The 71717-nt window shown below is 37.6% G+C and overlaps 5 protein-coding genes and 1 long non-coding RNA gene across 13 annotated transcripts in view; 5 read left to right on the plus strand and 1 right to left on the minus strand.

Moving 5' to 3' along the window:
* Window positions 1-15965: 15965 nt before the first annotated feature.
* LOC110935147 (NDR1/HIN1-like protein 1) lies at window positions 15966-16910 on the minus strand. The gene has a single exon (XM_022177690.2). It carries the CDS (start codon window positions 16704-16706, stop codon window positions 16077-16079), a length of 630 nt encoding a protein of 209 aa, XP_022033382.1. The 5' UTR covers window positions 16707-16910; the 3' UTR covers window positions 15966-16076.
* A 6514-nt stretch (window positions 16911-23424) lies between these two features.
* Window positions 23425-35684, plus strand: LOC110937494. Its single transcript, XR_002590824.2, has 3 exons — window positions 23425-23790; window positions 34124-34614; window positions 34689-35684. It is a non-coding gene; the product is annotated as an uncharacterized LOC110937494 (long non-coding RNA).
* On the plus strand, window positions 24758-32452 carry LOC110937493. Of its 6 annotated transcripts, none has more exons than XM_022179916.2 (15): window positions 24758-24833; window positions 24928-25025; window positions 25247-25783; window positions 27316-27552; window positions 28080-28167; window positions 29601-29958; window positions 30038-30253; window positions 30343-30435; window positions 30541-30663; window positions 30740-31105; window positions 31285-31371; window positions 31454-31591; window positions 31677-31799; window positions 31872-32117; window positions 32188-32452. In XM_022179916.2, exons 6-14 carry the CDS (start codon window positions 29605-29607, stop codon window positions 32112-32114), a joined length of 1743 nt encoding a protein of 580 aa, XP_022035608.1. In that variant the 5' UTR covers window positions 24758-24833; window positions 24928-25025; window positions 25247-25783; window positions 27316-27552; window positions 28080-28167; window positions 29601-29604; the 3' UTR covers window positions 32115-32117; window positions 32188-32452. The 6 variants fall into 6 exon arrangements, with proteins under 6 accessions (XP_022035608.1, XP_035844572.1, XP_022035607.1 ...); XM_035988679.1 differs by having other exon boundaries at window positions 25255-25783; XM_022179915.2 differs by having other exon boundaries at window positions 24791-25025.
* Window positions 35685-40186: 4502 nt separating the features above from the next.
* LOC110937495 (granule-bound starch synthase 1, chloroplastic/amyloplastic) lies at window positions 40187-43613 on the plus strand. 2 transcript variants are annotated; one of them, XM_022179920.2, is made up of 14 exons: window positions 40187-40354; window positions 40452-40786; window positions 40975-41055; window positions 41147-41245; window positions 41314-41403; window positions 41481-41544; window positions 41636-41736; window positions 41822-41931; window positions 42006-42249; window positions 42330-42506; window positions 42590-42781; window positions 42859-42945; window positions 43033-43161; window positions 43254-43613. In XM_022179920.2, exons 2-14 carry the CDS (start codon window positions 40463-40465, stop codon window positions 43368-43370), a joined length of 1815 nt encoding a protein of 604 aa, XP_022035612.1. In that variant the 5' UTR covers window positions 40187-40354; window positions 40452-40462; the 3' UTR covers window positions 43371-43613. The 2 variants fall into 2 exon arrangements, with proteins under 2 accessions (XP_022035612.1, XP_022035613.1); XM_022179921.2 differs by having other exon boundaries at window positions 40210-40354; window positions 40449-40786.
* A 790-nt stretch (window positions 43614-44403) lies between these two features.
* LOC118491604 lies at window positions 44404-45994 on the plus strand. The gene is made up of 3 exons (XM_035989501.1): window positions 44404-44869; window positions 44927-45211; window positions 45443-45994. The coding sequence occupies exons 1-3, from the start codon at window positions 44681-44683 to the stop codon at window positions 45992-45994; spliced, it is 1026 nt and encodes a 341-aa protein (XP_035845394.1). The 5' UTR covers window positions 44404-44680.
* A 21259-nt stretch (window positions 45995-67253) lies between these two features.
* The window catches only part of LOC110937511 (protein IQ-DOMAIN 1), a 4685-nt gene continuing 221 nt past the window's right edge, over window positions 67254-71717 (plus strand). Inside the window, exons 1-5 of one of the 2 annotated variants that reach the window (XM_022179942.2) lie at window positions 67254-67590; window positions 67678-67908; window positions 70374-70619; window positions 70716-70844; window positions 70927-71717. The exon at window positions 70927-71717 is cut by the window's right edge and continues 221 nt beyond it. In XM_022179942.2, the coding sequence (XP_022035634.1) occupies window positions 67459-67590; window positions 67678-67908; window positions 70374-70619; window positions 70716-70844; window positions 70927-71676 (1488 nt within the window). In that variant the 5' untranslated portion in view covers window positions 67254-67458 and the 3' untranslated portion in view covers window positions 71677-71717. The remainder of the gene's footprint in view (window positions 67591-67677; window positions 67909-70373; window positions 70620-70715; window positions 70845-70926) is intronic. The other variant, XM_022179943.2, reaches the window with a different exon arrangement.

The raw sequence follows: 71717 nt of genomic DNA on the forward strand, positions 1-71717 counted from the left end.
ATTTAAATGTCCACTGAGACGTATCCCAAATCTCCAACTGAGGAGAGGGATCTATATTTAAACGTCAACTGAGACGTATCCCAAATTTCCAGCTGAGGAGAGGGATCTATATTTAAACGTCAACTGAGACGTATTCCAAATCTCCAACTAAGGAGAGGGATCTATATTTAAACGTCAACTGAGACGTATCCCAAATCTCCAATTAAGGAGAGGGATCTATATTTAAACCTCAACTAAGATGTGTGCCAAATCTACAACTGAGGAGAGGGATCTATATTTAAATGTCAACTGAGACGTATCCCAAATCTCCAACTGAGGAGAGGGATCTATTTTTAAACGTCAACTGAAACGTATTCCAAATCTCCAATTGAGGAGAGAGATCTATATTTAAAAGTCAACTTAGATGTATTCCAAATCTCCAACTGAGGAGAGGGATCTATATTTAAACTTCAACTGAGACATATCCCAAATCACCAATTGAGGAGAAGGATCTATATTTAAACCTCAACTGAGACGTATTCCAAATCTCCAACTGAGGAGAGGGATCTGTATTTAAACATCAACTAAGACGTATTCCAATTCTCCAACTTGGGAGAGGGATCTATATTTAAACATCATCGGAGACGCATCTCCAACTGAGGAGAGGGATCTATATCAAAACGTCGACTAAGACGTGTTCCAAATTTCTAACTAATTCCCAACTAAAGGGAAAGGAGAAAACTTGCGTCCAACTATGTGACGATATTTGTTCCAAATCTCCAACTAATTCCAACTGTGAGGAAAGGAGAAAATAATACATTGACTGAAACGTTTCATTAATTCTCCAACTAATTCCCAGCTGTGTGGAATAGAGAAAATTCTCATCTAACTATGTGATGATATTGTTCCAAATCTCGAAGTAATCACTATATGGAAGGAGAGGAACCATATAAATACGTTAACTAGAACGTATCTTAAATCTCTAACTAATTCCCAACTGAGAGGAAAGGAGAAAACTCCCGTCCAACTATGTGACGATATTTGTTCCTAATCTCCAACTAATCCCAACTGTGTGGAAGGAGAAGAACCATATTTAATACACTAACTGAAACGTATCATTGAATCTCCAACTAATTCCCAACTGTGTGGAAAGGAGAAAATTCTCGTCCAACTATGTGACGATATTGTTCCACATCTCCAACTAATCCCAACTATGTGGAAGGAGAGGAACCATATAAATATGTTAACTAGAACGTATCTTAAATCTCCAACTAATTCCCGACTGTGTGGAAAGGAGAAGTCTTCGTCAAACTATGTAACGATACTTATTCGGAATCTCAAATACGTTGACTATATTAATACGTATCTTAAATCTCCAGCTAATTCCCAACTATGTGGATAGGAGAAAATCTTAGTCCAACTATGTGACATCACTTAGTTTAAATACGTTGAATACGTATCTATATGGATTACGTTGACTAAAACATGTCCTTAATCTCCAAATAATCCCAATTGTGCGGAAGGAGAGAGACTATAAATCCTTTGAGCTATATAGCTAAATGTATAATAAAGCCCATTACTAGCTGCGGTAAGTGAGGCTAGTGAATCTGATATATAGATCTGCAAGATCTAATGGAAATAAATTGATTTGCTATAAATTTCTAAATCTTACTGATGGCTATATAGTTTTCAGTAAAACTAATGGCAAGCCTAAATATTGGCGAAGCAAGTAAGAAAAACGGTGGTGACGACTTGGAGCACTAAAACCATAAGGACAAAGAGAATAATCATTGATCCATGATTGCTGATGAGGTCGGTAAAGCCCTGGCTGGATTTATGGCCACACTTAAAAAGCCAGAGCCATCAGTACAAAAAGAGGACTTTGTTTCTAAACCCCGTTCTAATACTCAAAAGACTAAAAAGACTCATTTCTCCTCAACTAAGAGTGAGCAGAGTATTAAGAGTATCAAGAGAACTTAGCCGCGTGACTCTAAGAAGGGGTGTACTTATAAGTACTTTGTTTCTTGTAAACCCCGTGACTTTACGGGTAAGAATGGGGCCATTGATGCTCTAAAGTGGCTAGATGAAATGGAAACCGTTATTGATATAAGCGGTTGTGCCACCAAGGACACTGTTAAATATGTATCCCAATCCTTCAAGGAAGATGCTCTAACTTGGTGGAAGACACTGATCCAATCCACTGGCTAGGTTGCATTGTACAACCTAAGTTGGTCAAAGTTCGTGGAACTGATCCGCGAGACCTACTACCCACCTCATGAGGTGGAGAAAGTTGAATCTGAATTTCTGAAGCTGATTATGAAAGGCCTCGAGTGTCGAGCCTATGTATCTGAATACAACTCCTTATCAAGACTCGTTCCTTATCTAATTACCCCCGGGTCTAAGCGCATTGCGCGGTTTATTGGAGGACTCGCTCCAGAAATTAAGGGGATGGTTAAATCCTCCAAACCTACAACTTTTAGATCCGCTGTGGATTTGGCCTTATCCCTCACTGAAGATGGGATAAAGGAAAAAGCGGCTAAGGCCAAGGAGGATCACAAGCGAAAGCATGATGATACCTCTAGTAAGGATTATAAAAGGGTAAGACTGGCTTGAGTTATCACTAGTCCAAGCCGAATGAGTCAAAACCCAAATCTAAAACCTACGGGAAGAAACACTTTGGAAGATGTTTCCATGAGCAGACCAAGGCTTGTGGCATCTTTAAGCAGATGGACCACAAGTCTCATGAATGCAAGAACTTGAAAGACGCCATCTGCTATGGATGTGGCGAGAAAGGGCATATAAAAACCCACTGCCCGAAGAGGGCGACTGACAGTAAGAACAAGGCCACTGATGGCAAGAAAGGTAATGCTTGAGCCTTCTAATTAACTTCAGTAGAAGCAGTTCAAGACATAAAATTTACGGATCTGTTTCCCGTAAGCGATTTATTTACTAGAAACTCGTTTTAAACTCTGGAGCTAGTTAAAGCTTCATCGATTGTAAATTTAATGAAATTCTAATTCTGCGCTTTTGAGGCTTAAATATTATTTATAAAATCAAGTGGCCAATGTAGATGGTTTCACAATTCTTAATAGATATGATATATCTATCATGAATCAATCTGCCTTTGATAATCTTTTGTCTATAAATCTTGCGGGATTCAATATGGTTTTAGACATGGATTGGTTAGTTTAAAACCAAATCCACATTGTCTACAATAAGAAACTTATCGAAATTAAAATCCCCATCTGGTGATATACTCACCATTCATGGAAGATCAACACTATGGATTGCCCGAGAAAGCTTTTTATGCTTAAGGCATCCAAGTGATTGAAAGGAGAATGTGTCATCTACATGACACAAGTAACTTTTGACGGACTAGAGCGGAAGGTGGAAGACCTTTTGTGGATGGACATGAAGGTCCATAGCCACCTATGAAGCAAAATGCCTAAAATGTGCGCAAGTGAGTCGAACAGCATAAGACCATCTGGTCTGCATCAATGAACCGGAAAATCCCACATAGATTTGGGAAATGATAATGTCGCAACCCCCCTCCCCCTGGTACAAACCCGGGAACGGGCGGCCGCGGCCAGTTCTGGTGGTATATTGTTATTGTCTAATTTGGCAGCGGAATTTTCATCAGGACCGTAGTTAGGAAATATTTTATCAGAGTAAAATACCACACTTTCATAATAATAAACACATGGGATAAAACCCAAGTTTTCAGTACACACATTTTCATAGGGATACACCCTATTTTATTTAATAAAACAACTATTTATTTTTAGGTAACTTTATTGCCACTTTTCCAAGCCTTCAGTGTTGTCCAGCTGGCTTCTATTTGGATTTCACATTTTGTTACTTGAAACGCGTTTTAAAAACATTTTGTCAGTGGGAAATACTGGTGAGTGAATCCCAGTTTAATCAAGTTTTACTAAAAACCATTGTACAGTATTGAGGGCGGTCTCGCAATTACATTTGTTTCCAAGTTATACCAATTATCACCCGTGGTACTGTCAGACCCGACTTGTGGAAATGTTACTCCTTGACCAGGTGGTAACAAATTTTGTATACAAAACCCCAACATACCCACGATAATTGTATTCTTACAAATACTCAACAACTGCTTAATATATAATTATTCATGTGAGGTATTGTAAAAACAGTTAACAAAAGGTTTACAAAAAAAAACGGATAAACTGACATTGATGTCTTAGATTATTCTTTAGGGTTTCCTGGTGATAATCTATCATTTACACAAATGCACACGTGTTAGTATAATAACCCATTTTAACATTAGTAATACCCTCCCCGAGACGACATTCCAACGACTACGTCGGGCAGAACCTCGACAGTCGTTACCGAACCCTAGATCAATCGGGCAGAGTATCTAACACGTCTCCAGGGGTTATGATACTTACATCGTTGCAGAACCTCGCTATTTAGGGGGGGTATAATACCCGTGTATAATGTATACTACGTGAAATTGAGAGAAAGAAAGAAAGATTTGAGCGATCGGAACTGAAGGCCGATGCCTCCTTTATATAGGGCTTCACTTTGACTCTTACGCGGCTTGCGTAAATGTTAACATACGGCTACGCGGCCCGCGTCAACGCTGGTCAACAGTGTAGCTTGTCCGGGTCATCCAATAGGTTCAACACGCAGGTGACACGTGCCAGCACAGGGTTCTGTCGCGTTCTTGATCTCTAGCGGCCCGCGTAAGACCCTTAAGTGGTTTACGCAGCCCGTGACAAACCTAAAAACATTATTTTTAATTATTTTTCTTAATATTTAAGGTATTCGGGGTCCGTTTTCGCGTATGGGTTGTTTTTAGGGACATATTGGGATATTTTAAATATTTTTAGAGTGTCGGAAAATATTACGAGGGTGTCGGTTTAAGGTTGTTATATCCTCCCCACCTTGTTTTAGAGCTCGTCCTCGAGATCTACTGGAACAAGTGTGGATATTTCCTTTGCATTTCCGATTCAAGCTCCCATGTGTATTCAGGTCCTCTTTTGGAGTCCCACTTTACTTTGACCAGAATTAGTCTCTTGTGCTTGAGATTCTTAATCTTCCTGTCTTCAATCTGTAGAGGCCTTTCTACAAATTTAAGTTGTTCATTTACCTCTATATCTTTAAGAGGTACTACAAGTGATTCATTAGCTAGGCATTTCTTGAGATTTTATACATGAAATACATCATGTATTCCTGCCATTTACTCTGGCAGTTGTAGCTGATAGGCTACATGTCCTATTCTTCTAATAATCTAAAAAGGTCCAATATACCTGGGACTTAGCTTTCCCCATTTAATGAATCTTACCACTCCTTTCCAAGGAGAGACTTTTAACAATACTTTGTCACCTACCTGGAATTCTAACGGCTTACGTCGGTTATCAGCATAGCTCTTCTGTCGATCACGTGCTGCTTTCAGTCGTTCCTTAACTTGAGTGATCTTATCGGTTGTTTCTTGTACTATCTCAGGTCCAGATAGTTGCTTTTCCCCAATTTCTGCCCAACAGACTGGGGTTCGGCACTTTCGTTCATAAAGTGCTTCGAATGGTGCAGCATTGATACTTGTGTGATAACTGTTATTATAAGAAAATTCTATTAAAGGTAAGTGATCGTCCCAATTACCTCCAAAATCAATTACACAAGCTCTAAGCATGTCTTACATTGTCTGAATTGTTCTTTCTCTTTGTCCGTCCGTTTGAGGATGATAAGCTGTGCTTAGATTTAACTTGGTTCCCATTGCTTTTTGGAAACTTGCCAAAAAATGAGAGGTAAAACGGCTATCCCTATTAGAAACAATTGATAAAGGTATTCCATGGAATGAAACTATTTCATTTACATATAATTTAGCTAACTGTTCCATACTGAAAGTTTCTTTCATTGGTAGGAAATGAGCTGACTTAGTTAGCCTATCTACAATCACCCAGATTGTATTATTACCTTTTCTTGTTTTGGGTAATTTGGTAATAAAATCCATTGTTATCAATTCCCATTTCCACACTAGCATCTCCAATTGTTGCAGCAATCCTGAGGGTTTCTGATGTTCAGCTTTTACTTGCGAACAAGTTAAACATTTAGAAACATAAGCTGCTATATCCTTTTTCATTCCTATCCACCAGAAATTTTTCCTTAAATCCTGGTACATTTTATCACTTCCTAGATGCATCGTATATTTAGATTTATGGGCTTCTTCTAATATACGGTGACGTATGTTTCCTAATTTAGGTATCCACATTCTCTTCTTATGGAATCCACAAATTTCATCTGTTCCTTGTTCTAATTCCTTAATCATTCCTTTTAATATTTCAGTATCATCCTTGATTACTGATTCTTGTGCTTTTCTAATCTGATCGTTTAAATCTACTTGTAGATTTAATTTAAGAGAACGTACCCTTTTTGGCTTTTCGTGATACTTTCGGCTTAAAGCATCAGCAACTACATTTGCTTTTCCTTCATGGTACTGAATATCACAATCATAATCACTAAGCATTTCCATCCAGCGTCTTTGTCTCATATTCACCTCCTTTTGCCCGAAAACATACTTTAAACTTTTATGATCAGTGAAGATGGTAAACTTACTACCATAAAGGTAATGACTCCAAATCTTAAGGGCAAAAATTATGGCTCCTAATTCCAGATCATGGGTTGAATAATTTTCTTCATGATTCTTAAGTTGTCTAGATGCGTAAGCTATAACCTTTTGGCATTGCATCAATACACATCCATAACCTAATAGCGTCACAATAGACTACAAGGTCCTCAGTTCCTTCTGGTAACACTAATATGGGTGCATGGGTTAGTCTTTGCTTAAGAATTCTAAAAGCTTCTTCCTGTTTTGGTCCCCATTCAAACTTAATGGATTTACAGGTTAACTTAGTTAAGGGAATGGCTATTCTAGAAAAATCTCGAATGAATTTTCTATAATAACCGGCTAATCCTAAGAAACTTCTAACCTCGGTTGCTGATTCAGGGGTTTTCCATTTGGTAATCGCCTCGATCTTTGTTGGATCCACATGAATTCCTTCATGGTTAACTAAGTGTCCAAGAAACTGTACCTGTTCTAACCAAATTAAAACTCGCACTTTGAAAACTTAGCATAAAGCTTTTCATTTCTTAATAGACTTAAAAGTGCGTGCAGATGCTTTGCATGCTGCTCTTTACTCTTAGAGTAAATGAGAATATCATCAATAAAAACAATTATGAATTTATCCTAATATGGCTTACATGTTCGGTTCATCATGTCCATAAATGCAGCTGGGGCATTGGTTAAACCAAATGGCATTACAGTAAATTCATAATGACCATACCTTTTTCTAAATGCGGTTTTAGGAATGTCCTCTTCCTGTACCTTAAATTGATGATATCACGATCTTAATCGATTTTAGAGAAAAATCGAGCTCCTTGAAGTTGATCGAAAAGATCATCGATCCTTGGTAATGGGTACCGATTCTTAATCTTGACCTTGTTCAATTCACGGTAGTTAATGCACATACACATTGATCTGTCCTTCTTTTTTACGAACAGTATCGGTGCTCCCCATGGCGATGAGCTTGGCTGTATAAATCCTTTTTTCCAACAATTCGTCTAACTGTTTCTTCAGTTCCTGCATTTCAGCAGGTGCCAAAAGATAGGGTGCTTTGGCAATCGGTGCCGTTCCTGGTAGCAGGTGGATTTTGAATTTAACTTCCCTGTCTGGCGGTAATCCTGGCAATTCTTCAGGAAATATATCTGAAAACTGAGACACTACTGGAAGTCTTTTAGTTCTTTTCCTTTAGTGTTAGTGATTATAGAAATCAACTATAGATCCTTTTCTTATATAACTTGCAGTTTTCATCACAGAGATGAATTTAGTGGATCTAATGGTTTATCTCCTTTAGTTGTGATCTTTTCACCCTTTGGTGAATTTACTTGAATTGACTTTTGATCACATAAAATACCGGCTTTATTGGCTATTAACCAATCCATTCCTAATACAATATCAAATCCTGCCAGATTTATTGGGTAAAGGTTTGCAATAAATTTTTGGTTTAAAATTTATATTCTTGCTCCCTGCAAGACTTCAGAAATCCTAACGGTTTCTCCATTTGCTGTCTCTACTAGACATTCTTGTGGGAGTTTAGTTAATGATTGATTTAGAAGTTTGCAAAACGAAGTATTGATAAAACTTTGGTTTGCACCATAGTCAAATAATACTTTAGCAAAAACATCATTATCTAAAAACGTACCAGCTATTACGTCCGGAATCATTTTGGCTTCATCGGCAGCCAGAACAAATGCTATAGCATTTTTACTATTCTTGTTGTTCGCAGCTGGAGTCAATTTCGGACAATTTGGCTTGATGTGACCTTTTTCTCCACAGTTGAAGCACAATCCATTACTAGATTTCCTCTTACAATCATCTTCCTTGTTTCCTGGTGCTTTGCAGAAATTGCAGTGAGTGGAGCATCTTCCAGAATGCTTCTTTCTGTAGGCTTTATAGTATGGTGTAGAAGTAGAACCTATATTTCTACGGTTGGAATTCCCAGAACGGAATTCTTGAGTAAGCCTTTGGGTTAGGTTTCTCCTCTGGTCTTCTTCTCTAGTACGCACCAGTTCATCTGTCAAGGTATTGGCGAGTTCTACAGCTTCTTCTATGGTTTGGGGTCTAGCTGCCTTGACCACATGTCTAATTTCTCCAATTAATCCCAATATATAACGGGAGATTAACACTGGCTCGGGTGATGCAAGGGTTGGTACTATTGTAGCATATTCAAAGAATGTGGTAGTATAACACTTACTATCTACCCCAGTCATTCTAAGGTTCAGAAACTTATTTGATATCTGTTCCTTTTCATTGGGAGGGCAGAATTTCTTTTCTACCATATTTTTAAATTCATCCCATTCCATGTTGTACACCCTATCACTTCCTCTTGACTGGAGGATAGTGTTCCACCATTCTAAGGCTGAGTTCTTAAACAGATTTGAAGCAAACATTATCTTGTCTTCTTCAGCACATTTACTTATTTTTAAAAAAGCCTCAGTCTTTTCTATCCAGCGTAGAGCTGCAATGGGTCCTTCACTGCCTGAGAATTCTATTGGTTTGCAGGACCAGAATTCTTTATAAGATCAACCATAAGGCATGGTTCTTCTTCTTTTGGGAATAGACACTTGAAGTACGGGTCCATTGTTTACGCTGTGTTCAGGTTCAGTTGGTCGCTTACTACTATGCTTACTTTTATTTTCGGCTTCCTTAACATTTTGGTTCATAAATGGCATCGCATCTATGATTCCTTGTGCCACTATATGTTGGAGGGCACTATGATTCCTCGTAACAGGGATCTAGAGGATCTAACCCTGGGTAGGCTCCTAGATTTGGCATGGGCAAATCTTCATGGATGGGGTAATGTTGCACATAGTCCCTGTTGTCGTCCCACCATGGGTCGTAATTTGGGTCTAGGGGATTTGGTGCAGGTACCGTAGGTATTTCTTCTGGATTGAAATCATGCATTTCGACTTGGTTTTCAGGGTTTTCTATCTCCATTGGTTGGTCAGGAATTGGTGGTTGTGGCTGTGGTGCTAACATTTGCTCCAGGTTTGGGTCAGCTGCAGTGGTTGCTAAGATGTGGATATTGGCTATACCCCTATTAAGCATATCATGGGCATAAGCATCGGTTTCTCTTTTAGCTGCGGCTAGTGCTCTTTGGTCTTGTAACTTTTTCATACGCTTTCTACGCTCGTGTGCTCCCCTACTGAACCATCCCCTCTTTTTCTGAGGAAATGGCTCTTCAGATTGAGCCTTAATACGAATATTCCTTCTTCTGTATCAGCAGAGTACCCCGAGAGGGCAGGCTGAGAAGAGGCACCTTCGCTTCTAGGCGAACCAGACAATTGACGGTACGCGTCAGATGGTCCTTGGTCGCTCATACTGAAAACTAACAAATAGTAAGATAACACACAACCAATAAATACAATTATGCACGTATTTTCGTAATTTATTTCCTAACACTTTGAATTTTGGTGTCAGCAAAACACTTCTGTGGCTGAATCAGTGGCTTAGCTCTGATACCACTTCTGTCGCAACCCCCCATCCCCTGGTACAAACCTGGGAACGGGCGGCCGCGGCCAGTTCTGGTGGTATCTTGTTATTGTCTAATTTGGCAGCGGAATTTTCATCAGGACCGTAGTTAGGAAATATTTTATCAGAGTAAAATACCGCACTTTCATAATAATAAACACATGGGATAAAACCCAAGTTTTTAGTACACACATTTTCATAGGGATACACCCTATTTTATTTAATAAAACATCTATTTATTTTTAGGTAACTTTATTGCCGCTTTTCCAAGCCTTCAGTGTTGTCCAGCTGGCTTCTATTTGGCTTTCACATTTTGTTACCTGAAACGCGTTTTAAAAACATTTTGTCAGTGGGAAATACTGGTGAGTGAATCCCAGTTTAATCAAGTTTTACTAAAAACCATTGTACAGTATTGAGGGCGGTCTCGCAATTACATTTGTTTCCAAGTTATACCAATTATCACCCGAGGTACTGTCAGACCCGACTTGTGGAAATGTTACTCCTTGACCAGGTGGTAACAAATTTTGTATACAAAACCCCAACATGCCCACGATAATTGTATTCTTACAAATACTCAACAACTGCTTAATATATAATTATTCATGTGAGGTATTGTAAAAACAGTTAACAAAAGGTTTACAAAAAAACAGATAAACTCACATTGCTGTGTTAGATTATCCTTTAGGGTTTCCTGGTGATAATCTATCAATTACACAAATGCACACGTGTTAGTATAATAACACATTTTAACATTAGTAATACCCTCCCCGAGACGACATTCCAACGACTACGTCGGGCAGAACCTCGACAGTCGTTACGGAACCCTAGATCATTCGGGCAGAGTATCTAATACGTCTCCAGGGGTTATGATATTTACATCGGAGCAGAACCTCGCTTTTTAGGGGGATATAATACCCGTGTATAATGTATACTACGTGAAATTGAGAGAAAGAAAGAAAGATTTGAGCGATCGGAACTGAAGGCCGATGCCTCCTTTATATAGGGCTTCACTTTGACTTTTACGCGGCCTGCGTAAATGTTAACATAGGGCTACGCGGCCCGCGTCAACGCTGGTCAACAACGTAGCATGTCCGGGTCATCCAATAGGTTCAACACGCAGGTGACACATGTCAGCACAGGGTTCTGTCGCGTTCTTGATCTCTAGCGGCCAACGTAAGACCCTTAAGTGGTTTACGCGGCCCGCGACAAACCCAAAAACATTATTTTTAATTACTTTTATTAATATTTAAGGTATTCGGGGTCCGTTTTCGCGTATGGGGTGCTTTTAGGGACATATTGGGATATTTTAAATATTTTTTGGGTGTCGGAAAATATTACGAGGGTGTCGGTTTAAGGTTGTTATAGATAACAATGGATCAAATTTCCAAGATATCTAGGATCTATCGGGGCAATCACGCGATGTGAATTATAGTCGACAGACTGACTAAGTCGGCGCTTCTTGTCAATTAAGGAAAACTTAGAATTCCGACAAGTTAAGCTATATAAAGACAACATCGAGTCTCCTTATGGAGTTCCGTTGTCTATAGTATCAGATTGAGATACTAAATATACTCTTATTTATGGGAAAATTTCCAGCAAGGCGCTTAGTACACTCTTAAATTTTAGTACGGCTTATTGTCCAGACTGATGAGTAGAGTGAGCGTACCCTCCAAACTCTGGAGAACATGCTACGTGCATGCATGATACACAAAAAAGTGTAGAACACCCGTCTGTTGGGCTAAAGTTGGTAGACACCAACTTTCTGGACCATATATTGTCCATGAAACAACTAAAAAGAATCTTACAAATCTGAGATATGCTCAAGACTGCCCATGATGGACAGAAGAGAAAAGTTATAAAAGGCGAAAATCTCGAAGATAATATATTACTGAATTAGGGCAACTGAGCCCTAGATATATTGACCATTCAAGATAACAGACTGTGTCAGTTCAATAGCTTCTAGATTTAAGCTACTAATAGAGTTGAGTGGAATCCATGGTGTATTCCATATCTCTAATCTGAAAGGTGCTTAGTTAATAGCACTTGTCATGTTTCACCATGAGGTTTAAACGTGAGCTTAAGGTTTATTAAAAAACCTTGTCTGTTAAGGACCATGAAATTTGAAGCTACGTAAAAAATAAGTTTCCCTCGTCGAAGTGAAATGGGATTCCCATTATGGCCCAGAATACACTTGAGAGATTGAAATCTAATATGAAACGGAACTAACCGTATTACTTTAAACAAATCTCGAGGACGAGATTTCCTTTAAGTGGGTGAGGATGTAACACCCGCAAATTTTCATCCAATTGTGAGGCATAGGGGTGCTAAATGGGTCGTGTTCGCGGGTTGACGGGTTCAACCCGACCCGAACCCGAAAATCGTATCATACATAAGAACCCGAACACGACCCGAAGTTTTGTGGGTTGACCCAAACACGACATGTTCAATCCGATTTTTTTTATTTTTTCTAAAATTAATATATTAAAATTAAAATTTACTTAAAAAACACAAATGTATATAATAATATCATATATAATTTATAAAATCTATGTTAATTTCTCTTTTTAAATTATAATCATGGCATAAAATACGGACTCCATTTAATTTATGACATAAAATATATTGTAAAAAAATATAATATAGTATAAATGTGTTAAACGGGTCAACCCGCCAATCCGACCAGGTTGATCCGAACCTGACCCGTTAACCTAAACGGGTTCGCGGGTTCAACCTGAAACTAACCCAAACCCATTTAGACTAAATCTAAACCCGTGAATTTCGTGTTAGGTTCGTGTCGGGTTTTCGGGTCGTGTCAGAAATTCACACCCCTAGTGAGGCAACACGTGTCCCGAATTTCCAACTGAGGAAAGGGAAATGATCGTTCAACTATGTAACGATACATAATAAATCCTCCAATTTATTCCCGACTATGTGGAAGGAGTAAGGAATTATATTCTACGTTCATTGAAACGTGTTTTCGTATTTCCAACTAATCTCGATTCTGGGAAGGAGAGAAAATTATTGTCATACGTTAACTAAAACGCGCACCGGATCACCGACTAATCTCAACTACGAGAAAGGAGAGAGACTAAATGTCTCAAATGGCCAAAGATGTAAAGTCCAAGGACTTAAAGTGTAAAAACCGCAAAATTTTGTTCTGAAGTTCCTTTACGGACCACAAGCTCTTTGGCTTACGGACCGTAAGCTTGTTGGAATTTCTTTGTGCGCTGCAGGTCCTTATGGACCGTATGCGGTCAACCCTTACAGTACGTAAAGGGTGGCTCTGGCAAATTATGCTTGGCCTCCAAGGCTTTTGAGCACAAGGTGACACCTAGCTTCAATTTAGCCACACTTTCTCTAGTTATAACACATCATTAGGCATGTGTAATGATCCTAAGAACCCTCCTAACACTTGGCATCATCTTGTTTAATCCAAACAACTATAAATAGCAAGCTTAAATTCACTTTCAACTTGCTCATTTCCAATCTTCTCTTCTATCTTCTACTTTAGAGGTTCCTGATCATTTTGGGAGCTTCCTTGAGTTCAAGACTTCACCTTGGATCACTAGTAAGTATTCCATCTCAGTCTTTTTCATTCTTAGGCTAGTTATTAGCCGAAAGTCAAACAGTTTGACTTTCGGTTATGACCATTATGGTCAAGCCAATGTTTGATCCGAACGTGACTACGTGATCGTAATAATGAAGGGTATAATCCCCTAGGATCATACCTTCTAAAAACTAACCTTCATCCGCTTTACGGACTATCCGAGAACGTATGTACAACAGTTGGGGACTATAGCTAGCTGTAATTTTAGAAATGTATGGACTATATGTGAAAACGGAGCAAACCACAGAGACTATCCGGGCATTTTTCTTTATTTTCTAATTTCTAATGTGGATCTTTCAAATAAAATTTAAAAAAATGCCACACACAAGCATATGTTTCTCTCTGATATCAATGAGGCCACATGAATTTTGTCAACATTGCCCTCTTTTTCTTTCATGTCAGCTACCGTTCTCATCTGTTTCTTTGCCTCCTTTTCCTTCGTCTTTGACCAAGACTGGAGGGGTCATCTGCCTCAACCTAATGGGACTAGGGTTGAAGGCTCAGCTAACGTGTCCCGTTATAAACGTTTTGCAAATTTATCTTTTTCTATAATCTTATTAACCAGATGCGAATGGAGAAGGAAGCCTCAAACGTTTTTTATTTTAAAATTAAGAATTACAAAAGGGTAAAAAGGCAATTTCTTAAGAAAAGAGGAAATATGTAATTGATTTTAGAAGTTAGGTAAATATATATTAAAGTTGTTTAGCAAAGAAAAATATATAAAAATCCCAAAAAAATAACAATTACGTTTACATTCTCTTAGACCATGGGGTGTACTTTAACATTTAGAGTGTTAACAGTGACATGGGATGTTAACTAACATTATAAACCACTCCCTTCTTGTGTTAAAGGGCATTAAATGGGTTATGCGTTAACATATTAATCCAATGTTAAATGGATTGAATTAATTATTCTTTTCTTTTTTAGATCAAAAACCATTAAAAGATAGGGTTGGATGAAGTTAATGAGATTAAACCATTTTCTTGGAGTGAGGCAAAGTAAAATGTAGGGCTGGCATATCGTGTATACCCGTACATGATAAGACACGATAAATGAATCCCATACACGAACACGACACGATAACTTATCGTGTCCTTTTTTTCAAACACGAACACGACACGATATACATGAAAATTACCTGTTAATACCTGTTAACACGATTGTTCGACTGTTATACACGAAAATTACCTGCTAATACATGTTCACACGAACAAAAACACGAACATGACATGTGATCTAAGAGTTACAGAGGGAGTTTAGGGTTTTATTTATTTATTTTTTATTTTTTTTTTGAATTGAATGGGGAATGAAAATAGAAAGGAATTAAGGAACCCACACGCACATGCACATGACTGATGAGTTTTATTTAATTTAATTTATTATCGTGTACTAACGAGTATTAACAGGTAAACAGGTATTTAACATGTTTATACACGAAAATTAACAGGTAATCTCGTGCCTACCTGTTTGGTACACGATACCTGTTAAGGCCATACACGATACCTGTTAACTTCGTGTAGGTTCGTGTCGTTTATTCGTGTAAAATTGCCAGCCCTAGTAAAATGGGTAAAAAAGGTTGATGTGACACTTAGGTGAAATTAAGATAGGTTAAATTATACCCAAAGGCTTTAGGGACCTATTTTTCATATTTACCGGTAATAAAACCCGCGCATTGCAGCGCGAGTACTTCACAAATATCGAACGGATTAGTCCAAGCGTTATGTGATGTGTTAACCATATGAAAACGTCCGTTTTGACGTATCCGATTGAACTCAATGTATCCTATAGTTGCATTGTGATTGGATCAAAACGTAACGTAAATCGAATTTATATCGTACAATCATAACGTATTATACGCGACCCGACTAACTCGAATTTATATCTTCAAGCCAAAAACTCTCGAGGGGGTCAAAGTGGCATTTACAAAGTTCATAAAAAGTTAAGTGGTTAAAAATTGTATTTCCTAAACTTAAGGGCTAAGAAAGAGTAAAGATAAAATTTGATAAAGTTTTGAGGTAAGAAGGAAACTATAACAAAGTTGGGGCTGAAAAGGAAACTACGACAAAATTGGGGTGTCAAAAGCAAACTATTTGTAAAATGGAGTAGTAGTTTAGGGACTAAATTTGTCATTTTATGAAACTTTGAAGGTACCAAAATCAAAGAGCTAAAATTGCATAATGTAAAAGTATGGAGGAGGCAAAGCCGGTGAGGATTCCACCGACTTTTTCTTTGAAGTTAAGTTATTGTATAATGTGTGAATTAAATGATGAAAACTGCTCTTATCACCGTTTCTAGTATTGGAAGACCAAATTAAACCAAAACTTAACAATGAGCTAATTACATGAGATTTTGCATTGAAATCAAAAGTAAAATGAAGGGAAAAAAAAGAACTTAACAAGTTACCAAAAACAAGACTCTTAAATACATATTTCATATATCAACTTTACACACAGAAGGTCCAACCAAAGGAACCAGACCCAGCACTCCCGACTTCAACGCAACCAACACATCACACCCCACATACACTCCTTTCCGACCGGTCTTTATCCCTCCAGCCTTCCACCTCAATCTTCCGGTCAAAACCAGCCGCAAACTCACCACCCCAGCCTCATCCGTCACCAACCCATTAAACACCACCGGAGACACCGGCCATACCGGTGAAACCGCCACCGTGCTGTCCGTTTCATGGTGCAGAGGTGGCAGTATCAACGGTGGAGTGATGGGCTGAGTTTGGTAATAAACAAAAGCCAGTAGGTGATCATAGTAAATGGAAACACGATTGTTAGGGTTTCTTGTGATGAAGGTTAACTGTATGGCTGTGATGACGGGAGGAGAGGAAGTGTTGAGGCCGTAGACTGCCGCACCGACGACGGTAAACCGAGGGTTGTGTGGACGGTAAAGTAGCCATAGTATGAGGGCTGTTATGCCTACGAGGATGAGGATGACAACGATGGTGGCGCATATTATGCCGCGGATGTTTTTAGGGGAATAGTAAGATGTTTTGTTGTGGTTGTGATCGACTATTACGGTACCAGAAGTGTGCTTGTCGCCGTTCACCATGTTAGTGCTTGTGTCGGTTCGTATATGTTGAAAAGAGTTCTAGATATGTTTCTTCGGATATTATCGATTAGGAGGTGAAGAGGTGGGAAGTTGCATTCGTGGCAAACAAGTAAGAGAAGAAGGTTGAAATATGTAGGACAAGTGTAAAAGAATGACATCAAGTTTTAGTTGGTTGTGGAAGTGAAACACAATAAATTAAGTTACAACCCCAAATCCTATCTTCACTCTATCTCTCCCTGAATATATTTATGTAGAGAGGGGATATGAATATTAACTCACTATATTAGTTATGTTAGTGTGAAATGATATATGGTTAAAATATATGAATTTGGGGTGGGGTTTGGCTACAAAGTTCACTTTTCCTACAAAGTGTACAAAGTCATAAAACACCACAATTTCAGCCATAAAACACACTCAAAACCATAAATAACATAGTCGATATCACTAAAACATAATATCCAAACCCTAATCAAAACCCATAAATAACATAGTGATGATCACTAAAACACAATATTCAAACTCTAATAGTTCAAAAAAACTTTAAACACATCATCGTAGAACCATGAAATGTAAAACACAACATGATAATCAATGTAAAACACACTAATGTTAGTCATTCGATAATCAAAGCCTTATCATCCAAAACACAACACAAAACTCACAAATATGACATTTTAATAATCTTCATTTTGTTATTTGTGGGTTTTGAGTGTGTTTTATGTTTGACATTATGGTGTTTTATGACTTTTTACACTTTGTAGGAAAATGGACTTTGTAATCAACTCTCAACCTATGAACTCAATTTCATAATTTGTTTGTATTCTATATGATGTTTATGTTTTTATCAGTATAGCTTATTCTTGTTGGTAGAGGTGCACAAATCAGTTAATTTTAATAACCGGTTTGGTTAACTAGTTATATTGGTTAATTTGAATTTTTTACTTTAACTGATTTGGTTTCGGTTAATAACCGGTTACGGTTAATTAACGGCTGATTTTGTGCAGCTCTAGTTGTTGGGCTTTATACTGCTGGGTTGCTGGACTTATTTACCGAGCTGATTCTGTTGAGTTACTTCTGGGCTGCTGCTTAGTTATAATGGGCTCAGCCGATCAGGTGTATGACGACTAACGGACTAAATATATAATAGCCCAATCTTAGCATTTACCTATATATTAATAAACGAATGAATAAAAAGTTATTTTTGTAAAGGCCCCCTTATTCCCACACCCCCTAGATCTTATTTTCACATCCCTAGTGTATACGGGCCGTATACAAAATATACGGCCCGTATAGAATGTTTTTGAAAAGGAAAATGCGCAGAGAATGTTTTTTTTTGTTTTATTATATACGGCCCGTATATAGTTATACGAGTCGTATACAAGTGTATACAATTTATAAAAAGTATACGGCTCAATGGATTTATTTCTGAGGTTTTTGATGTTTACCAAATGTATACGGGCCGTATAACTGTATACGGGCCGTATAGATTGATGTTTTTCAATTATCACATTTTTTCCCGTAAAACTACCATCATTCTAGGGTTTCAATTATCACGTTTTTTCCCGTAAAAACACCATCATTCTAGGGTTTCTAAACTCTTCATAAAATCAAACCACAAATCTGTTCCATTCTCTCTCAAAGAAAAACCTTATCTCCGAACTCTTCTAATTAGCGTTGTTAACTACCAAAAGAATGCATACACAAATAGTTCTAGTGGACGAAGCAAATAAAACAAGCAGACATTTGTTTTGCCAAGATTGAAGGAAAGAATCTGGCCATAAGCGTTGTGGATTCTCAGCGTTATTCGAATGTAAGTGGATCGGGTTCTGCTAGTTATTCGGAATGTTTCGAATCATCACAGAAAAACTCTTTATAAAATCAAACACAACACTTATGATATGTTCATGTTTTGACTTTTGGTGACAATACACATGTTTTTGTGATATTTGCTGAGGGACCGAACCCCGGTTGGACCGGTTGAACCAGCCGGTCTGAACCGGTTACGAAAACCATGTTCATCACCTTTAAACAACGTTGATCGGAACATGCCGCTTAAATCGGAGCACAAGTAGAGTAACGTTACCGATCAGTCCGTTGATCAAGTAACTAGCAGAAGAACCCGACACAAACAAGTTCTCCACAGTTTGTTATTCAGATCTTTGTTCGGTCATCTTTCCAAACTATAACACACGATACTTTAAACTTTATACTGTGTGATTTGACCAGGAAATGATTGGAGGTGGTTGCTACCTTTAATAAGCTGTCATAATTGTCAAATTCGATTTCAACAAATCTTTTCCTTTTCCTTCAATATCTAGAACATTCTCCGTAACATGAAGACGTGTCGGGTTCTTCTACTAGTGGTATTTTAATGAAGTATTGAAGATTGAATTTGCAAACCCAACCGTTTTTTTACCACGGAAACGGTGGCTATGCGAAATACAAACCGCAACCGTTTTTTACTACGGAAACGGTGGCTATGCGAAATACAAACCGCAATCTTTTGTGAGTATGGGAAACACAAGTTTTCTTTTTGAGCTTGATGGATGTCCGTTATCTCAGTTGAGGCCGGCATTGTTTAAATCTGAATATAAGTAGATGTTACGTGTAACTTCATTAAACCAAGAACAAAGCCTATTTCGAAACACATATGTTCATATCAGCGTTGTTTATCACCCTGTGTGAGCATTGGAAACCCGACAAACATTCTTGACAACTGTGACAGCTTATCTATCTGTGTGTGTCACATCCATCCTGTTATAGCAATCGATATGATTAATTTTACAGATTTTTTTTCTAATTAGCGTTGTTAACTACCAAAAGAATGCATACACAATTAGTTCTAGTGGACGAAGCAAATAGATCGTTGTTATTGTGTCTATCTCGGTTGTTCAGTACTTTCGTGATAATAAAACAAGCAGACATTGATTTTGCCAAGATTGAAGGAAAGAATCTGGCCATAAGCGTTGTGGATTCTCAGCGTTATTCGAATGTAAGTGGATCGGGTTCTGCTAGTTATTCGGAATTTTTCGAATCATCACAGAAGACGTGTCGGGTTCAACTCTCCTATATCAACATACTCTTCTCCAGACGCTTAGTTGTTACGAATGACAACTTGAGGGGTCTAGTTAACTTTCAGATTCAGTTCAGGAAGCAGATGATTGGAGCGTAGGAATCAATGCAAAACCCTCACCCTCAAAATCAACCAGAAACCAAAGGAAAAAGGGCAGATAATGGCTGATGGTTCTTCGTTGAGGAAACCAAACGTAGACGGAAATGATAGGCCTGGTAACCGGAAGAGAAAAAACCCTAATGCATATTCAATCTTCATTGCTTCATTAAAATTACAACACACGATAAAATGCTTGGAACTCACCTGATAACAAATAATCAGTTCAAACTTTCAACAATCGACATCTGGTCCTTGTTTTTCCACGTCATTATGTCACTTTGTGTGTTGACGAAGCTGACAAACACATTGGTATTTTCTCAAAATGTGCAAACTTGAAGAATCTCACATTAAAGGAGTTTGCAACAACGGGATCAAATGGTTTGAGTATCTTTCATCCTCGTTTGGCTAATCTCACACAATGATGAACAGATGAATTTATATATCTAAATCAGGTTCTCTGCCTTAGATCGGTCATTCCTTGTGATACATGAACGTTGTATTCTTGTCTTTCAGAAGAGTTTGTATTGAACCAAGAATACTTATACTCTTCTAGCAGAACCCGACACGTCTTCTATCACGTGACGGACACAGGTGCAAGAGAATGGCGAGTTATTTTCAGTTATTTCTGTTGATCCACAAATTCCATTGTTTAAATCAGAATTAAGTTCTCAAAACAACGATCGTTCTAATAGATTAAAGAGAATAAACCAATTTTTACCATTTTTTACCAATACTATACGGGCCGTATAACAATATACGACCCGTATACATCGTTCGTATACATTGTATACGATCGGTAAAAAAAAATTTTACCGAGAGTATACGGCCATATAAACCGTATACGGCCCGTATACATATGGTAAAAACCTCTGTAATCTTTATATAGTGTGTGATTTGACCGATTGTATTAAGTTATCTCTGTTGAATTTGATTTGAACAAATCTTTTCCTTTTCCTTCAATTTCTAGAACATTCTACGTAACATGAAGAGATATCAATTGTATTTTTTTAGTTGCTTCTCTTGTTAAGTTTCTGAACCAACCGAAATCCACAAATTCCAACAGTTACTTCGGTTTTACCGTCCAGTTTCCAAACTCTTTCACTCAAAGTTAATATTCACTGTGGTGGATGCAAGCATAAAGTTAGAAAAATACTCAAGAAGATTGAAGAGTACACAACTGAAGGTTCAGTGCACGAAAAGTTTCTTACGAACGATATGTATCAGGAAGCTCAGTATCAACAACTTGTGAGTGGGAATATGGCTATGAAGAATAGTATGGATAAACAATCACCGGTACGGATCGGTAAATATATTTTTTACCAGTCGTATACGGTCGTATAAAAGGTATACGACCCGTATACGCATGGTAAAAATTTTGAAAATTCAGGTTTACCTTGTTAGTTTCTCAAACATTAATAAACATCTGCTTCCTGAATCTGAATCAGAATGTTAACTCTTTCCTTTTCATGAGGTAAAACCGGTTTCAACATCAAGGGTTGTATCGGAATCAGGCGTTGGAAGGATTGTAGTAGTAGGACATTGGTACCACTGTGAAAGTTGCACCAGGAAGCTCAACTTTAACGGACCGGTTATTCGACCGAGTAATCAATTGTATTTTTTTAGTTGATTCTCTTGTTAAGTTTTTCTGATCCAACCGAAATCCACAAATTCAAGTCAAGGATCGTTCTAATAGATTAATGAGAATAAACCCTCGTTTCTTCTTCTTCATCTTCAAGAACAATGATGAACATATGATGTTGGGAATTAAACGCATGTACGTGACAAAACAAGGATCGTTCTAATATATTAAAGAGAATAAAGCAACCGAAGAGGCAGCAAGGACAGATAATACTTCATTTGTCGAGAAACCATACTGTCAATAAACTACCATCTTTTACTCATAAACCCTTGAATCCCAACGCTTCGCTAAAAGAGCCTGTATTATAAACCATCCTATGCCTTTTACCAACCGAAGAGGCAGCAAGGACATATAATACTTCATTTGTCGAGAAACCATATTGTCAGAATGTTAACTCTTTCACTCATAAACATCTGCTTCCTGAATCTGAATCAGAATGTTAACTGTTTCACTCATCAACATCTGCTTCCTGAATCTGAATCTGAATGTTAACTCTTTCACTCATCAACATCGAGGGTTGTATCGGAATTAGGCGTTGGAAGGATTGTAGTAGTAGGACATTGGTTCCACTGTGAAAGTTGCAGCAGGAAGCTCAACTTTAACGGACCGGTTATTCGACCGAGTAATCAATTGTATTTTTTTAGTTGATTCTCTTTTTAAGTTTTTCTGATCCAACCGAAATCCACAAATTCAAGTCAAGGATCGTTCTATAAATCAACCACAACTGACAAAGAGCCTGTATTAGAAACCACCCTATGTCTTTTACCAACCGAAGAGGCAGCAAGGACAGATAATACTTCATTTGTCGAGAAACCATATTGTCAAGAAACTAACATCTTTTACTCATAAACCCTTGAATCCCAACGCTTCTCTACACAAACTCTTCTACATCTTTTAACCAATTGTCCATCACTTAAGACCTTGAAAGATTTGTTGAAATCGAAGAAAAGAGTAACTAGCAGAAGACGTGTAGGGTTCTTCCAACAAACTGTGTGTGTGCTTGTGCTGTAGAACCGGTGATGAATTTGTGTATCTAAATCAGGTTCTCTGCCTTAGATCGGTCATTCCTTGTGATACATGAACGTTGTATTCTTGTCTTTCAGAAGAGTTGGTATTGAACCAAGAATACTTCAAACATTCTAAACCCTACTTGGAAACAAACCAACAAAATCTTCTACATCTTTAAACCAATTGTCCATCACTTAAGACCTTTAAACATTCACGAACCATAATGGACTCAGACTCATACTACTCACCCTCCCCTGAGGAAAAGTTTTCCCGACGACTCAAGACAAAGCAGTTGGTTTGGGTTCATATCACCCTGTGTAATCATTGCATTACATCCCCGTTGAAAACAAGTGATTAAAACGCTTCTCCTTACAACTCTCATCAAATGCCTCACCCTTGCTTTTTATTACAGTCATACGACACGTTTTTTTTTTTTTTGTTTTTCAGTCTTTGTTACTTGTTAAAGTTTTATTTTTTTTCTACTTTTAGAAAGCTTTGACCACCTAACGACTGTAAAATGTCTCGTGTGATTGACACCTTAAATCCATTAAATACTTTGGGTAAAATCTAATTTCTTTTCATACGGGCCGTATAACTGTATACGGCCCGTATAAATTATTCGTATCCATTGTATACGACTAGGCAAATTATTTACACATGGTGTATATGGGCCGTATACAGTTATACGGCCGTATGGAATGAAAAAAAACTGACAAAGTCTGAAGGCACAGACTTTGTTAGTTTTATTTTATTATATACGGGCCGTATAACAGTATATGGCCCGTATACACCATGTGTAAGTAAGATTTTAGCATGTATTAATATTAGGGCCCTTTTGTAAATTATACAACCCCACCATATAAAACCCTTTGCAGGACACCGATGTCGTGAGTTGGTTACCGGCGGCCAAACGTCCCCGCCCTAGGTACAGAAAGAGGGAGCCGACCATAGAAAAGGGAACTCCAGGGAAGTTCCACTGACTGTGTTGGGGCGTCAACCGTGAAGCTCATGGTGACGATCGTTTATCTGATTACAAGGCGGTGGTGGTGCAATTGAGACCTCAGACAGTCGGCGGCTAGGGTTAATGACTCGAAGGTGATGACGGAGACGATGTAGATTAAGTTTCAGGCGATCAATGGTGTCAAATGATGGCCGTTCAGAACAAATGGACGGTCGGCGGTGACGGTCAAAACAAGGGAACACGTTCTGGTCACCTATAGTTTAGGGTTTTGAACGTACCGACGATTAGGAAGGAGATATGTTTGGTAACATTTTATCCTTCGATTCTGTTTTGCCTCTTTGCTTTAATCCTAGGGTTTTTTGCCTCCGGTTTTCTTTTTTAGTACAAGACACGTCTTTCTTTTACATTACTGTTACTAACACAATTTTAATATGAATCATTGTTGTACCTGTGAAGTCTACATAGTGTTGGTTGCTTCAAGTGTCATCTGTTAATATTAGTTGTCAAATGCATGACATTGTCTAATTTTGATGGAAACCGCTGGGTACTTCTTTTGTCTTGAAGACAGGGCTTTACTATGTAGAAAATGTGATGTTGCCATAGACACAGTTGTCACACTACGTCAAAAACCACCTACGGCCACACATATGACCAAACTGTCCAGCCACACTTTTGATTAAATGTGTGGCTAAAGGTCATTTCTAACATTTGAAAAACTTTTAGCGCACTTATCGCCACACATTTTAAGTATTCATGTGACCATTATATAACAACTCAAAACCTTTAGCCACACTTTAAGAAAAAACTGTGACATTTACTAGTCACACTAAAAAAAGTGTGGCCAAATGTGATCTACGGCCACAATAATTGTTTTATGTGACTAAAAACACATGTTTTTGAAACATTTAGCCATATTTTAAGAAAAAAATGTGACATTTATTAGCCACACTGAAAATGTGAGGCCAAATATTATTTACGACCATGGTATTTTTTAATGATGTGGCTAAAAGGACATCTTTGGGAAAAAAAGTAAGACTTTAGTAGCCACACTAAAAAAAGAGTGACCAAATATAATCTACGACCACAATATTTGTGTGAGGATGTGGCTAAAAGGTAATACATATGGCTACATATATTATTTTCTGTGACCAAAGGATAAGCAATAGTCACACTCAAAATTACAAGATTTTATATGGCTTTATATACATATTCGTCACATCATCATTCCTTGGTTTATTTTTGTATGAGCAAATGATAGCAAATGTGATGAAAAATATATACGCGCAAATAGTCTTAGAAATGTCAAAATTTCGACATAGCTTTAGTTAACAGTCAGCATCACCCTTGGTAGATTTTTTTCATGTGTTATTTTTTGTTCCCTCCGTACCGGAGATGAGCTAGGTTTTCGAATTGTTTGATTATAAGAGTTTTCGATCTGCAGAGTTGAGTTCGAGTGAAGCTGATTTGAGGTTTGGTTCTAATTGCAGGCTAAGGGATTGGAATTTCTGGTGATCCCGCCTCATATTGTGACCAGAAAAGGTAAACCCTGGCTTCTTATTCATGATTCAGTTCATATCATATGCTTTGTTTGAACTCCGCTCTAGGGTTTCGTATTGGGGGAATTCAAACATATTAAATTGTTACGTGGTTGAATAGGGGTGCTCTTAATGAAAGCAAATAAATTCTTAGTTTTTAGAATTAATCTCCTTGGATGTTATTTAACATTGGTTGTAAAACTGAAGTTGATTTGGTTTGTTCAGTGATTCAGGGTTCCTTTAGGGCTGTATGAAATTCTTGATATATATGTTAACAGAGAAACTGAAGGAACAGTGGAAGTAGGTTAGAAGCCACCTGTGTGGCAGATGTGTGGAAAAGGGGGGCCACGCTGTTGGGTTATCATCGGTAACCCACGCGTTTTGGAGAAAGCGAGAGAAAGGGAAGAAGCAACCGGTAAACACAATAGAGATAGAGAGAGAACGATGTGAGAGAATGATGATAGAGATGAGGGAGAGAGAGGGAAAGAGAGAGACAGAGAGTGTCACGTAGCCGGCCATGGCCTCCGGCAGATCGCTGAACGAAGATGGTAGCTACGGTTTCTGGAATATCTAATTCCGGCAGAGGGGATTTGGTTCAACACAGCAGCGGCGGCAGTGGATTTTAGGGTTCCGACGACCCTCTTGGTACTCCGACGAGAAGCTCCAGGCTTGAATGCCACTTTCCGGTTAGAACGGCTGCAACCAGAGTTAGATAGACATCGAGTTTAGGTGACGACCAACCCTCTGACGAACGAAGTTCAGGTAAGCCCTCTTAACTGCATGAATGAAATTCTTTTTATGCTCTTTAATTCCATTGATAACTATCAGCTAATGGTGTATGAAATTTGTTAGTTTAAAATGATAGCTATAGTTTATCTACTAGTAAGATATCTTTACCTACTAGACTAAGGCTCTGTTTTTTGCTGTTTAATTAAGGTTCGGCGATTATTCTTTTTATAAATCCTGCCCCGTTTGATCAAATAGCACTGTTATATCTAAACTATTTTAGGCGCGTTTGTTTTTACTTAAAAGGATCAACAAATTGTTTGTTTATGTGGCATTCGTTTTGTTTAATTTAGGCGATTCTCTATCCTTTTCTATATATCCTGCCTCGTTTGATCAAAGAGCACTATTATATTTAACTGTTTTAGGCACGTTTGTTTTTACTTAAAAGGAATCAGCAGATTGTTTATGTGGCATTCGTTTTGTGTGGAGGCCAGTTGAAACTTAACATTTAAAAAACCGTTGCTCTTTAGTAGATAAACAGACTTACGGACGCGAAACTGAACAAAAATAGCTGAGTAAGCTAGGTATGGTGTTGCACTGTTGCTGTAATCATCTTTTCCAGCCACCTGTTGACGTCTTTGCGGTCTCAAGAAACTTTGATCTGTTGGTTTTCTTTTAATTTTGTTTTTTCAAATCAATTTTCAAGCAAAATGATTAATTCTGTATTGATACTTTTTTTAGTAAATTGCAATTATTATATATATTTTGTACGTGCTATGAAATTTTAAATCCAACAAACCTTCATTTTTTTAAAACAACCCGTTGTGACCCATACTCGTTTTTGTCAATACCCATTTTGACCCGAACTAAACTGGCCCCTTTTTAAAACTACCCGTCCTAACCGGAACCCATTGCCACCCGACCCGACCCCTCCATGCCAGGTATATTCATCAACATATATTCTTTCTTATGCAAACCACAAACAGGTTGTTTTCGAAAGGTGTCAGTTTGATTTGGGTCAAAACGAGTATTAACAAAAATGAGTACGTGTAAAAACGAGTGGTTTTAATAAAAGTGAAGCTTATCAGATGATCATTAATATATGAACTTCTTACTTGTATATTTATTTTCCTTTTTATACATGACTAGTTGACTTTTTTGTTGAATATTGTTTTTCTTTTTAACTTCATAGGGATCAAATTAAGTTCAGGTCAAAGCAGTTTCAAAAACTGCATAGTTTCCAAAAAGTCAAGGAAGATTTCAACTTTCAACGAAGGAGTGCCAGAATCAAAGTGTTATATTTATTCGCGGTGTTATATTTATTTGTGTATTTGAGCTTAGTCTTTGTTGCAACCTGCATTTTCTAATTGGTCATTGCATTTTTAATAAGCTAGAATCAAGGTCGCATTTGCTGCAGCTATTAGTCTCACAATCTTTTTTAACATGACTTTTAAGGCCGTTATAAAAATCTGAGTTTCAATATGTTATGCGTGACCAAGCTACATTATATAATTCACTTCATCTATACATGACTTTTAAATCTGAGTTTCAATATGTCATTGTCGCAGCCTGGGAATGGAGGCAAAAAGGAGAAGATAATTTATGCAGTTTTTTTGCTAACTTGTCGGAAGCTTTGGCGAAACAGAAACGAGAGTATTTTCGATAAAAAGTTCACTTCAGTAGCGATCTTGGTCGATGACATAAAGGTTGAATCCTTTTGGTGGATGGTGAAGCGAAACAAACTCACTGGCTAGACATGGAAAGATAGTGCAGATTCGAGTGGATAGACTTTTACCTAGCATTTGGTTTGTTTCTTTGTTTTTGTTTTGGGTCTGTCCAGTTTTGTTTGGGGTCTGTAGCTTCTCTTAGCTTCTTGCTAACAGAGCAGTGGTTGTTTTTATGGAATAAAGATCTCTATCGAAAAACAACATGAACCATAGGAAAATTGACCAATAGGGACTAAATTAGTATGATCATTATTGAATTTCGGACACAACCCGAAAATCGTATCATACATATGAACCCGAACATGACTCGTTTAACCCGATTTTTTTAATTTTTTTTTTTCTGAATTTAATATATTAAAATTAAAATTTACTTAAAAAACATAATTGCATATAATAATATCATATCTAAAAATATAATTTTAATTTTCGTTTCCCACCACTTCCCAAAAAATTCTAATTTCCCTCTCTTTCTCTTGTGTATCCAACCTAAAACATGTTCATTTTTAGTTTTCCCCCTATTTTCCTTTAACCCTAAATGGATTCCCCTCCCAAAATTCATACCCAGATCTCGTACTAATACCCCTCTTCTGTTTTTGTTTAACAAGCTTCTTGTTTTGGCATTACGATAAAGAGAGAAAGAAACCAGACACGAAGCATCTCCTTTGAATCCATCTAATCTCTCCTCTCATTAAGGTAAGTGCAAGAACCCTATTTTCTTTGCATTTATTCAAAAAGCGTTTTGTGGTTGTTTATTCAGACCCTGTAAGCAGTAATCTGCAAGTTCATTTTTTTGTGGATACAATAAACTTAAAATGATTCAAGATTTAAACTTTGTTGATAAAACTCCACAGATTCGTGAAAAATATGACATTCGTCCTGAAGTTCATGTGTTTGATTGTTGATTTGTAGTGATTCGTTATGATCGATCTTTGTCAATTTTAGTTATAGTTAGATAATTAGGTGAAAATTTGTAGTTAGTTTCAGATTTGTAGTGATTCATAATGCTCGTTTGTCCATCACCCCGGCACCCACAACCACCAGTTCGGGTCGAAACGGTTCGGGCCGAAGCGGTTCGGGTCGAAACGGTTCGGGCCGAAGCGGTTCGGGTTGAAACGGTTCGGGTTGAAGCGGTTTGATTCGAAATGGTACGGATCGAAACAGTTCACGTCGAAACGGTTTGATTCGAAACCCGTCCGTGCGTAAACTCGTGTTTTATAATGACAGTTGAATATGAATATCATGTTTTATGAGGTTTATGCATTATATATAGATTATAGACTTTGGCTCCTTGACCCATTTTGACCCGTTACTCCATTAGTTAATGATAGTTGAATCTTAATATCATGTTTTATAATGACAGTTGAATCTGAATAGTTATGTTATTGTATTAACCTGCAGCTTAAATAAATACATGTCTATATATCAGTTAAACTAAGATGCAGACTACATGACCTGATTTTTGTGCAACAACAGTTAAACTAACATGCAGACCTGTTTTTTTTGTTTCTGTTTGGTTTGTTTTTTCAGTTTCGTTTCGAATCGGTTTCAATATTTTCAGTTTTTTTTTGTTTCGTTTTGGTTTTTTGTTTCCGTTTGATCGGTTTAATCGACTGTAAGTATTTTTTTTCTTTTTATTATTTTATATATTACGCAACTTGTGTCGTATCCCAGTAATAAAAGGCAAAGCCAAGTTCATTGACTGCCGTATACTGTATCGGGATTTCCATAAGCGCAGCGAGTGCAAAAGCTGCTTCCTTGTGAGCTGGGCTTAGATCTTTGGACATGATACCAGTAAAATTAACAAACTGCAGTTAATAAGGCCAAAGTACCGTGAGTTGTCTTTTGAGATAAAAACTACTAATGTCATCTTCAAACCAACAACAATCCCTCCAACCTTTAAAAAAATTTCCTAATAACCAAACCTCTATAAAGAAAACCAGTAATAAACATTCTAAAAAAACTTGAATATGAAAAGAGTTTATTGAAAGTGAGGGATGTGTTTGTACCTGAAACTATCCCATCGGGTCGGAACGGGTTCGGGTTAGAACGAGTCAAACTCATTTCTGGAAAATTTATTCATTCTCTTTATTGTATATAATAACAACTTTTGTCAAACTCATTTCTAGCATCATGGAAGTTGAAGAAGAAGAAATCATGGAAGTTGAAGAAGAAAGCGATTTCTCGGATAGGGATTTGACAGCTGAATCTGAAAGCGATTTCTCGGATATGGATTTGACAGCACACAAAACAAAAACACCGAAGAGGGGGTTGACCAGGTTACCAAAAATGCGAACAGCATTTACAAACTCGGGTGGAAAAAAACACAAAGTTACATTTGATGAATTGGAGAAGTTTTCTGGGGAATATAGATCAGAATTTTCTAGTTTTTTGGGAGACCTAGTAAGAGAATATGTCGGATTTAGGTTTTTAGCGTGGAAAACAGTGCCAACAGAAGTAAAGGATAAATTGTGGGAGGAAATAACGGTTAATTCTTTTCTCTTAATTATAAATGTATTTTTACATTTTCATGTGACTAACATACAACTTGTATTATATATTGCAGCGTTTTTATGACATTGATGCATGTCGTAGGCGTTTTATAATGACTCGGCTTGGTGACCTGCTTCGAAATTTTAGAAGAAAAGTGTATGCGGGATACATAGTACCTAACTTAGGTAAACCAAAGAAACTTGCACGAATTCCTAAGAGGTATCGTTCAATGGTGGAGCAAACAGACTGGGACAAGTTTGTAACATATACACAATCAGACGAGTTTAAGGTTTTAATCTTTTATTCTAACGTTCATCATTATTTTATTTTAAATATAATTTTAAACTCTAATGAAATAATTACAAATTTTGTTGTAAGGATGTGTCAAATAAGAGAAAAACAGCACGATCAAAATACGTTTATGATCATCACTTGGGACGAGGAGGGTATGCTTATCTAAGAGACAAACTGGTAACTTCATTTCTTCAATTAAAGTTTTTTTTTTTGTGCTTATAATGATTTTTTGTTTGTATGTCTGATGTGTGTGTCCGTTATTTTTGTTGTATATATTACAAGGTACAAAATAACGAACTTTCAGTTGATGAGATCCCCTCTCGTGCTTTAATGTGGAGGAAAGCAAGGGAAAACAAAAACGGAGAATACAAGAATGTTGATGTAAAAGACATAGCTAATAAAATAGTAAGTTCAACTTTAAACTTTTTTGGTTTATTTTTAATTACTATAATACATGTTTATTTGTTAACAATTTCTACAGATTGACACTGAAACGCAAATTAAAGATGGATCCGTGAACCTTGATCCGGGCACGGATGCACTCACATTAGTATTTGGCAAAGAAAAAGGTGGGTTTTTAAAAGGTGTTGGTTATGGAGTGACTTCTAGTAGATATTGGCAGAGTCCTCGAACAAAAGGATCATCAAAAGAACGAATTGCACAACTGGAGTTTCAACTACATAATGAGAGACTTGAGCGTGGGAAAAAAGATGAACAAATTAAGACCCTTTCGATGCAGATGGCAGAAACAAATAACACACTTAATCAAGTTTTAGCTCATCTGGCTGCACAAGGACAAACTTTACAAATATGTTCATTATCTGCAGACAAAATGTCACAAACACAAGTAAGTGACTTATTTTATTAGCAAATTAATACCTTAATAGTTTTCAAATGTTAACCATTGTTAGCTACCATAAATAGCAACCTATTTATATAAATTTACCACGTGCATTACAATTTTAGAAATTTTCCCTGTTTTATCGAATCGTATTATCTGTATTGCTTCCTTGTTACATTTTGTAGGTAAATTCTTTGGATAAACATGACGGATCAAAGCATAAGGCCAATGCTACCGCATCTAAAATAGTGCAAAAAGAAATGGCACCAACGGTAAGTATGATAATTTCATTATTTTTTTTATAATTTCCCATGTAATTATTGATATTTCATAACACATTTATTTGAATTGTAGGTAAAATCTATGAACAATAGTACTGGATCAAAGGACAATACTAATGTTACCACATCTAACATATCAAGTAAAGTAGTGCAAACAGAAGTCACTTCTCATGCTAACACTTCTAAAATGGTGCAAAAAGAAATGATAACAGTAAGTGTTTGACAATTTCGTATTTTTTATAGTTTTTATGTGTGATTGTTGATTTTCTATAACTTAATTAATTCAATGTTTTTAGGAAAACGTGAAAACTAGAAAAAAAGATGTTTTGTCTACGCAAGAGACTTCACTTCTTGGGACATCATCGCAGTTGGAATCACAAGAAAATATACATAATACACATTCAACAAATGTCCTAGAGGTATGAGTTACGAAATACATATTTATATTGATTTTAACCTTAAGATGTTAATATAAAATATTTTTTTTGTAGATCAAGTGTACTCTATATACTATAAATATGAACAACTGTGTGGCTTATGGTACAATTCATTTGTCAACGGGAAAACAAAGCATTCATGGAGTTCCACTACAAGATAATTGCTATAGAGTTTCTATTGATAAAGTTGTAAAAGAAGCAGCATTTTTACCGGTAGAATCATGTGAGGTCAAAACAGTTGGGGATGCACTAAATACTTTTGTTGCTTGGCCAAAATACCTTGTCAAAACTAGCTAAAAGGTTTGTTCTTTATTAATATATGATTAATTACTCTAGCTATTGATATTTGTTTTCATGTTTTTTGCTTCAGATACCAAATCTATCAAGCATTCAAACACAAAACTCTACAACTCAAGTCGCTAAAAAGCAAAAGATATGTATTACAACGCTAGATGGCATCAAAAAACAGGGAGCAAGAAGAACAAGAAAAACACTTTAAACTAGTACTTATTTTATGTTTACAATCATTTCCTTTTGCAACATTTGTAGACAGTTTTTGATTAGAAGTTTAGTTTTTGGTATTATCGTGCACAAATTTTGGTTTATTAATTTTAATATTATTTGGTTTTAGGTTTTCTCATGTTTATTATTGTTTTTTATTATTTGGGTATACATGTGTGGCTAAAGGTTAGCCATAAGCCACACTTAAAAGCACAAAAGTTCCTGTGGCTTTACATAAACATTAGCCACACCATTGTCATTTTATCTTTTTGTGTCACAAAATCATAGTAAACGTTATGTAAAAACAAATTATGTGTGACCAAAGATTAAACAATAGTCACATAGTAAAATTACAAATTTTCATGTGGCTTTACATAATTACTAGTCACATCATCGTCACTTTGTTTATTTTGCCGTGACGAAATGTTAGCAATTGTCATGGGTAAAAAAAGATTATGTGTGACTAAAGGTTAGACACTTGTCACATTTAAAATTACAAAATTTCATGTGGCTTTACTTGATCATTAGTCACACCATCGCCATTGTGTTTATTTTGGTGTGACGAAATATTAGCAAAAGCCATGGGTAAAAAATATTATGTGTGACTAAAGATTACACAATAGCCACACTTAGAGAGAAAAAAAATTTCATGTGGCTTTACATAACTTTTAGCTACACCATTCTTATTTTGATTTTTTTATGTGACAGAATGATAGCATCTGTAATGCACAAAATGAATTTGTGTGGCCAAAGGTTAGATGATAGCCACACATAAAATCATAAAGTTTTATGTGGCTTTACATAATCATTAGCCACATTATCCTTACTTTATGTGACGAAATGATAGCAAATGTCAGGAGAAAGTAAATTATAAGTGACCAAATATTAGCCATTGCCACACTTAGAACCACAAAACTTCATGTAGCTTTACATAAACATTAGCCACGCTATCATCACTTTATTACTTTTGTGTGACGGAATAATAACATATGTCATGTGAAAAAAAAAATGTGTGATCAAAGGTTAAACAATAGTCACACTTAAAATTACAAAATTTTATGTGTGACTAAAGGTTAGACAATAGTCACATATAAAATTACAAAGTTGTTTTTTAGTGTCTAGAAATATTTTTTAGCCACAGTTATAGTAAACAGAAGTGACTAAATAATAAAACGGTCACACTTACAGTGAGTTCATGTGGCCGTTCCAAACATTTAGTCTTACTTAATAAATGGAATGCTTAATTACAACAACTCTTTTTGCCACATTTTTTTTAATTGATGTGGCTAAAACAAACTTTTAAGTGACTATATAATATAAACAACCACATTTACAATAAATTCATGTGGCTGTTGTTACCCTTTAGCCACACTTATTGTACATAATGTCTGATTTCCAGCAAGAGATAGTGGTACCCTTTAGCCACACTTTAAAGTTGCTACGGCCACTAAACGTGAATGTGGCCGTATGATACCTATGATGACTGGACCTTTGGTCACACTTGAGTTGAAAAAAAAAAGTGTGACAAAAGGCGTATGGTCACTCTTTTTTGTGTGGTCGTAGCCCTATTTTGGCGTAGTGTCAACTCTATATGTATGGATTCTTACTTATATTGATTATAAAGGATGTTTGATTTGCTAGTACTGAGTTCTATCAGCATAGAGTAGTGTGTTTGTGTTTCGTGTACGTGTGTCAATTCATAAACGACATAAGCGATTACTATGAAAACTGTTTTTTGGATTTTTTATGTTGTCTTACTGTTCCCTTTGTTAATGATTGAATGCTGCGTTTGTTGCTTTGTGTAGGGTGCATATTAAATTTGTTGGTTTCTGTTCTACTTCTTGAGACATTCATAAAAGAGAGAAGAAAAAAGAAGCAGTGACACTTCTCTCTCATCTTCATTTCCAAAATACTGCACACATAGTAAAGGTGAGAGAGAGGCAAGATGGCAGTGGTCGTTTCAGTGTGCTTCAGGTCTCTGGTGAAGCATGAAGGCGGTGGTCGTTTCGAGGTGCTTCAGGTCCACCGAGAAGAAGAGGTGCAACAGTGGCTACGGTTTCGAGCAGGGGTTCACTTACCGCCACAGGTTCAGCTCGACCAGATTTCCTAGGAGGACTTGAATGCTTACAGCGGCAACGATCCTCAAAGGCCTCTTCTTATGGCCATCAAAGGCCAGATCTATGAGACTATGATGTCTCGCAAAACAGGTTATCTATCATCAATTTCGAGGGTTTGATTTAGTATTACTTTCAGCTCATCGGCGCCATTCTTAGAGCCGATTCTCATACCAGCACAGGTATATTTGTCTGAGTTCTTTTAATCTACAAACTGATGGAAACTGATTGAATTGCATTTGAAATTTGGATTTAGGATTGTACGTGGCGAATAGAGCTTCCGACAAGATCACTCAGCTCACTATTGTAGGCGTGCTTTGGTCGTAGTAATTCGATTGTCCCCCTTATATGTATGGAATCATTTATGTTCAGTTCTTGAGTGGTAAACCACTATCGTTATAAAATGCCTTTCTTGCAACCGGACAAAGCATCGCCTTTAACATCCTTGAAATAACTGGTAACAAATGTTGAGAATCAATCGACAAAAAAAGGAAATGAAATAACTGGTAACATATGTTATTTTGGTACGTTTGTGAACTGGCTCAAAGTAGGAAAATATAAAAAGGGTGCAATACAATACTAATAAGTAATATGTGCATTTTGTAGCTATGAGTTTGCTTTTACTGAATACTTGCAAAATTAATTGTTATAGCTGCTATAGTGTTGCCAATTGTATGCGATTAATGGACCTGCACAAGATTTAGTCACTGGTAGTTTTATGTGGTGTGGAATAAGTAGAAAGTGGACTAAAATATTATACCATCAGTTAGTAGTTCTCTATCATTGTGTTGTACTTATGGTGCTCGGCAGTGTTACTTTTATTATTCTAATATTATCATAAATGAATAACCTTGCTAAGTGGAATTTTTTTTTTTTCTGAAAACGAAAAGAAAAAGCTAACACAGGATCTTCAAAAAGAGAGAGCTAGAGCGGAATCGGAGAAAAAACAAGCTGATGAAATGTCGAAAACTTTAAAAACCAAACAAGCGAAAGTTGAATCTCTAAAGTCCGAGAAAAACAATAACGATCTAAGTTCACAGAAATCCGAGCATCGGAATTTGGAAACAGAAATTGGGCGGCTCAAAGAGCTTTATGAAAACGAGAGAAAAGTAGCTTATTGTGAGGCAAAAAAAGCCGAAACCGAGAAGAGAAACACTCACAAAGTGAAAGAAATGTTGAAGGCTCAGCAATGGGGTGGGTCATTTAACCAAAATGCATCGCGCGAGGAATTTCCCGTGCAACGGGCGGTCCGTGAAACCACTAGTTTGGAAGTTAGAACTTGAAAATAAAAATAAGGAAAACTTTTAACTAGTAACAACTTTCCGAAGAACTTTTAACTAGTAACAACTTTCCGAAATGTTTTATAAAAACACTAAAGGTCTGTTTTGGTATTGGGTAATGGAATGGACGAAAAAAGGAAATGGACGAGGTAATAAAATGGATCATTACCATTTCATGTCAGGTTTGGTTACCATACGGGAATGAAATGAATCACTACTTTATGTTGTTTGGTATGTGGTGGTGGTGGTGATAGTGGTGGGTGGTGACGACAGTGGCTGGTGGGTGACGATGGTGGTGGGTGGTGACGATAGTGGGTGGCGACGACGGTGGTGGGTGGTAGTGCGGGTTGTGGTGTTGGTAATGAACGGTGAAAGAGGGAATGGAATGCAAAAAAACAAGGGGTATGGATGGATTGAATTTGAGAGAATGGAATGCCTTGTGTAATGAGCGATTTCATTCCATTGACCAATCAAATATGTTTTTCTCCATTCCCTCACAATGGTTCATTCCAATTCGTCTCTCATTACGACATACCAAACGCTACATGAGTGCTCCAATAATGTGAACCTCTTCTTTTTTATAAGTGTTATAAAATAGTTTTGTATTTTTTGAAAGGAAATAGAAACAAACAAAACACTACAATATTAAGCATACTAGCTGGTTTAAAGAAGTTCGCCGCGTTGCAGCGAATTTCTTTTGTTATTTAGTCTGTTTTTACATGTGTTTTGAAATCACTACGAGCGTGTTGCGAATAGAACTGCTGACAAGAATAAAAAGAAAATGTAGAAAAAAACACTAAAAGATAACCGAAAGAAAATGAACCAAAAAAGTTGTATGGTAACAATGTTGTTCGTATGAAATCCGTGGTCAGAGATGCGCAAATTGTTCTGGGTACCGGTACCAAATTTGTCGAACTGAAAGATCTTAAGTACCAATTCGGTACCGACTTTTGGCGTTCCTGGTACTGGTTCACTACCGTTTTGTACCTTCATATACCGGTACCATAACTGGTATTTTCGGTATCAGTACTGATTCTGTATCGGTTGGCACCGAGCTCATCCCTACCCCTGAAAACTAAAAAAAGAAAAAAAAGAAAAGTTAAAGAAAATCAACAAAAAAAAATTGTACGATACCGTTGTTCGTACGGTAACCGTGATCAGTGATTAGCAAATGGTACCGGGTAGCAACACTGAATTTCCCGAACCAAAAGATTTTCAATATCAATTCAGCACCAACTTTTGGCGTTTTCTATATTAGTGATGTTTCTTACCTTCATGTACTGATACCGAACAGAACCGTACCGGTATTTTCGATACCGGTACTGGTTCGATGCCGGTTGACACGAAGCTTATCCCAACCTCTAATATTAGAAAAAAGGATTAGCAAAGAAAATAACTATTATTATAGTATTAAAATAATAAAATTATTTAAAAAACTATATATTATTATAATATTAAAATCACTATTCATTTCAATTCGATTATTAATATATAGTAGCTAGTTTCACGGTAGGCATTATGGTAGTTTTTTTTTTCCTAACTCAAACAAAATGTATTTGTAAACAATATGGGCTTTTTTTACCGAACAACATCGGAACTAATTTCGGTTCTACCTAAGGTGTTGCTAATAACTGTTTACAATAATTGTAAAATACCTGTCGAGATATTTTTCTCGGTGTATGATGATCATTTCGTTTTGGATTTTCACAATTGATACTAATTGAGTTCCCGCGTAGCGCATGTTCATTTTACTAGTTATATGTATATACGATGTAAATTTTTTTTTAAATGACATTTCTAGAATAGAGTTTTACCATCATGTACATGCGCCATGGGTTTTATAATTTGCTAACATGCAAATCTTATCGAAATCCCCAAATCACACACAACGACCACATAGATTGAATTCACACATTGGGAGTTTGGATTTCTTCAAACACATAGACATTCATCCCATATTAAATATGTTTATGCTTGCATGAAACAATTTTCAACCCAAATTGCTACTGTTGTGTTTGTGTGGAAAACGAGCCTTGGAAATGGAAAACGGTGTTTGACAGTTGACTCTCTCACTCATGCGTTCGATTCACCTATAGGCTATATATAAGTTTTATTTTTGAAAATGGCAAGGAAATCGTATTATATAAACAAGAACAAATCTAGCGACTAGCTAGATGAGAATACATGCATCTGTCCTTAAAAGCATACATTGAAAACTACACCATTTACACCATGTATGTTTGATACTACTTGATAATATTTACTAAACTTATTGTATTCTAGCGATACGAAGGTATGTTGAAAATGTGTTTCTTTCTGAAAGGTTAAGGATTCAAGGCACAAGAGTTCCTTATTATCCTTATGAATGGGTCAAGGGGGTGGCAAAAAAATCAATATCTTTGAGTGGTGCGGAGTCCAAGACCGGTTGTCAACAATGATCGGGTTAAAGAAAAGTATGCTCTCAAGTTCACCAATATGTAAGTTATGCGGGGATCAAGAAGAAGATGCAGCTCACCTATTTACGGGTTGTTATGTAGCATCAATATTGTAGCATAAGGTAAGTTCATGGTGCAAAATCCAACCAATTTTTTCTTTCTCTATGAAAGATTTGTTGGAACTTTATAAAACAAAGACTATTGAAGAACCAAAAAGAAAATATGTTCAAACCATCATATTGGCGACTTGTTAGAGGATATGGAAAGCAAGGAATGATGGAATTTTTAATGGGAAACGAGCGAATATAGATGGCATCTTTGGGGAAATGCAGCAAATGGATTAAATGTAGAGAAAAGTGAACAAAATTGGAATGGAGAAAGTGGATGAATTTCGAGTCTTTTAAGTGAACATAAAAAAAATACGTAAATAGTACGTCAGTTTTTATATTTTTTATCACTTACTTTGAATCCTATAATAACTTCAATTTCACTGACTGTAAAAAGCTATTAGAAGTTTAAATTTCTTTTTTGTAGTACTACATTCACTTAAAAAATAACTATAGAAAACCAATTAAATTTTAATATCATTGCATTGTACTGGTATTATTCATAAAAGTTAAAACTAATTCACTGAGATGAAACAATTATAATATTTTATTACTATTTACTGGTTATTATTTCAAAATGAACCTGAAGTAACAAGGAACATGTTACAAACGTTCATAAAGTGAGAGTACCTCTTATATAAACGAGAAAGTCTTGCACCTTTCAAAATGAGCCTGAAGTAACAAGGTACATCTTAAACATGTCACAAACGTTCACAAAAAGTCACTACCTCTTATATAAACGAGAAAGTCTTTCACCAATTGTTTTAAAAAGTTATTAATGTGATCATACTTTTATATAAACTATGTACAATCCATATTCATTAGTCTTCATTATTTTATGTTTTATTGAAAACGATATATTTCTTTAACTTTTCAAATAGAACTTTTAATTTTAAGTGAAATTTTGTTTTATGTAGTATTTGAATAATTTTTCAAAATACACAATGACGTCATATAGTTCCATCAATCCGACCAGTAAACTAGTAAGACGGTTGGTTCGATAACAAATCAAGTTATAAAAACATTAGTAAAAAACGCTTTATAATTAGGGGAAAATGCTAAAATAGACATTTGACTGATCAAAATTACCAAAAAAATAGTGAAACATTGGTTAAGCCGGCAAATTTAGCGTCGAAAGATGCTAGCTAAACATGTCGTAAGAGCACCCACAACAATGGACCAAGTCCATCCCAACAAACTGCCTAGTTAGCATGTCATATCATTTCAAATCACCATCACTCCAAACCCTGCGTTTTCCTTCAACAATAAAACATTTCAAACCTCCACATCACACACCACTTTTTACTCACTTTTTACATTAACAAGTAAAAATAACTATTGTGAGTGAGTGGTCCCCGGCCCACCCCTTCCAAACCACCCTCGTCCACTCCACCAAACCGCCTCCCACCGGACCACCTCCTCCAACAAGGAGGTTTGTTTGAGTTATGGTTTGTTGAGCAAACCTCTCCAACGGACTAGCTGTTGGAGATGATCTAACTGCCAGTTAAACCTTAACCGACGAGCAATGTCTTTTCTGGAAATAAGTTGGTTAACTATGCTTATTTTGATAATTTTCCTTTATAATTATCGCATTATGTCCATTTCATATTTCAATTGACTTTTTCCACTTTGAAAACTTTACAGCAATGAAATACTATTAAACTTGTCAGTTTTTTTTTTTTTTTTTTTTTTGGTTTGATAAAAGTTTTAGTGATCTAACGTAACATTACTAAAAATTAGTTAGTATTTGAACGATTTTATGAGAAATTTTAGCAGGCACAATAATAATAATAATAATAATAATATTCCTGCATATTCCGTATGCTCTATTATCACACAACTGGGGCCGGAACCATCGTAAGCCGTGAACACTAACATGAGGCTCTGATAAGTAAATAAATATCAAGCACCAAACTCCATCAAACATAACTACATAAACACAAAAAACAATATATAATTTGTGACCTTTTAGTTTTTAGCATTTTGGCACGTAGTCCACGTGAAATCAATATTAACCACACCATTGCTACTTCAACAGTAATATAAACTCATCTCCTTCATTCTCGGTTCCAGACCCCTCTCCCCACCACTAATTCACAGGTACAGATCTTCCAACTAATCCTTCATTTTTACGTGATCTTGTATATTAACACACGTGATGTGTCTACTGTTAACAAAACTGTTGTTTGTGAAGCAGAATCTCCATTCATGGCTACCTCCACTGCATTGAATTTGAATTGTGTGTCAAGAACCTCAGTTTCGAACAATGGAGTGGCAGTTAACACCAGCAGGCGTGACGTTAAAGCGTCCGCGTTAAGAGTTGGAAAAACGCAGATGGCGGTTCATGAAGGACTTAGAGTTATGTATAACTCTAGGGTGATAAATGCAAACAGAATACAAAATGTGAAATCAAGAAAATTCGTTGTTTGTGGGTTAGGAATGAATTTAGTATTCGTTGCAGCCGAAGTTGGTCCCTGGAGTAAAACCGGTGGACTTGGTGATGTTGTTGGTGGACTCCCACCCGCCATGGCTGTATGTTTTTGTTTCTGCTTATGTTGTTTATGTTTCGCTCTTGTTGTATGTTGTTTTGTTTATGGTAAACGGGACGGTACCCTGGTAAATTTTATTGATAACAAATAAAAAATAAATACAAGGGCATTGGACAATGTATGTTGTTACTTTATATGATTATATGGCAATTGGATCTTGTAATCATGTAGGCGAACGGGCATCGTGTGATGACGGTTGCACCTCGTTATGATCAGTATAAGGATGCTTGGGATACCGAAGTAGAAATCGAGGTATACGATTGCTAATTAGTTATGTATGTTCATTTCATTCGTTGTTCCTAAAACCCTAAACCCTAAACGCTATGCAAATATGTATACATAGCTCAAGGCTGGGGACAAAACGGAGAAAGTGAGATTCTTCCATTGCTATAAGAGAGGTGTTGACAGAGTGTTTGTGGATCACCCTATGTTTCTTGAGAAGGTACTGATGTTTTTTTCGATTTGTACGTTTTGAAACAGTCGGTTTTGATGGAATTTGTGTGTTTTAAGGTTTGGGGAAAGACTGCTTCAAAGGTTTATGGACCAGTTGCTGGGATAGACTACACAGATAACCAAATTAGATTCAGCTTATTATGCCAGGTTTGATATCGTCGTCATCTTTCCGGCTTGTTTTTCTTTAGAGCGTCATTTAAAAATCTTGATTTTGTGGATTTCAGGCAGCTTTGGAAGCCCCGAGGGTGTTGAATCTAAATAGTAGTGAATATTTCTCAGGGCCCTATGGTATGAACTGTGAGATGAATCTTCTCTATAAGCCTTGAGTACACAAAACAATATAAATTATAAATAGAGTGAAATGTTCGGTTTGATGCAGGGGAAGATGTTGTGTTCATTGCTAATGATTGGCATACCGCGCTTCTTCCATGCTACTTGAAAAGCATGTATCAGCCAAGAGGATTGTATGCGAGTGCTAAAGTAAGACCCTATGACCAAATTCAATCTTATTGTTAATATTGTCATACAAAGATATAATTTGATTTAATTTGTGGGTTTAATGCAGGTTGCCTTCTGTATCCACAACATAGCTTACCAGGGCAGATTTGCTTTTGCAGACTTTGAACTGCTTAATCTTCCCGACGAGTTCAGAAGCTCTTTTGATTTCATCGACGGGTAATGTTTATATCGTTACTTCTTAATTATTTACACACAATATTTTTTTTTTTTAATAATTTCGACTGTTGCAGATATGAGAAACCAGTGAAGGGTAGAAAGATTAACTGGATGAAAGCAGGAATACTCGAATCAGACAAGATCTTAACCGTTAGCCCTTACTATGCCGAAGAGCTTGTTTCTGGTCCAGACAAAGGAGTGGAATTAGACAATATCCTCAGGAAAACAACCGTTCAGGGAATCGTGAACGGAATGGATGTTCAGGAATGGAATCCCATGACTGATAAATTTACCAGTGTCAAATTTGATTCTACCACTGTAAGAAGCTTGAAGTTGTAAGAATGGTAATTATATTACATAATTAAATTACACTAATTTAATGATTTTTTTTTAAATAGGTAATGAGTGCAAAACCACTTATAAAAGAAGCCCTTCAAGCAGAAGTTGGATTGCCTGTGGATAAAAACATTCCTGTCATAGGATTTATAGGCAGGCTTGAAGAACAAAAGGGTTCAGACATTCTTGCGGCAGCCATCCCTGAATTTATAGGCGAGGACGTACAGATAATAGTTCTTGTGAGTTGCCGGTTTTAGTTAGTTATTATTTGTTTTGTGTTTTGAACTTAATTATATTGATTTTTTGTGTTGTTTTATTTTAGGGGACGGGTAAAAAGGCGATGGAGAAGCAACTGGATGACTTAGAGGTAGAATATCCACTTAAGGCTAGAGGAGTGGCGAAATTCAATGTGAAACTGGCTCATATGATCATAGCGGGAGCTGATTTTATAATAGTGCCTAGTAGATTTGAGCCATGCGGTCTCATCCAGTTGCAAGCAATGCCTTACGGATGTGTAAGCACGTAACTTATATTTTTTTTATAACTTGTGACAAGTAGTAACACACGCGAATAAAATATCTTGAACTTTAGGTGCCTATTGTTGCATCAACCGGAGGGTTGGTTGACACGGTGAAAGAAGGCTACACTGGATTTCAAATGGGAGCGTTTAACGTTGAGGTAATTACACTATATATATATTTTTTTTGGAAAATTGAGTTATTTACATTACATTTGGTCTTGAGTTTAAGAAACCGATTTTGGCAGTGTGAAACAGTTGATCCAGCAGATGTAACTGCCATTGCAACGACTGTTAAAAGGGCGTTAGCGGTTTATGGTACTCCAGCCTTTTCAGAGATGATTCAAAACTGTATGGGTCAAGAACTTTCTTGGAAGGTATAGTATTACTTCATATGAAAATGAAAACTATATGTCTAAAAGTAAACAAATAAATAATGTTATGTAATTACTGGTGTTTGTTTGGTCAGAAACCTGCAAAGAAGTGGGAAGAAGTGCTTTTGAGTTTGGGGGTGGAAGGTAGTGAGGCTGGAATTGAGGGTGAAGAGATTGCTCCTCTTGCCAAGGAAAATGTGGCTACACCTTAATAAAGCCAACACTTTTGTATAATTTTGAAACATAATAATAGTATATATGCATGTTATGCTAACCCAACCCACAAAGACATTTGAACCTCAAAATTTTCATTGTGGCACATGGTCATTTTATTTCTTGGCTATAATGTTTGGAGATGAGGTTTCACTTTCCATCTTCTTTTCCATTGTTCATAGCTCATTATTGTAAAAGGAACTCATGAACCAAAGCTTTGAATGATGTCGAGAGCAATACAACATATGTGACCCCCACCAGCATGTTATAAAAATTAAAAGTACACCATTGTACAAATATTAATGATATTCAAATCATACTTTTACTTATAGTTTTGATTCATCAACCTTCTCGTTTGTCATTCATGAACAATAGTTTATAGGATCAATTACACCGAAGGTCTCTAGTAAGGTTCGATAATGATTTTGGTCCTAACTTTTAAGATATTGTATTTTTACTCTCATTGTTCGTTAGTCGTAACACAAATCCTTAATGCTAATAGACGTTTAATTTTTGCTAACATTTTGTGGAATGTGAATTTTACCCTTACTACTAAAAAAACAATATACAAAAATAGAAAACCCTAACACCCATTACCCCTCTTTTCCCCAACTGTTCTCTCACGCTGACACCTAATCTCTTAACCGTTTTTGTTGTATGCACAAGCACCAATCTCTTAGTCAACACAAACCGATCAAGACAAGACTATATCATCCAAGACCCATGACTGTCGTCGCCTGATATCGTTGGAAAGCAATAAAAGAAAAATAAATCTCTTTATGCTTCAAGCTACATGCCATACCACTTCTTTATCTTGCAGATGAATATTAGACTAGATATATAATAAGGGTGAGGGTATTGGTACATCCCCCAAAAGTAATGACACCCCCCCCCCCCCCCCGCAGTCCCGTATAAGGCAATTTGTATAGGGTTTGAGTGCATTAATTATGTCAGAAAAAGTAAAGTTATACGACCCTCATTGCCCTATGAGTGCTGTATAAGAAGGTGGTAGTTAGAGCATTAAACCCTATACGCCTCTCATTGCATTATACACTGCTCATTGGTACTATAATCTCTGAATTTAAGGTATGTTGCTGACAAGACAGCTGAGTTCAGACTGAAAAGGCTGAAAAGGTGATCCGCATATACGCGCTCATGGCCCTATACGTTGCGTATTGTTTCGAATTTTTTCCTTTTACCCCAAGCTTACGGGATTTATGTAATACAAATGTTCAAAAATCCCAAAAAAGTGATGAAAATGATAAAAATTTTCAAATAAACGGTCTGGTTAAATTAGATTCGAATCACGATGTCAAATTGGGACTTTGGATATTTTTTTGGTGAAATTTCGAATGAGTCATATGTCTCCGATAGCGTTTGGTTACCCGGCGTTGATCGAGGTGAGGAGGAGGTGGTTTCCGTGCGTCCGCAACACGCCGGAACTTACCATTCGCATCAGGAAGGGAGTGTGCGGTCCGTGGTGCCTGATTTGAACCAGGTAAAAAATTCATATTATCGTTTTGGTTATTTTAGTATAACCATTAAGTTGTTTCAGGTCGTAGAGGAGGCGGGACCATCTTACGTGGCTCAAAGCTATCCACAACAGGAAAAACATGCATACGGTACTTACCATTCCCATCAGGAAAAACAACGCAAGAAAAAGTCCGAGGAAGGTGCTTTTGACATCGAGGAAGACGAGAACGAAATCGAGAAAGGTGTTACACACTTCGAGGAAAGTGATCAAGACGAGGAAGATGGTGGTGACTGGGACGATGGTGGTGGCGGGGACGATGGTGGTGAAAAGGACGATGGTGCTAATGACCCGAAAAAACAAGGAAAGGTATAACATTACCGTCACTTACGTGTTATTCGTTATGTATAATGTTTATTAAATTTTAGACAATTTTGATTTTGTATACGTGTTATTCGTTATGTATAGGTTTATTAGAAGGGTGCCTATTAGAATTTAGAAAAAGTTGATTTTGTTTACGTGTTATTCGTTATCTATAAGGTTTATTAGATTTTAAACAAATATAGTTTTAAACATAGTTTTAAATTACCGTTGTTTCAGGTATTTGCGACACTTCACGAGTTAAAGAATTGGGCTTACAAAACAGAAATTGCGAAAGGTTACGTCATTGTGACCCAACGAACGGTAACAAAGGGTGAAGATTCGTCAGCAAGGACAGTGAAGATATGGTTGCAATGCGACCGTGGAGGCACATGCAAAAGTAAAGCAACAGTTCGGCGTTCTGGTAGCAAGAAGATTGGGTGTCCTTTTAAAATGATAGGGAAACTAGACGCAAGTAGTGGCAATTGGAGCTTAGTGGTGAAGCAAAAGGATCATAACCATGAGCATGCGGTATTTCTCGAGGGTCACGCGTTTGCAAGAAGGTTGACCCCAGACGAAGAATTATTGGTAGAGAGACTTTATATTCAAAACATGGAGCCTACGAACATACATTTAACCATAAGAAAACAAAACCCACAGAGCGTGTGCATTCTACGAGACATACAAAACGTGATAAAAAGATTAAAGTCAAAATGTACGGTGATCGGACTCCAATGCAGATATTGGAGCAAATGTTGCATGAAGGAAGGTATGTTTACCACACCCGGGTGAATCCCGAAACAAATGCGGTCGAGGAGGTTTTTTTGTTCATCGGTACTCGTACGATATGTGGCGTGCTTTCCCACATGTGTTGATGATTGATACCACTTACAAAACTAATGAGTATAGACTTCCGTTTGTTCAAATTGTGGGTGTGACATCGACACACAAGTCGTTTTGTGTCGCTCATGCTTTTATCTCTAAAGAAAAACAGGATAACTTCTTGTGGGTCCTACAGAACCTCAAAGGATTGTTGGAAGAGGGTATGGAACCGCGCGTGATAGTAACAGATTGCGATAAAGCTTTGATGAATGCTTGCGATAAACTATTCCCAAAAGCATCCAAATTGCTATGTCGGTGGCACATCTCACAAAATATTCTAAAACACACCAAGGCAAAATTTGCAACGGCTGAAGAATGGAAAATATTCAAGCTTTCTTGGTCTCGATTGTGTAATTCTCCCACTGAGACGCTATACAATTATAACTTTGAGCGGCTATTTACGCGACTGACTGACGACCATAGATCAGGTACGTATTATATTACAAACTATAGGGGCCTATTTTGACATTTTATGAAACTATAAGTTGAGGGACTTGTTTGAAATCTAAAGTATTGGGCATAAAATGTAATTATTGAAATCTAAAGTAAAAGGGTTGAAATAGCCTTGTTTGAAACTTATTTTAACTCTAAAATCTTAACCAAGTTAAATGTTGAATAAGAAATCCTTAAAAAAATTAACTTAGTTAACTATGTTAATTAGAATAACAAAAATGGTTAAAACCAAGTCTAGGGACTAAACTGTCATTTATTGAAAGTTATAGTCTAGGGGTTATTTTGACATTATTTAAAACTGCAAAGTATTTGGGCATAAAATGTAATTATTGAAATCTATAGTATAAGGGTTGAAATTGCCTTGTTTGAAACTTATTTTAACTCTAAAATATTAACCAAGTTAAAATGTTGAATAAGAAATCCTTTAAAAAAAATAACTTAGTTAACTATGTTAGTTAGAATAACAAAAAAGGGGGGTTTCTTGTATAACCCGCCCCTTAGCAAGGATCGAACCCGGACCACTCGTGTAAAAGCACCCCTTCTTTACCAGTTTATCCTCCTGTCCAGGAGCTGATATATACCCTAACATTAATTGTTTTATACTTTAAAAAAGAAGTTAACTTAGTTAACTACGTTAATTAGAATAACAAAAAAGGGGGGGTTTCTTGTATAACCCGCCCCTTAGCAAGGATCGAACCCGAACCACTCATGTAAAAGCACCCCTTCTTTACCAGTTTATCCTCCTGTCCAGGAGCTGTTATATACCCTAACATTAGTTATTTTATACACTTCTTAAAATCCAACCGGGCACACACCTTTTATTTTATTTTGTACGTTTTTTATCGCTTTTATAAAAACTAACATTTTTATAAACTCATATACATCAAACCTGTTTTACTAAAAATATAAACTATAATTATTTCCGGTTTTATCTAATTATTATGAATTAAGTTAGTTTTAATCTTATTAAATTCAATAAAAATAGTAAACTAATTTTATAAAACCTGAAAATTTTTATATAATTATTTTAACATCAGAATGATGTTCGAAAATATAAAAATGATATTTTTCCCAAAATTCGATTTTTAACCAATTTAATCCAATAATTACATAGTTGTATTTGTTTAATTAATTATTTAAAAATAGTTAATTTATCAGAAAAATTTTGTTACAATACAAACATTACAAATCGTTATATTCTGATTTTTTTTTCAGGGGTTTTGGACTATTTGTATACTGTCTGGCTACTACCCTATAAAGAAAAGTTTGTTTCAGCCTGGACTAACACAAGCCCTAACTTTGGTCAACATACAACCAACAGAGTTGAAAGCCAACATGCTAAGTTTAAGAGATACCTTAAGGGGCCAAACAGCTCGCTCCATAGACTTGTGTGGCTTGTTGACAAAGTTGTAGAGTCACAACGCATACAAATAAACCTCACTTTTCAGGATAGCCGGTCCTTGAAAATGGGGGACCACATGATATCATTCTTTGATAACCTACGTGGTAATGTTTCCCTGAAAGCACTAGATTTGTTGCTTGTGGAGAAGAAAAAGATACGTACGTTGCTCGCAGCAGGGGGACTTGTGGTCATGTGCTTTTTACGAGTTGTGGGTTGCCATGTGCTTGTCGGATGGAGTGGTGGGAAAATACAAGTAATAAAAACAGGCTTCAACCGCTTATTCTACTTCATATGAATACCCACCCCCCGCCCTCATTTCTAACTATTGTTTTTAAAATACAGATTGCAAAATTCCTCTTGCCGCCGTAGACAAATTCTGGACAAAACTAGATTTCAATGCTGAAGAACTTAAGGAAGACGATAATAATCTTCGGGAGGAAATGGACAGAGTCATGCAACAACTGAAGGCGCAACCACCGATAGTGTTAAAAAGTATGTTGTCGAAGATAAAGGAGGTGGTGAATCCAAGTATGACTGACCATCAACCGCCTGAGGTACAACAAGATACTCGGGGACGCCCAACCTCTAAAGCACAACAAAAAAAGAAGGAGGAGGTTGCGAGACGTAAAGACACCCGGTCCGAAGCAAAAGGCAAAAGCCAAAAGAAGGACGAGGACGCTCAAAAGCCAGCAGTGTAACGCAGTCGTTCAAAGAAAAATAAGGCTAAAAAGACAGCTGAAATTATAGATGAAGATTTTCCACTGTTGGTGGGGGATAGGTACGTCAACAATCATTGACCTATATAATATCCTACGTACTTCCATACATACATTTTCCCTGATAAAGATTTTCCACAATATATTTTACAATTACAGGTACAAAAACATGATCGATCGTTTTAAGGACTGGCTTCCATCTATGTATCGAAGATACATAACACATATGGAAGATGCCCAGCCTGACGGTAACTGTGGGTTTCGATCGGTGGCGTTGGGTTTGGGGTTGGACCAGAATGCTTGGATGTGGGTCCGCCAAGAGCTACTGGATGAGATGTTCATTAACAAAGCCCGGTGGATGCCTCTTCTTGACTCTTTTGATCCGGGATTTTACACTACAGTATATCGATCAATAAACTGGTTGCACGTGGAACCTGCACCAATGGCATGCTGGATGTTCTTGCCATACGCTGGATTGTTGGTGGCTCAAAAATTTGGTGTGGTTGTTCAACATTTAAGCAATGGTGTTTGTCAAACATACTTTCCCATGTTTGATGGTCCGGCGGAGGGCCGTTCTGTTCTTTCGATTGCCTATGTGGAAGATGGCCATTTCATCATGGTTAAGTTAACGGATGATGGTCCGATGCCTCCACCGAATGGACTATGGAATACGTATCGAAGTACTGAAGCTATGGAGTGGGAGACAATGTACATGTCTCGTCTTTCAGAGGGTAAGAAGTTACTTCGTAGTAATAGAAGTGTACGAAGAGACTTTATTAACTTGTTGTAGGTTCTCGTTGTAACACGTAAAACTGTTTAATCGTATTATTATGTTTTATTTTTTTATGTTGCATTCTATTATCTTTTGAATATAGTGTAAGCAACATTTATTTTATAAAAAAAATGTTAATTACATTGTTTTATAATGTAAAAACACTTATTTACATCACTATTTTTATTAAAAGAAAGGCATCATATGCAGCATATTGGGCAATGAGAGGTGTATACCAGCCTCTATATGCCGCTCATAGCACAATAAGCGGCTGCTGGTAAGCAATCTATAAGCCACGTATTGGCTAATGAGGAGTGTATACCAACACAAACAACATTTCAGCTCACTAAAGAGGGAAAACTAGATCAAAATCAATTCAAACACACACACCAAAAACACACACAACTCTCTCCCTTATACCATTTCTATCCCGTATCGAACCAAACGGTGCGAATTTCCACAAGAGGTTAGTAACATCTTCATCTTTCCTTTTTGTTATTGTTTTCTTACGGTTTTTTTTTTTTTTTTGTTTATTCTGAAATATTTTGGTTGTGGTGTTTGGCGGTAGAGGTGTTTGACGGTGGTGGTTGTTAGAGTGGTTTAGGTTAGGAATGTGGTGGTTGTTAGAGTGGTTGAGGTTAGGACGGTGGTGGTTGTATCTATGGGTTAGGGTTTGACGGTGGTTGTGGGTGGGCTGTGGTGGTTGTGGGTTGGCTGTGGTGTTTGTGGGTTGTCGTAATTTTATTAATATTCTGACAAAATATTAACTTTTAATTGTTGCAGATATGTCGTCAGATGAAGAACAACAGGCACCAAATGGTGGTCCGGTATTCAATCCGATGGCCGGGGGTAATTGTGAGCAGTACGAATTTTTAGACTTCCCCCAGAGCAATATGGAATACAGACGTTTTGCCAAGTTCCGGGGTATGAGAGTGAGGCAGCAGAGGGCATTGTGTTGGGACGCGTTACAGGAGTGTGACGAGGAGCAGAGGGCCCGGGGTATAATCGGGGAAAATAACCCGTGGGATCGTATGTTTTTTTATGCGGCTGGGCCTTCTTATAGGCCTATGGTGGTGGAGTTCCTCTCCACGTTTATCTATCGACCACGGCCTGCTGAGCAGCCTAACTCAGATATGGACGATCCGATGGTGGAACCACCCCCTGCCGAGGTAACTTTCTGTTTATTCGGGGAGCGACAGAATATGTCGCTGCGTCAGTTTACTTTGGCCACCGGATTCTACACTGATGAGGAGTTGGTTCAGGATATTTATACCACCGCGATCACATCTATGCCTGATGATCAGTTGCTTGCTTGGTGGCCCACCCTCTGTGATGTACCCTTCGATCATAAGGCTCGTGTCTCGTTGATTACTGACCCACTCGTTCGCTACATACACCGTTGCATTGCCACGTCGATATCTGGGCGTGGCAAAAGCAACGAGTGGGTCATGAAAAACGACCTGTTCTATCTTTACTGTTTATTCACGGGGACGCCGTGCGCCCTCCATCGCTGCCTGGCGGAGTATTTCGCCTCATTTTCCCGACGTCAGGCGCGTGGCGGTTTGCACGGAGGGGCGTTCATCACGCGTATTGCCCAGCATTGCGGTCGGTATTTTCCATTCATCGGTGAGTTGCCACCGCCTGCCCCTTTCGAGTATTTGGGTATTAGGACGATGAGAGGGATGCACTTGGTGGTGAACTTTCCGGGCATTGGTTATCGGTTTGTCGGTGAGAACGATCAGATTTTCGTAGCCCAGCCGTTAGTACATCAACATCTGTTGGACGCTGCGGAGGTGGATATGCCTCATGTTGTTGATGAGCCTGTTGGAGAGGGTGACGTCGAGCCTGAGGTTGAGCAGGGGCATCCGCAGGAGCCGCCACAGCATCCTCGGCGCGTCTATCATGCGGTGAGGTTGCCTCAGTCCACTCAGCGTCTCCTCGAGAGGCTTGTGGCGGGTCAGACGGCTGTGATGGGGAGGTTGGCGCTACAGGATCGACGGATGGACCGGATGGAGGATATGATGGAGTGGATGATGGCTAGCGAGGCTGATAGGCGTAGCGAGGCGGGGTTGCCGGTTCGAGACCCGCCACAACCACGAGTGTATCCTGGGTCCGGCTCGGAAGCTGGCCCGTCCCGCACGCAGGCAGGCCCTTCCGGCACGCAGGCAAGCCCGTCCGGCACGCAGGCAGGCCCGTCTGACACGCAGATGCAGTTGATACGTTATGAGGATAGTGGTTCTGATGACGGTGACGAGGAAATGGCTTAAGAGTAGTATTTATCTGTTTCGTTTGGTTGTATTTTGGGTTTAATGTGGTTGTACGAACAAATATTTATTGGTCTTTTGTTATTTATGTTTAGTTGTATGCCCGGTTGTTTTTGTATAAACCTTTAATCTTTTATCGCATGTATGGATGGTAACATGTTTAATATTTTATCAGCATCTATATTGTATTTTGGGTTTAATGTGGTTGTACGAACAAATAGGTATTGGGATTCTTATAACGAAGGGGTATATTGGTCTTTTTTAAAAATGCTAAGGATGTGCAGAAGGGGTATAAACGATTATAAGAATTTCAGGGACTGGATTTGAAAAATTAGAGTTACAGTTAGTTTTTAATAACTGTGCAGGGACTGTTCTTGTGCAAAACAAACCTTAGGGACTGGATTTGAAAAATTATAATTACACAAAAAAAAAGGGAGGGGTCCTTCTGTATCGGACCGGCCTCCCATGGGATTCGAACTCGTACACCTCGCATAGAACACACAAGCCTTAACCAGTTTATCCTCCTGTACAGGAGCTGATAAATTGGTTATAATATTTCATTTATACACTTCATACACTTTAAGGTGCTCATTGAACCATACGGCTCTCATTGAACACAAACACTTTCCCAACTTCAATAAAGGGGTAAACTAGATCTAAAATTTGAAAACTTACCCTAAAACACCAAGAACACACACACAAACGCTCTGGACCACACGATTTTCACAAGACAAACTCTGGACCACACGATGAAGGTTAGTTTGTATTTCAAATTTTATTGCTTAATCTTCAAACTTTTTTTATATTTTGGTTTTATTTCCGTCGTTTGTGGTGGTGTTGGGGTTCACGGTGGTGGGGGATTGGTGGCGGTGGGGATTGACGAAGGTGGGGGATTGGTGGCGGTGGTGGTTGTGGTGGTGGTGGTGGTAGTGGTTATGGTTGTGGTGGTGGTGGTGGTTGTGGTGGTGGTGGTAGTGGTAGTGGTTATGGTTATGGTGGTGGTGGTTGTGGTGGTGCTGGTGGTGGTTGTGGTGATTGACGACTGTAGTGGTGGTGGTGGTGATTGACGGCTGTGGTGGTGGTGATGGTAGTGGTTATGGTTGTGGTGGTGGTAGTTGTGGTGGTGGTGGTAGTGGTAGTGGTTATGGTTGTGGTGGTGGTGGTTGTGGTAGTGGTTATGGTTGTGGTGGTGGTGGTTGTGGTGGTGGTGGTGGTTGTGGTGGTGGTGGTGGTGGTGATTGACGGCTGTGGTGGTGGTGGTGGTGATTGACGGCTGTGGTGGTGGTGGTGGTGATTGACGGCTGTGGTGGTGGTGGTGGTGGTGATTGACGGCTGTGGTGGTGGTGGTGGTGGTGGTGATTGACGGCTGTGGTGGTGGTGGTGGTGGTTGTTGTGGTGGTGGTGGTTGACGGCTGTCGGGTAACCCTACCCGACTCCCAGCCCGACACGTTTGTCGGGTCTAGACTTATATCATCGTTTTTTTTAAATGTGCATATGTTATTTTTATTATTAGATTTATTATTTTTAACAATATATTTTCGGATGTCGGGTCTAATGCTATAATTGTATGTTTTATTAACAGGATATCGAAAGTCGGTGTTTTGACGGTGGTGGTAACGTAATTCTTATGAAGAAGTACACTGCGTTCATATTTCAGATTCAAACGCTTAACTGCGTTCGTATTCCAGATTCATGCACCGGAACGTCCACCAACGACAATGCTTCTGCACCCACAGTCTGTGACGGTGGAAGTAGATATTTACCGGTGACTGTGAGGGTGAACTGGAATGTTCTTCCACCTCTACCAATGACAATGCTTCTGCATCAGCAACCTCGAGGAGAACTCCTTCTGTATGGATTGGTTCTTCATGTTCCGGAACCGGTTACTGAGAATTCTTCAGCAACAACGAGGGAGTGCCAGATCAGGTCGAAGGTTTACCATGGAACGCATTCTTAAACTTGATAGCAGCAATATGGTGACCGAATAGAGATCTGAATAACCGATACAGTTTGCAAGAATTTAATAATATGTAACAGTTAGCGATTTAGGGTTTAGGGTTTAGGGTTCAGGGTTTAGTCGTTACATTTTGTATTAAAATGACATGTTTTGTGTATTAATATAAAAGGTGTTTCGTGTATTTATTGCGTTATGGTTAATAAATGACAAGTGAAAAATAATTAGGGTACCCAATAATTAAAGACATTATAATAATTGGTAAATAAAAAATTTGACATTTTATAATACACAAAATTCATTTCATAAGATATAACATCGTTTTTTTAAATGTGCATATGTTTTATTATTATAAGTTGCATAAACTCTCAAGACATAACATTCCGCTAAATAACCAAAATACGAGAGTCATTACATTCGTTTACATAAGTTGCATAAACTTAAATACGGCTAACGACAAATACAAATACGGACAAAAAAAACAAAATCCAACAGATTATCAAACAGGTGTCCCTATTAAGAATGACCCTTGGATTTTTATTTTCCATTTCTGCTACTTCCTCTTTATACATTCGAACCTCCTCTCTCAAAAACTTGACTTCGTTTTCAAGTAATGCTTTCGTATCCATCAAACCTCGGATGACTTGAACTGACCGAGGACACATGGGAAGGTCGATCCACGCAAAGAATTTGCACCGAGAACGCTGAAACCGAAGGCGAATTAATATATATCATTACCACTATACAAACCATAATGCATAAGTTACAACAACCATTGTATCAAGATGTTTTTAAAGTACATACCAATTGCACGCAGGTGTAAAATTGACGCCCAGGATTAATATCCGTCCAAGATGTTTTTATCCCAGCTTGCCTTCCACATCTACACATAACCATTGTGAATGTAAAAATGGATATGGATTACACTTTCTCGTACGTAATATTAGAAAAAAAAAAGAATCAATACGCCACTCATAGCACAATGAGATGCGTATTAAGTACAAAATCCAACCACTTTTTCAGAAAAAGTAAATACATATGCCTCACATAGTGCTATGAGGTCCGTATAAAAAAAGTTAGGTGGTGTATATGCCTCACATTGACCTATACGGTCGTATACACTGACACCTTTTCAGAAAAAGTAACCGGTTACCCTTTCTTTAACTAATTTACTTTCTTTTAAGGCTCATGCTTACTAGATCCCCAAAAAGTTCTTGGACCACACGAGACCAACGTTGGACCACACGATGAAGATCCGGAAGTACACACACACGCACAGATTCTTTGTCTCTCGTATTGTTATTGCTCTCGTATCGCTCCATACGCTCGGAGTATTTAAGGTTTGTTCGTATTCTGTATTTTTATGTTTAATTTTCATTGTTTCTCTGATTTTGGTGGGTTTTGTGGTTGACGGTTGTGTTGTTTTGTGGGTGGTGGGCTGTGGTGGTTTTGGGTGGTTAGGTGGTGGTTGACAGTGGTGGTGGTGGTGGTGTTGTGTAGTCAGTGGTGGCTGTTGTGGTGTTGTGGGTGGTAGGCTGTGGTGTTTGTGGTGAGGTGGTGGGATGTGGTGGTTGAGGTGGTGGGTTGTGGTGGTTGAGGGTGGTAGGTTGTGGTGGTTGACGGTGGTGAGGTGGTGTTGTGTTGTGGGTGGTAGGCTGTGGTGGTTGAGGGTGGTAGGTTGTGGTGGTGATGGTGTGTTGTGGTAGTTGGGATGGTGGTTTTGGTGGTGGTTAGGTTGTGGGTGGTCGGCTATGGTGGTGGGTGGTCGGTTGTGGTGGTAGTGGGTGGTCGGCTATGGTGGTAGTGGGTGGTCGGCTATGGTGGTGGTGGGTGGTCGGCTGTGGTGGTGGTGGTGGTGGTGTTGGTGGTGATGGTGGTGTTGTTTGTTTATTATATTTTACAATATAATTTCTAATATCGAGTCTAACACTATAATTCTATGTTTTTTAACAGGATATCGAAAGTCGGTGTTTTGACGGTGGTGGAAACGTAATTTTTATGGAGAAGTGCACTGCGTTCATATTTCAGATTCATGCGTCGGGGCGTCGGTCTAGGGTGAGGTGCTTGGCGGTGGGGGATGCATCATCCAACATCAATAGCCAAGTCACCCGGTGTAGTCTTGATAGCATCTACCGACGCGCGACAGTTCTGTCACCGGCATCTACCGACGCCTTGTAGTTCCGTGACCACCATATACCATTACGCGTCTGAACCGGCTTTTAAACCGGACGGAATCTACGAAGAAGCTGTTCGATTTCACGGTTTGTTTGAGAACCTGATTCAGATACACAATAAATAATAATAAATATAAATGTTTATATTTTTTTTATTTTAACAACAATTTAAAAAAAATATATATAACGTTTTTTTTAAATAATATTTCATCCCAATGAAAACCCACACATCCCCCCCAATTTTATTCCACACAAAAGAGCCAATGATTGAGCAATCATTGGCTGACACTCAATCATTGACAATTAATAGGATGTGTGAAAAAGTAACCAAAAAGTAAACGTATAGGGCAATGAGGGGCTTATCAGGTGGGTCCATTTTCAGGCGTATAGGGCAATGAGAGGTGTATAGGGTTAGAGGATGTGTGGATAAATTTAGGGGATGTGTGGATAACCAGACCCTATAATAATCATATGTAAAAAGGTATCGAAGTTTAATGTTTGTATGGTAGGTTTTGTAGTTTGTAAGGTCCTGGACAATCTTCTCTCACTTTCAAGTTAACGTATTTCGATGATACTTTAGAAATTTAAAACAGATATTTGAGAAAAATAAAAATAAGAAAACCATTGTATTTTTGTTCACAAAAAAATATGTGTCCCCTAAACAGACCAATGACTTATGTTTTATAATTGGGGAATGTTAGGTCTAAGACCCTTGGAACTCTCCAAAACACTAAGTGATTGCTACAGATGATAAGTGCTAGGATGATAGAAATGTCGATAAGAGTTTCTCATTTGAAGAACATGTTTCTACCGATGATAATATGTTCGTACCAAAGGGTTTGTAAGTCCCGTGAAACGGATCTTTCAATGATATCAAACCTAATCTTGTGAGAGTGCGGAATCCAATCACAAGATGATTCAAGATTAAAAACAAGAAACTAAAAATACGAAGAACACAATACCGAATCACCTTTAACCACTTGCACACGTTCTATTACTATGAAAGCAAAACGTCTGGTACAAGTTGACACACCACCAATCGAATCCTCTAGCTCTCTCCCTAAGAAAATTGTAACAATGAAGATCGAACCCTAAAACAAGTTAGAAACTTGTTTATATACATACTCAAACCCACTTCCCTACATGGGCTTCCCTTGGGCCTGCTTGGCCCACATGGCCTAAAGCTTGGCCCAAGTGACCTATAAAGGTCTACAACCTAATATAAACTAACCCGGTAAAGCCCAGTTCGTAACCATAGCCCATTGTGTTAATTTGATGCGTCAGTCTCACACTTTAGGGCCTAACAATCTCCCCCTAGACTGATGCCATCAAATTGTCTTCATAACTTGAATTCAGCAACGTCTTCAACGAAATCTATGGTTGACACTATGCTGCAGATGTTGTGGAAGTTCTTGACTTCTGAACTCTCAGCACTGGGTCTCTTTCTTCAGATTCTGTGGTTAACTTCATATCAGGATCTCTATCAGCATTGCTTGAAAATCTTTGTCAAAAAGAATGTGAGAGGAGGATTCTCAACAGTTCTCAACAGTTCTTTTCTTCTTCAGTCTTTTTCTTTCAAGCAGGTTCACGGTACTTCTTCAAATGCACTTTCACTGTCAGACGGCGTTTCGTATCCGGTTCTTCTGACTCAGGTACATCTTGTTGTTGTGATGCTTTGGGCTTCTTCAGCAACTAACAGCATCTCAGTCTTCATCAACCCCTGTTCTTGATTGAAACCAAGTTCTGCACATGCTCACAAACTAATAAGCAAACATTTCTTATGCAACAGGGAAAGTACCATATGAACACTAGGTACATGAAATTTCACGATTTAAATTCTTTTAACTTTTGATGATCAGTTAAATCTTCAAGAACGGTTACATTTTTAATTTTTAAGAGAAACAAATAAACACACTATTTTTGGATTTTTGAATTTTTCTATATATTTTTTTTAATTTTCAATTTTTAAGAACTAAAACAAATAAAAACTCAAAATATAAACAACTACCATAATATACAATTACAATTGCAATGGGATCAAATTCGTTCTCAGGCAGACTAAGGAACACTTTTCAGTACGAGCCTAATCAAACTGGTCTATGCGATTGCCAATATGTTTGTCCACTTAAACTTTAACGCTCAACTTTTAATTTTCAACTTCGTGATATGCTTAAGGTGATATTATACTATTATACCCGTGTGTCCCATTCCAAGGCATACCCCCGCGATCAAGGTAAGCACAACGATTCATCGTAACAAGTGAGTATACTGATGTCATCCTTTAAGATATCATGACTATGTCTAGGTCTGCGTATAATCTGTTTTATCATGTTTTGATTTCTTAACAATGAACACCCAAATAAATACTAATCAAATCCTGGAAATATAAACAGCACACTCTATCATGCAAGTATCTTCCCTACCACATATTTCACAAGTCCAATCCAGATTTCTGAAATCTTAACTGGGAATAGATTGAGAAGAGAACATAATAGATCTTTTGCAGAGATGGTATAATATACAGATCAAATGAGTTTTTCTCAATTTGATATAGGTTTCTTGGGGTTTCTTTTGGGCACTAGAGGGCCTCTTTTGGGTGTATTAGATCTATAGCGCGACAACGTACAGCTAGGTCAGCATGTATCTGGATGCAGCAGAAGCTGTCGTTGCCTAGCACCTCCAGGTCAGCATATATCTGGATGCAGCAGAGGAGGTACACGACTTTTTCAGAGAAGATTTCAGAATCAGATCAAAATTGTGTGTATCGGGACAACATACAGACATTCAAATAGAAATGAGCTAATTCCAAGTGACTTTCTTTCTTGGGGTCATGTACAATTTAGTTCTAAGCAGAAGGACAACCAAGATATCCTCGGATGATTCAACAATATAAAGACCCGAAACCTCAGATGTTGGGTATCAATCAACGCAAGATTTAAGACCATAAAATCATACGCCGTTGGTATGTTACCCACATGATACATAGTTCATTATGTATATATCACTTAGTATCTTTTATCATGTTGAGCATCAAGCCTATCGACATATCGCAGTAGATCCTAGTCTTTTCAGCTATGACACCTTACATGTGTTAGTCAAACCCTTTAACACGAACATTTATTTCACTTCCCATATCATGCAATTTTTCTTTTTGGCTTTTTCATTTTTCTAATGTTTTTGTATTTTTCTCATTTTCTCCCCCTAAACACTATATATGTCTCTCTCTCCCCCTAAATTTGTGCATAAATCTTGGATTTTTGCGCAAATTTACCATTTACTAGAGAAAGGACATTTTATATACAAAGTTATAAACTAAGAAAAAGAGAGAAAAATATTTTTGTTTAACCGTTCTGTCATCAGGTTGACGACTAATCAAAATCAAATCAAAGTACTGAATTTAAACGGTACCTTTTGCTGATCATTTCTTACTTCTCTAATCTCCTCCAAAGGAAACATATCATCTGTAAAAAAAATTTGAACTTTTTGCAACAGTGAAATGTTACCCGTTTTATCTCTGGAACAACCGCTATCAACATTCCAGAGATTGTCAACAGCTCCTCCTTGGTTGTTCCTGAAAAGTAAGGAGATTAGTACGACATGGGTACCCAGGCCATCGTGATCCTGGGATTTCCTGAAGCATCAAAGTAAGACACTTCTTTCAAACACAAGTCCCCTTTCGTTTCAAGGATTGGAGATGTAGCTGCTTTTTGTTTTGCTTTCCAAATTTGTTTAGGCTTTTCTAGTTTCTTAGATGCCTTTGGCAAAACAGTTGGCTTATCAACCTTGTTATTTTTCGAAATTTTTGTAGGTTTCAAAGCTTGTTTTCTTTTTGCTTTAGCAGCATTCCAATCCCCATCAGAAGGTTTAACCGTGGGATTCACATTCTTCATTGCCTTAGGTGAAGATACCTTCATTGGCTTGGAATGGTTGTTATCCTTTGGTGTAACCCTCTGATTTTGCATGTAATATGGTACGTAGGGACGATTTGTGCAGTTCCGAGCAATGTGACCAGCAATGCCGCAATTGAAGCATGTTTGTCTCTTTACGTAGAAGGCATTCTGATCAGCTCGTGTAGCTCTTGCAGGCCCTGAAGGATGAACCGATCCTTTCTGTGCTTGATTTTGTTGCACATTTCTTGCAGACGACGATGAATTTGGATGCCTATACTTGTCGTTTGCAGGGGCCTTCTGTGGTGGAGACTTCATCTGAGTTTTCTTATTTTGTGTAGACTGCACGTCTTGTTTAGAAATCTCACCAGTCTTTCCGAAAGCTTTGTTAGCACAGTCAAATGCATATTTTTCACATTTGCCATTACTGACTGGCTTAACAAAGGTATTTTTCACATCACGGGCCTTTTGAGGACTATTGCTGCCCGTTGAGGACTGTGGAGAGCCTGCTTGTCGATGTTTAGGCTTCTTCTTTCCGCGTCCTTTACCTGCTCGCTTTGGCTCTTGTTGCTTGATCTGAACCTTTTCATCACTAACCGAAGGTTCAGATTGTTCAGCTTGTGCACTTGGAGCCTTGTTCACATTAGTCTTCTCTTTATCCTTCATGTCATCAGCTTTGACAGAGTTGGAGGGTTCTGGTTTATCGGAAGAAATACCAGAAACTTTAGCAGAAACATCAGCTGAAACCTTTGACGAATTTTCAGCACAAGTCGGTTCTGCACATGACATCCTTGAGCTGAATTCACTAGAATCAACTGATTCCAATTTCTCAGAATCAGCTGCTTCAGGTGATTCGCGTTTGGAATCAGATGGTTCAGCCGGCTCATTCGTTTCATTTGCCGATTCAGTCTCTCTAACACAAGCATCAACATTTTCGCCCAAACCATCAGGCCTGACATTCTTCAACATAGATTGTAAAAATGAGCCAAAAATGTCACACACATGAGAACTTGACGGTTGTTCTTTTTCAACGACACCTTCAACTTTAACTTCATCTGCAAGGGAAGACAAAACATTAGGATCAAAAGCACCCTTGGACACAAGATTTACCGAAGGAGTCGCTCCTTTATCAACAGGTCTGCTGTTGATTGATGACTTATCAGTTTTAGGACCATAAGCCATCTTGTTCTCATTCATCAATTCCTCCTCAGTCATGGGTAAGTATGTGTAATTGTCATTGTAAGGAGGAGGAACTTGATTAAAACCCAAACCACGCCCTTTATTTTCCTTGTATGCAAGTTGCTGATCACACAAGTTCTTGACCAGTTTGCTGGAAGAATCAAATTTCTTAATGTTAAGTTCGTTAATCTGGTATCTTTCTCTGATATCTTCCAGTTCTTTGGTCAAGATGCATACTTTCTCCTGTGCCTCCAAGAAATGGGCTGTTTTTACACTAACATCATCCTTAAGTTTGATGATGTCTTTTCGCTGAGCTTCAATTTTATCTTTATAAAGCTTTTCATTCTTTGATAAAGTAAAATTTTTATTTTTTATGTCGTTGTAGTCTTGAATCAACTCAGCGTTGTGTAACCGATATGCCTCATTTCTTTCTCTACACTCAGGAGTGCAAAAAACAGAAATTATCTCTTCACGTTCTTTAGTAATTTCTCGAGCCAGGGGTTTGTTAAACATAAATGCTGAATTTTGTGATGAGTCAGCATTGCCATAGGATTTGATTAGTGAGATTAGCTCATCTGACTTCATTTTGTAACAGTGGCAGTCGGTTGTCACTATTATCTGATTAACATTGCGAAACCAACTACAGTTCGCCTGATCTGGAATCCCTTTTATAGCCTCCAGAAGCTTTCTGTTGCTCATGCGAGTAGACACCACCATTTCTGCCTTTTCCATTTCAGAAAGCAGTTCAGCAAACCGACCTGTAAGTGCTTCTATAGATTCACCGTATGAGTAACTGAATCCTTCGAATTCCTGCTCAAGCATCTCTCTTTTAGAAGACATTTTAAGATTTGATCTCCCAAAAATGTGTGCTTTTTACTATTTTCTCAACACAAACTCAAAGCGAGAACCCGTGTACTCGCCAACTCAAACCCTTTCAATCGAATGAACGAACCCGCTTTCTAAATCGCGCCTCAAAAACCTGTCAAAACCGAATTCACCACCAAACAAACTTTTTTTTTTTATTTATGGTATACTTATATTATTTTTAATTAATATATAAGAAAACTTATTATTATTATTATTATTATTATTATTATTATTATTATTATTATTATTATTATTATTATTATTAACCTAATAATTGAGCAATGATAACGTTATGATTATCAATAAACTTAATGATTATCAATAATATTATAATTAATATATTAATAATAAAACCTAACAGACTTGTATGTCTTCTTCGTCCAAACAAGAACACCAACCCTAATTTCAAAATAAACCCTGTCTGTCTTATTCTTCGTTACACACTCGCTGAATGATGATGACAATTTTGAAGTATAGTCACCGGAGATTATAGACGATGATAGTGAAGGTGGTTGACGTCGGAAGTAGAGCGACGGTGATGGAAAGAGGTTGTCGCCAGTGGCGGATCTAGGATTCCGACCAAGCGGTAACGTTTTATAAATAGGCGGTAACGAAATCGAAAAAACTTCAAATTTTTCCAAAATTTACACTAAAAACGTCAAAAATTTTCCGACCAAGCGGTAGCGGAGGCTACCCCTTGTTCCTCTTTACATCCGCCCCTGGTTGTCGCCGGAGGTGATAGACGGTGGTCGGAGCTGATGAAGATGAACGATGGCAGGTCGGTGATGCAGGTTTCACGGTGACAGAGATGATGATGATCGAAGGATGGTGACGACAAGATGATGCTGTTTGAGGTAGAAGATGATGATAGAACGATCAGACGTTGAAGGTTGATGATGAGGTTGTGATCTGATGATGATTTGTTGATGATGTTTCAAACTTGGATGAAGATCGTGAAGAACGAAGATGATGATGATATTGACGGAGATGGTGGCCGGAGAAGATGACCGGAGTTGCAGTGATCGGAAACTCAAAACAGTTGAGGCCGAAACCGTTATTGCGACTCGAGACGGTGATGAGAGGGACTGGAGATTGCGACTGGAGACGGAGATGAGTCGAGAGTGTGGTTGCGACTCCGGAACTTCGGACACGGAACTGTGGTTGCGACTGGATGGAAATGACTCGAGACCTCAGATGGTGGTTGCTGGTTGCGACTCTTGATGAAGATGGTTGCGACTCAAACAGTGAAGAATGCAGATAATGATGTTGGTGGTTGCGACTCGGAGCAGTGTTTGTCGAAACCGTGGAAGATGAATTGAGGTTGCGACTGAGGAGATTGCGACTGGGAGGATGATTAGTCGAGACCACTGCTGAGAAGATGACCGTTGAATGTGATTGCGACTCGTAATCAGTTTCAAAACTGTGAATAGATGATAACTCGGAACCGTGGAAAACAACCTTTTCCAAAATTTCGGCTGAATCTTAGACCATGCGTAATGGTTAAACACTATAATGCCCCCACCATGGGGCGTTTTGCGCCATGTGGCGTCCTAGTCAGCAAGGGGGCATTATAGCAAAAGTGGTGTAGTGGGTATAACGCCCCCATAATGCCCCATTCAATCCTTAAAAAAAAAAAAAAAAAAACAAAGTTATTTCTTATTGGTGGGTCAAACATAAGTCAAACCTCCAACCAAGCAAAATGGCGTTTTAATAATCACGCCGGGAGGATTTTTTTTCAAAAAAAACGCCCCAAAACGCCCCATGTAATGGGGGTTTGGGCGTTTTTGGGCGTTATAATGCAATTTTTTTTAAAAAAAACGCCCCACTACGGGCAGTCTTAGAGGGAAACAACCTTTTCCAAAACTCGAGACCAGTTGTAGAAATGTTGACTCAAAAGAAATTGCAACTGAATTCCAATATTTTTGGAAGATATTTTCAAATTTGGAAAATTTTTAAGATTAACAAAAATTTTCGAGAAATCAGGAGACCAAATTTTTTGAAAATTTATCAAAATTTTGAACCTTTAACACATTTCCAAACAAATCAAAATCCAAAATATAGGAATTTTCACTAAAATTCGGATGAACACAATGAAGAACACCGAAGAACGCGAAGAACACCAAACCAAAAACAACGAATATCTTGAATATTTTGATATCAAACCGAGCCCAGAAACAGGTTCTAAAGGCTCTGATACCACTTGTAAAACCCGGGAGGATCTCTCAATGATATCAAACAACCTATTGATTGTGCGGAATCCAATCAATAGGTGATTCAAGAATATGTATAATATCCAAGATGAAAATAATAAACAAAACACAAACCGATATCTTGCATTCAATGGCTTAGCAAAGACTGATACAAGACTCGAATAGGAACTCGGTTCCTTCTCCTTTGTGTCGCCCCCACTGTTCACCAAAACAACAACCTCCAACAATGAGGTAATGGTGTGCTTAAATACAAAACCAACTGGGCCACTAACCTAAGCCCATGCGACACATAAAGGACTAGCCCAAACCACATTTATCAACCCAAAACATAAGAACTAAACAAGTACATGATTAACCCTTAAACTATGCTAACCTACATGAATAAACCTTCGGATTCCAACAGGGTTGGTTGTTACTTATGAGTTGGTATCAAAGATGAAGAGAGTAAATTTGAATAAGTTCACTAGTTTGTAAATTTGTATCCAACTGAAGAGCCAAAGTTTTGTTTTCGGTAGAACTGAATTTGCTATTCAAAAGAGGTTGCGACGTACCTTGCTAATAATTGAGTTTACCGATCATTCTTATGTTATTTTTCTGACTTTAAATCTTATTAATAGGTGGCATAATGGAAGTGGATGTTTTTGATATTCTTAGGGTAGAGGGTACGAAACTTTTGCTCCTAGCCTCTCGAGCACCCGGTCTTGATCGAGAGGTACGCTATTCCCGATCTCCCAAAGCCCTCGATCCTAAATTTTTCCACTCTTTATAAAACTTCTTTTAAGTTGGTCACTACTTCCTGTTCTCCCAACTTAGTTGACATGTATTTGCATCCTAAGCGGGTCACAATGAGCATCTCAGGTCCATCACCTAACGGACCCCTCTCTTCTCTTTATGTCAGACGCTTAGGTGGTGTTTATTTAAAAAAAAAAATCTATGCAGGCTCTTCTGTCTGCGCCGCGCAGACTAGGGGTGTGGAAAAAACCGAATTAACCGAACCATAACTGAATTAACCGACAAAACCGAACGAAAAAACTGAACCAAATAAAAAACTGGTGGGTCGGTTAATGGTTTTTTTAATAACCGAAAGTAGTGGGTCGGTTATGGTTATCATTTTTTTCATACCCACCATAACTGAACCGAACCGATATGTAATAAATCTTTGTAGGATTTAGGATTTTTCATCATATTTTTAATATTTGATGTTTTTGACTGAAGATTTTTAGTAGTTATGAGTTTTTCATATCATTTTGTGGTTTTGGTTGAATGTTTATTTGAATTTATGGAATATATCATATCACTTTATTTGAATATTCGATAATAATTGATATTAATATTATAGATTATGTGTATTTTTTAATACTATGTAAGACCGTGGGGCGGGGGTTGGGCTTAGGTTAGGGCATGAGTTAACACATGGATTGGGGGGCAAACATGGGCTCACTCACATTAAACACGGTATGGTGGGGCGAGGGTTTGGGGCGTGTGTTTGGTGGGCTTGCTGGGCTTCGCTGGGCTACTTTAATATTTTTTTAAAACAACAAATTTAAAACAACAAAATTAATTTTTTTTAATATTTTTAAATAAAGAAAATTACAAAAAAATACCTAACGTTTATATTTGTTTTTTTTTAATCTGTTCTCTCAAACGGAAGTCGGTTCCCACATTTGACTTGAATGTGACCAATGCATTTGTCACAATGTCGGCTTCGGTTGATGGGCGATTGTGTAAACGGGGTAGGTATCGAATCATCGGTGTGTGGGAAGTTGGTAAACACACGATTCCCGATATACGATGCATAACTAGCCATATCGGGCATAGAAGAGTGTATGAAAAATGGACGAGGCATTGGACGATTGGGTGGTGGGCTAGGATTATTTTCTTGAAATGCATACGGGTTGTTCGGGTCATAAGCACGGTTATAAGGATGCATTTTTTCGTTTTGTAGAAGGAGAATTGAAGATGATTATAAAAGATGTGGTTGAATGTGGTAAAAAATAGAAGAAAAATGTGAGTTTTATAGTGAAAAAATAATTTTTTTTAACATAGCTGTTGGCTAACGGCTAGCCCAACGGCTAGATTGGTTTGTCCATTGACATCCCGCCATGTCAGCTAGTCAACACCACCCCACGCCCGGCTTGAAACCCAAGCCCCAAGGGCCACGCCCCAACCCAAGCCCACCCGGGATGGTGCCTTGGGCGTTTTCCCCCAACCCACGCCCAAACCCCCGCCCCTTACCCATAGCCTAATATACTAATATATACAAATATACAATAACAATTTATTCCATGTTAAAAAAAGTTAAGCTCTTTTTAGCTAAGCTAAATACACGGTTAATCACCCATAACCATGGTTGTAAAAGTCCCGACTAGGCTCCGAGTACTCCCCGAGTACTCGCTACAAGGTAGGTTGCCGAGGCACGAGTACTCTTCTCCCAGGCCAATTACTCCCCGAGTACTCCCGAATACTCCCGAGTACCTCCCGAGTACTCCCGAATCCGACTAGGGAGCGCCTAGCGACTTTTGCAACCATGCCCATAACCGACCCGCTATAACCATCAAAACCGAATAACCATAACCACCATAACCGATCGGTTATGGTCCAATAACCAACATCACGGTTATGATTATGATTTTTGGTCAAAACCGACCCAAACCGACCTATGCACACCCTTAGCGCAGACATTGCCATCTCCAGACTTTTTTGTTTTCCGAAGACGTTTTTGAAAAACGTCTACGCAAGCTCTTCTTGGTGCAGACTTGGCTCAAACACTTTTAAAATATTTTAAGGTCTGTAGAGGGTTAAACACCCACCACCACTGTCCACCAGCACCATCGTCTACCACCCATCATCACCACCAACAGTTTATTTTAGAAGTCTATATGCGTTGTAAAAAACAAACAACTTTCTTTTTATAGACTGTAGAGGTTAGGTCTAACTTTTTTTTCTGCAGATGTCTAAAAATATATAGTTCATTAACTTAAAACATTTTACCTCTTAAAAATACAAACTCCACTTTAGACTCTACACAAACACTTCTCTCGTCCCCCTCACATTTCCCTTGGCAAACGCTTTCGGAAATCGGACTATCTATTTGGAAAACGCTGTCACATTTCCCTTGGAGGCTTGGTGGAGCCATGTGGCCACGGACATCCGTAACGTGTAGAAGACGGTCTTACCAGCTAAGTTTGACCACACACGTACCCGAACCCAATCCCCACCATTTTTAATCACACATGACTGACACGATCCATCCTTCTCTTTTACTTACGCATCTCTTTCCTTTTACAGATAAAAAAAAGTGATTCTTTTCTTTGTTAGGTGAATTTAGCCCACACCATCTTCCATATCTCTCTCTCTCCCTCCCTCTCTCTCTCTCTCACACACACATACACGTTTTCCTTTACGACCCCTGCCCTTTTTCCTCTTCTGCTGTAAATGCATCCTCATTACTATTATTATTATTCTTTTCATACCTTTCTAAACCACTTCATTACCCATGGGGAAGAAAGGTGGATCTTCATGGCTCACCGCTGTTAAAAGAGCTTTCCGATCTCCCAACAAAGACTCCAGTAAAAAAAAGACCCACACAAAAACTCAAGATCATGAACCTGATGACGAAGACGACAAGGTTAATTTCTTCTTAATTTTTACTAACCCATTTCAATTCTCTTTATCATCTCACATATAACTGATAACTTCTTTTGAATTAATGTAGAAACGGGAAAAGAGAAGATGGTTGTTTCGGAAACCAACTGCTGCACAGCATTCCAAGATGGGTGATTCTGTGGAAGCTCCGGCGCCGGAGACACGGCAGGCGGTGGCAGAGGCGGCGGTGGAAGTGGAAGTGGAAGTGGAGGAGCTGGGTGGTCGGAGTAAACCGCCGGCTAGTTATTCCAGGGAGTATTATGCGGCTATTGTTATTCAGACGGCTTTCAGAGGTTATTTGGTGAGTGTGAATACATAGATCTATTTAACTTTATTAATTACCCTACATTCACTATTATTATTATTAAACACATATTTTCATTTTTTTTATTGACGAATGTTACATTAACCTTATTCCTAAATTACAACAAATTATATCTAATCTACCCGATGCTAGGAATTTTTAAACCATCCTTTTCTCCCTAATAGATAAGAACCTCTACCGCCAATGATCTCTAGATCAAGTGGTTAAAGGCATGTATTTTCTCTTAGGATCCCACTTTGTACAGAGTAAGCACTGGTGGACAATGATAGAAAGACCCTGGGAAACCTGGGTTCGATCCTTGAGTCAAACCGGTTTTACCGGTAATTTCACCGTCGTTTACCCGGAATTGATGGTGGACTAGGGTTACTCTCGGAGTACTCTCGAAGTACTCTGTTTGATCCATTAGGAAACACATACTTGTGATTAAACTTTTGATCTGGTTTTAATTTCTAGGTAGTGTTGAAACTATTAGTAGTTTTATCTAATTAGTTTAATGGTTATGATTCATGAATTATGATCGATGTGATTAGAGGTGGAAACCTACATTGATTTTTTTTAATTAAAACGTTAGTTAAATTATAATTTTCTTATTTAAATAACTTTTATTTACTTCATTATCTTTGTTTTTTTAAGTTATATTGTAAATTAAGGATTTTATTTTCTTTATTACGAATATAATATTGCTATATTTTTTCATTAAAAACGATATCTATTAAAAAGTTGTAATTCAATTTACAACAAACAATATATTTAACCCATTTACACTTTGCGTTTATCTTATTTTTATACGCAATATGTGTCCAAAAAAAATACAAAAATGGTTTGTACGAGAAATCTATCTACTATAATAAAAGAAATCAATTTTAGACACGTGTCATTCATTGAAGGCATCCTCAAATTTATATTTATTTTATATTAACTAAATAAATAAATATTAAATTAATATTAAATCTTATCAAACTTTAATAAAATATTATCCTCAAATATAAATTGTTAATTTAATATATTTTTAAAACAAATACCTCTCTTTCCTACTTATCTTATATTAAATATATAAATAATAAATTAATATTAAATGTTATCCTAATTTATTAAAAATATAACTTTTTAATTATTTGATATACAAAATAATATTTATTCAACAAGTCTAAAATGCAGAGTTTTGAAAAATATAATTTTTTTATTTTTTACTATACAAAGTTACATTTATATAACCCGTATAATACACGAAGTTTTTAAAGATATAACTTTTTATCATTTGCTATGTAAAATCAGATTTATTCAACACGTATAATACAAGAGGTTTTTAAGGATATAATGTTTTTATTATTTGGTAGATTTTTCGACCCAACTATACACGGGTTTTTTAAAGATACGACGTTTTTAGTATTTAATATACAAAATTACATTTATTTAATATGTGTAATACACATGGTTTTTAAAGATATAACTCTTTTTTAGATCTATTCAACACGTGTAACAAACGGGATTTTTAAGGATGTAATTTTTTTTATTATTTGGTAGATTTATTCAACCCGATTATACACGGTTTTTTTAAGATACGGCGTTTTTAATATTTAGTATACAAAATTATACTTATTTAATCTGTGTAATACACATGGTTTTTAAAGATATAACTTTTTTTTTATTATTTGATATATAAAATTACATTTATTTAACCCGTACAATATACGGGGTTCATAAAAATATAACGTTTTATTATTTAACATATAAAATTACATTTATTCAACCCGTGTAATACACGGAGTTCTAGCCTAGTACACTTATATTGGAAATTAGCTGGTATAATAGGGAGAAAAGGGGGCAATGGATTTGCAAATGCAAAAAGTCATAACAAAATGCTTCATCAAATTGGTTTAGTTTAGGATGAAATGCACATGGGAAGATGCCTTGAATGCATCAAGGGCACATGCAACCACAATCTCCTTTTGGGAAAATGTAAATATGTACCAAAGTTTCATTTTGATTTTAAACATGGATCATGGTAAATAAACAAATTAAATTATGTGTATAATTTGTAAAGCGCATATATATGTGTGGGTCATCGGGGGACAAAAGTGAAAGTGCACTAATTTTAACGTTATTTTACTAATTTCGTGAAAATAACGTTAAAAGCTGAGGACGGTTAATCATGCATCATGTAGTGGCGTTGATAGCTGAAAGACAAAAGGGTACATGCACTCATCGGTTTTTGTCCCGATTGTTGAGTGTCATGTGCCTTATGTCCAAGGCTTGATGCAAAACTACTACCGAGCCGGGGGTCTCACTGGAAGCAGCCTCTCTATTCCTACGGGGTAGAGGTAAGGCTGTCTACATCTTACCCTCCTCAGACCCTACCTTTGTTTTGCTATTGTTGGGATTTACTGAGTATGATGATGATGATGATGTATAATTTGTTAAGAAAAATGTTCTCTTTGTAGGCAAGAAGAGCGCTTCGTGCACTTAAAGGACTTGTAAAGTTACAAGCATTAGTGAGGGGTCACAATGTGAGAAAACAAGCAAAAATGACACTTCAATGCATGCAAGCTTTAGTTAGAGTGCAGGCTCGTGTTCTTGATCAGCGCATGAAGCAGTCGGATCAAAGTAGTCGAAAATCTACGTTTAGTGACACTAATAGTGCCTGGGGTCGGCGTTACCATCAAGATATATCCGACAGGCAACCCACGGTACCTTATTAACCTTAAATATCTGCATTTGTTTTACCTATGTTTCTATTTATATATTATTCTAAATAAACCTCGTTTTCGTCTTGTAACTTTCAGTCACGAGATGGAAGTAGCATTCCCGACGATTGGGATGAACGATCACACACAATTGAGGAAGTCAAAGCTATGCTTCAAAGCAGAGCCGCCAGACGCGAAAAGACCTTATCACAAGCTTTCTCTCAAGAGGTACATTTAATTTTATTTTTTATTTTATTTATTTATTTTTTTTTTGTAATGTAATGAACTTGTTCTATTGACATCAATTAAGGGCAACTTATTTCTCATTTTGTATCATGAAAAGACGAGGAGAAATCGTAGGAATCCATCGATAGGGAGCGACTACGAGCTTGGTCTTGGAGACAGACGGATCGGGTCAAAGCCATGGGAGACTAGACCCATGGCTAGATCTTCAACAGATCAAAGAGATGGTGTCAAAACAGTTGAAGTTGACACTTCTCAACCTTACTCATCCTTACCTCCTAACCACATAAGAAGATCAAGTTATCAGTATCACCACCACCATAGAGCCCCTGTAACGCCCTCACCGTCCAAAACAAGGCCCATTCAAGTCCGATCCGCCAGCCCACATTACATTAAAGAAGACAGAACCTACCACAGTAATCAAAGTCAAAGCCCGAGTTTACGGTCAAACTACAGTTTCAACTCTACAGTCTCGCATCAACATCCAAGGGGTTCGACAAGTGGAGGGTCAAAGCCTAACTACATGGCTGCAACCGAGTCAGCTAAAGCGCGTGTCAGGTCCCAAAGCGCACCCAGACATAGACCTTCAACCCCCGAGAGGGACAGGTCCGGTTTAGCCAGGAAAAGACTCTCGTACCCGGTTCCAGACCCGCATAACGGAAACATATACAAGCAGCAGAATTTAAGGAGTCCAAGCTTTACTAGTGTGAATGGGGTGGAACAACAATCAAATTATTCATCTTATTATACAGAGAGCATTGCAGGTGGAGAGGTGTCACCTTGTTCAACTACTGATCTTAGAAGGTGGCAGCACTGATCAATTCAATAATATATAATCTAACTTTGAGTTGTTTGAAT

This window comes from Helianthus annuus, chromosome 4, assembly GCF_002127325.2.
Source record: "Helianthus annuus cultivar XRQ/B chromosome 4, HanXRQr2.0-SUNRISE, whole genome shotgun sequence".
Taxonomy (NCBI): domain Eukaryota; kingdom Viridiplantae; phylum Streptophyta; class Magnoliopsida; order Asterales; family Asteraceae; genus Helianthus; species Helianthus annuus.

Bases quoted from the DNA above. Each gene is read 5' to 3' on its own strand.
- LOC110935147 (XM_022177690.2), bottom strand. From the start codon at position 16,706: ATGGTGAACGGCGACAAGCACACTTCTGGTACCGTAATAGTCGATCAC.
- LOC110937493 (XM_022179916.2), top strand. From the start codon at position 29,605: ATGGAAGTTGAAGAAGAAGAAATCATGGAAGTTGAAGAAGAAAGCGAT. The intron at 30,254-30,342 runs GTTTTAATCTTT...TTTTGTTGTAAG, and splicing joins CACAATCAGACGAGTTTAAG to GATGTGTCAAATAAGAGAAA. The intron at 30,436-30,540 runs GTAACTTCATTT...ATATATTACAAG, and splicing joins CTTATCTAAGAGACAAACTG to GTACAAAATAACGAACTTTC.
- LOC110937495 (XM_022179920.2), top strand. From the start codon at position 40,463: ATGGCTACCTCCACTGCATTGAATTTGAATTGTGTGTCAAGAACCTCA. The intron at 41,056-41,146 runs GTATACGATTGC...ATGTATACATAG, and splicing joins ATACCGAAGTAGAAATCGAG to CTCAAGGCTGGGGACAAAAC. The intron at 41,545-41,635 runs GTATGAACTGTG...GGTTTGATGCAG, and splicing joins ATATTTCTCAGGGCCCTATG to GGGAAGATGTTGTGTTCATT.
- LOC118491604 (XM_035989501.1), top strand. From the start codon at position 44,681: ATGTCAAATTGGGACTTTGGATATTTTTTTGGTGAAATTTCGAATGAG. The intron at 44,870-44,926 runs GTAAAAAATTCA...AAGTTGTTTCAG, and splicing joins TGGTGCCTGATTTGAACCAG to GTCGTAGAGGAGGCGGGACC. The intron at 45,212-45,442 runs GTATAACATTAC...CCGTTGTTTCAG, and splicing joins ACCCGAAAAAACAAGGAAAG to GTATTTGCGACACTTCACGA.